At 39.9% G+C, this 72,089-nt stretch overlaps 3 protein-coding genes across 3 annotated transcripts; 1 reads left to right on the forward strand and 2 right to left on the reverse strand.

Annotated features, from left to right (window-relative positions):
- Positions 1-2,337: 2,337 nt before the first annotated feature.
- Positions 2,338-7,244, forward strand: LOC110922783 (3-oxoacyl-[acyl-carrier-protein] synthase 3 B, chloroplastic). The gene is made up of 8 exons (XM_022166985.2): positions 2,338-2,671; positions 3,661-3,809; positions 3,918-4,054; positions 4,187-4,292; positions 4,848-4,966; positions 5,368-5,432; positions 5,861-6,083; positions 6,827-7,244. Exons 1-8 carry the CDS (start codon positions 2,517-2,519, stop codon positions 7,046-7,048), a joined length of 1,176 nt encoding a protein of 391 aa, XP_022022677.1. The 5' UTR covers positions 2,338-2,516; the 3' UTR covers positions 7,049-7,244.
- Positions 7,245-8,473: 1,229 nt separating this feature from the next.
- LOC110922776 (probable xyloglucan galactosyltransferase GT19) lies at positions 8,474-10,875 on the reverse strand. The gene is made up of 2 exons (XM_022166980.2): positions 10,279-10,875; positions 8,474-9,578 (listed from the first exon to the last, which is right to left on the reverse strand). Exons 1-2 carry the CDS (start codon positions 10,826-10,828, stop codon positions 8,779-8,781), a joined length of 1,350 nt encoding a protein of 449 aa, XP_022022672.1. The 5' UTR covers positions 10,829-10,875; the 3' UTR covers positions 8,474-8,778.
- A 21,793-nt stretch (positions 10,876-32,668) lies between these two features.
- On the reverse strand, positions 32,669-34,494 carry LOC110922766 (protein HIGH CHLOROPHYLL FLUORESCENCE PHENOTYPE 244, chloroplastic). The gene is made up of 7 exons (XM_022166971.2): positions 34,302-34,494; positions 33,997-34,220; positions 33,815-33,913; positions 33,553-33,747; positions 33,297-33,485; positions 33,069-33,209; positions 32,669-32,999 (listed from the first exon to the last, which is right to left on the reverse strand). The coding sequence occupies exons 1-7, from the start codon at positions 34,450-34,452 to the stop codon at positions 32,823-32,825; spliced, it is 1,176 nt and encodes a 391-aa protein (XP_022022663.1). The 5' UTR covers positions 34,453-34,494; the 3' UTR covers positions 32,669-32,822.
- Between the last annotated feature and the right edge of the window lie 37,595 nt (positions 34,495-72,089).

Here is a 72,089-nt window from a genome sequence, read left to right on the forward strand (position 1 = left end):
TTAAAACCCTTGAACAAAACAGAAAGTTTGTGAGGTTTATACCTCTGATTTTGAATGTCTCAATCTTGTTTTTAAGCCTAACTAACCATAGAAGTGGTTATAAGCATAAGGACATAGGTTTAAGATGAGTTTCCTCAAGTTTAAACAAGTTTATCAAAGTTTGAAACAAGAACAGAAAAATCAGTCCACTTTGGAGCTCTTTTGGCAACATTCCAGGCTCTGGTTTTCCAGGGAAAACCCATAGAAACGTAGCTAAGGTCAATACAAAGTAGTAGGAAAAAAAATCGAGTGAATCGGATAAGAATTGAGTGAGTTATGCTCACTTTAGTGAAGTGGTATAAATCTGCTCGAACTTCTGCAATCAGCTACAGTTTGGAGTGTTTGAGAGTGAATGGAGAGTGTTTAGAAAGTGAAAAATGCTTGGAGGAGGCTTGGTTTATATAGGGGATGGATTAGGGTTTCATTGGGTTGGGCTTTGGAAGTGTTTAGTGGGCTAAATTACTCAAAACAAGGAAATTAAGTGGGCTGATGCAAGGCTGTTAACAGCTCTGTAATTTTTATTTTTATTTTTTTTTTGACATTAGAAGTTATATATTTGATGTTTAATAAAGTGTTACATGGTGTCTAATATGTATGTAACTTGTAACAAGGTCCAAAATGTATAAATGACATGTTTTAATTTAGCAAAAGTGTGATAACATAGGTGTGTATAACACATGAAATGTAACAAGTATGTATCGTTTATAGTTGGGTATGATCAAGTAAAAAAAACATACAACTTAATCTTATAATCGAATAACTAAGTGTTTAAATGTATGAAGATTTAAGGATTACAAATACACGATCATTGTTTACGAGTTAAGCTTGCATTTATACGAATTACGAACCATGTATCAAACGAGTGCACGTATCAATGTATAAACATGTATAAACGATGTATAAAAGATTGGTTTCATTACGATCAAAGTCTCGGATTTTACAACGATACAACGAAATACGATTACAAGGAATACAAGATTCCCAAAAAAATAGAATTTCAAGCAATGGTTTCTAAATAAGGAAAGTATGAAAACGCAGAGTGTTACACCCACTAGTATGGCGCTAAGAAGTAGAAGCATCGAGATTGAAGACACTTCATGTCCTTTGTGCGGGTCATTCGACGAAACGAGCAATCACCTTTTCATGACATGTATTGCTGCAAGCAGAGTGTGGCAGTTTGTTTCTAGATGGTGCAAAACTACGCCTTTTCATGTCAATACGGTTAGGGAGCTTCTGGATCTTCATAATCATTTGGGGTTACGGGGTGCAGCGAAAGAGATTTTTCACATGATTGTGATGGTTAGTTGTTGGAGCATCTGACAGGCCAGAAATGGTGTTAAATGTTCTGGGTGTCAAGCAGGGATAGAAGATATTTGTATCGAAATTAAATCAGTGAGTATTTTTGTGGTATAGTAGTAGATCGAAAGGTAGGTTCATACCTTAAGGCGTGGAAGTAAGGATTCATACCTTAAAGTTCCAAAGCAATGCCAGTTTGGTTAAGAGCAATCGCAAAAATCTGCATACAAGTTTATCTTCTATTTAGAAATATACTTGTATTGAGTTGTAATAGTGTATTTTGTAATTTATGTTTGTTTTATTTTTTCCAACTTCACGTCAAATATTTATGGTATAATACTTTATAACTATTTATTTATGACATGTCTTAGATATTGTTTTTAACTTACATCGCAATTAACTTTTTTATTAATTTGGTTTTCTCTCTTCGTATCTTTTTGGTATTGTAAGTTATATTGAGTGCCAGTATCGTATCTGAACACTGATGAACCAAACCAAAACCTGGCCAAACAACATTCGTACCAATATCATAATTATCAGGACATGTACCGATATTCGTATTTATGCTTTTCAATTGATCTACAATATCCTTTTAGCCATATCACAACTTTATTTTTTGGTTACGCGCGACAACTTACGAGTTGGTTTTCGTATTTTCTGGTATTTTTCCACTACCTGTACTGAAGTTGTACCATACCATCACGTAACCTTAACATTCTAACTTCCAACATTATGTTTTTAAGTATTATTTACTTATGTGAACAGTATTCCTGTCGTATTGTGTGAAGTAATCCCACCCATTTCTAAACTATTTTGCAATTAATCTAGAAACATGTAAGTATAGGAACATAAATTCACTTGTCACAAAAAGATAACTAATTACATTGTTTTATTATGTTCTAAACCTAAACAAAAACAAACAAAATAAAATTAAAGAAAAAAAAAAGTTGAGCATAAAACAATGGATTTTTAATCCTTATAGATTTACAAAACCCATAGTTTCTTTCATATATTTGTTTATTATTCGCCTCGGAGTTTCCTCTCAGATTGCAGTTTGCGCCCACTTTTGCTTCGACTACTCCGAAGATTATAACTTATACAATCATTCATCGTTCTTCTCAATGATATAACAACCAATTTATAGATTGCAGCTTCAAATTGGATCTCAATTGCTATTTCAAATGGCGAATGCATCTGGGTTTCTCACTCAAAGCATGAGGATTTCTTCTTCTTTTGGCTTAAATCCTTCTGGGTTTTGTTACCCTGAGGTTATCCCCAAAAGGGTTCGCTGCTCCAGCACCTCTCAAGCTATTGAGACTGAATCTCGGCTCCCCAGGTTAGTTTCTAGTTGTGAATCTATCTTAATTTCTAGTTGTGTTTTGGGTCGGTGCAATCATTGTACATTTGTACTAGTTTTTTATATGCATTTTGACTTTTGAAGTCAAAAGTACTAATCTTTAGCTTTGAAATTTGTGTTTGTTTATTATAGGGTCAATTAGTTTAATTTCTTGATGGAAGTTTCATAACGGTTGGTTGATTTAGTTGGATTTGTAGAATAAGTTAATCTTGCATGAACAATACAAGATGTGACAAAATGGATCTAATAGAATCATTGCTTAGAAGTTCAAACCAATAAACTATGTTAATCTTGTTATGTCCGAGAGATACCGGGTCTTAGGAATATCCTGTCGTTGGGCGCATTTGTTGTGGATGATAGATAGGAGAACTCCATAGTTAACTGTGCTTGAGTGGGACAAAAACAAATCTGTGCGCTCTTCGTGAGCAAAGTAGACAATATTGGTTGGTATGAGAGGTCAGATGTTACATTATCTTTGTTGAAACCATGGTTTTAAAATACGGTTGAGGCGTGTGCCTCGAGGCGAAACGGCCAAAAATGATTCTGAGGCACGCCTCAGGGGGTTTATATTGTATGTGCACCTCAGGGGGTTTTGATATTTGTTTTTGATGTTTTTAACTTTTTGTGTCAATTTCAAGCAATTTATGTCTTTTTATGTGTGTTTTTGATGATTTCGATGATGAATTTGGTTAGTATTATTATTTTTATAAGATATATAATTTTTAGATTTATTTTTTAATTCTGCCTCGGGCTTACGCCTCATGAGGCGAAGGGAAACCGCCTTGAAACTCATTTTCGTTCTTTTAAACCTTGGTTGAAATATAATTTATTGCAATGTCTTGGATGCATATGATTGTAGTAGTAGTGGTGATATTGAGTTTGTGTTGAGGTAATGATGAAATTGATCTAAAGATTGTTTAGCCCCGTTTAAGATTTTTTTTTTTTTTTTTTTTTTTAATAAATAACAGGCTTGTAAGCAAGGGATGCAAACTAGTTGGGTGTGGGTCAGCCGTACCTCAACTCCAGATTTCTAATGATGATCTTGCTAAAATCGTTGATACCAATGATGAATGGATATCTGCGCGAACTGGAATTCGCAATCGACGGATTCTTACAGGTTAGTATTATTGAATTAAAATATTAATTATCTGGTATTGGTATACATCATCCATGCATATATTTACTATAATAATATATGACTGTAATCTGGTGGGATGAACCACAGGAAACGAAAGTTTGACCGGTCTGGCTGCAGAGGCATCTCTAAAAGCACTTGAAATGGCACAAGTAGAACCGGATGACGTGGATCTTATCTTGTTGTGCACATCGACTCCAGAAGATCTATTTGGTGGTGCTCCCCAGGTTGAACATGATGACGTGGATTAATCTTGTTTTCCTGTAACTAATATTTTAAATCTATTTTTGTTATTGTGTTTTTCCCTTTAAAAATATCCTTAGTGTTTTTAATTATGTGTATTTATTTTCTTATTATAGATTCAAAAAGCACTTGGATGTAAAGGAAATCCACTCGCTTTTGACATTACGGCTGCTTGTAGCGGGTTTGTATTGGGCCTTGTATCTGCTTCATGTTATATTCGAGGTAAAACAATGTTTTATTTGTTGTTTTCGAGGTTATTTTATAAAGAGTAAAGTACACAGATGGTCCCTGTGGTTAACCAAAATTTAGGATTTAGTCCCCAACTTTTCAAAAGTACAAGGACGGTCCCTGTGGTTTGCACTTTGTAACACATTTAGTCCACAACTTTTGCCAACAATACACGGATGGTCCCTGTGGTTTGCACTTTGTAACACATATCGTCCCCAACATTTAGTGACTAAATGCGTTACAACGTGCATACCAGTACCACAAGGACCATCCATGTACTTTTGGCAAAAGTTGAGGACTAAATGCGTTACGAAGTGCAAACCACAGAGACCGTCCATGTACTTTTGAAAAGCTGGGGACTAAATTCTTAATTTTGGTTAACCACAGGGACCATCCGTGTACCTTACTCTTTTATAAAAAAGCAAGAAACTTTTGGTCTAATGTACGTTGGGTAACCATCTTTATTGTCACCCCTTTTGAAAATAGGTAATCCGTACAGGTCAAAATGATATGTGTCAGTAAGTTTGACCATGTTGACTTTTGTTTCAGGGGGTGGTTTCAAGAATGTACTTGTGATTGGAGCCGATTCACTCTCTCGTTATGTTGACTGGACTGATAGAGGGACGTGCATTCTCTTTGGAGATGCTGCTGGTGCTGTTCTGGTCCAGGTATATGGTTGTAAAAATCCCGACTAGCCTCCGATTAATCGCTAGTCGGAGGTTCACCGAGTAATTTTTATCTAATCGGCCAGCCAGTTAATCAGTAGGCGGTCAACAGTGGTCAAATCCAGTCCTAATTAGCCAAAAATCAGTGGCCGTCTAGCGATTCGTACAACACTTTTCTTACTGTTTTTTTCATGTCAAAATCACTTTTCCATGTCATCAATATATATATGTTCGTTTGTATTGATTTGGGTCCGTACGGTTTCTCTCTTTTAAAAAGGGTATATCAGATATTTGACAAACGATAAAATATCGTTACATGTGGGTCCTACTGAGTAACAAATTACTGCGTCCCAGAGCATAAACACTGGTTAATGGAGGGAAATAATGAATTGTATTTCTGGCAGGCGTGTGACAGCGAAGAGGACGGTTTATTTGGTTTTGACTTGCACAGTGATGGTGACGGCAACAGGTGTTTATACTTTATAATTTCTTGAAAGAGTTAATTGCCCGGATGGTCCCTGTAGTTTCACGTTTTTTCACGTTTAGTCCCCACCTTTTGAAAATAGCAGGTATGCTCCCTATGGTTTGTTATTTTGTTACTCGGATAGTCCCCTGAGTAGATGTCAGTTAGTTTGGAAATAGCAGGTATGCTCCCTATGGTTTGTCATTTGTTACTCGGATAGTCCCCGGAGTAAATGTCAGGGGACTATCCGAGTAACAAAATGACAAACCATAGGGAGCATACCTGCTATTTCCAAAAGGTGGGGACTAAACGTGAAAAAACATGAAACCACAGGGACCATCCGGGCAATTAACTCTTTCTTGAAAACCGATTGTTTGCATTCACTGCAAATGTTGTCAAAATGTGAACTTTTTCATAACCCTCCTCCGTAACAGGCACCTAAATGCTGGAATCAAAGAAAACGAAAGTAATCATGAATTGGGTACAAATGGTTCGGCCCTAGGGTTCCCCCCAAACAGCTCGTCTTTTTCATGTATAAAAATGAATGGAACAGAAGTCTTTCGGTTTGCTGTTAGCGTTGTGCCACAGACCATTGAGGCATCGCTAGCAAAGGCTGGTCTTGACCGTTCAGATATCGACTGGCTACTGCTCCATCAGGTACGAACCAGAACATGTCGTGGATCCCACACATTTACATATAATTAGTTTATCAAGTATATTTTGTTAAAATTATAGTATTTCAATAATAATCTGACTTTTTGAATAAAATGATTGTTATTTTGTATAGCTGCCTGAGACCCTTTTTCTCTAATGTTTTAAAGCTTTTTGCCGATAATTAGTTAATCAAATATGATTAACAAAATTATATTATTTTAATAATAATCTTACTTTTTGAATAAAATCGTTTAAAAGGTTTAATGCAATAACAATAGGTTAGAATCCCGTGTACTACACAAGTAGAATAAATGCAATATTATAAAAAGTTATATTTAAAAAAAAATCCGTGTATTGCATTGCATGGGTTGAATAAACACGTGTATTACACGAGTTGATAATAAATACCGCAAGAATAATAATTTATTATGTAGTATATATATAGATAATAAGTATTCATAATTAAAGCGTAAGTATTCATATTCAAAAGTATATTTATTATATAGTATAGAACTATAGATAGATATAGATATAGATAGAGATGTTGAGGGCAACTTTCGACCGTATTATTTTAAGCAATTTTTTCTTGTCTGACCCGTTAGGGATAGATAATAACCCGAATCAGTTTATTCATAAATAAGTGCGTCGAAATTGCTACCTCTGCTTTATTTGACTGCTGACGGGTATCAGGAATTGAATCAAAGATTTTGTAAACTTAAAGGGTATTTATGTAATTTGACATGCAGGCGAACAAGAGGATCATCGATGGAGTAGCAACAAGACTAGAAGTTCCAAAGGATAGGGTAATATCAAATCTGGCCAACTATGGCAACACGAGTGCAGCTTCTATACCGTTGGCGTTAGATGAAGCGGTTAGAAGCGGGAAAGTGAAACAAGGTGAAACCATAGCAACTGCGGGGTTTGGTGCGGGTCTTACATGGGGTTCTGCTATCCTGAGATGGGGTTAGATTTGTGTTTTTAAACATTGTTTTGTACACTGCAAGTTATTTGGTGAGTGTGGGCAGGAAAGAAAGATGATGTACATTGTTTCCAAAATCTAAAATCTCATCAATTTTGTTTTGTTTTGTTTTGATTCCTGTTTCATCTTCTTCTTAGTTATGAACTACCAAAAACATTAATAAGATTTCATTCATTATGCATCAATCTTTTGCTAAATTTGTCTTGTTTTGTGAACTTCAACTTGTAAATGGGTTTCTTTGAGCTTTACTGCTTACAAAGAGACTTTCTTCACCAAAAGCGTAGGTGAAGGGGTATGGTACCGAAAATCTACGCTAACCAATCAGGTCGCGCGCGAGACCATACTCTTACTAGACTAATCTGGCAGTTTTCCCAAACTCGCGCCGACCAATCAGTTGTAACCTAGGCCGCGCGCGAGGTCTAGGACAACACAAGACCAGATTTCACACTTGACTCCTTGGATGAAAACCTTCACTTCCTGTACCTTGCGCTGGCTACACGGTGTGTCCCCGATGGCCGCGCGGAGGACAGAACCGCAGGTCATCCTAGGACAAGTACGACAGGTACAAGTGGTAGAGCAGTGGACCAATGAGCGTCCAACAGGCTGTATCCGATCGTGCTCCACGATTAACAATCGTACAGGAGACAAGGTACTCAAGGACGCATACGTGACACCAATCAGCATGCGCCAATATCTGCTCCATGATCTCCACTTAACCGCTAATGAGAGACGAGACAACAAGCAGCGCTTGCAGCAATGCATGTAAAGTTGGAAGCACCATGTAATGAATAAATGGTAGTGTGATTGAAACTAAAAACACCTAATCAACAATGCATCAAAACTCATTTTATAAAAGAAAAAAAAATCAAAACTAGAAAGTCAAACATTAGACGCACAATTTTAATCATCACACTTTTTGGAATAAATAATTTTAAAAAAATAAAAAATAGCAACACCAGGTCATATGATGTGGGTAAACGCCCCAAGACATTACCCACTACCACGTTGGAGCCATGTCAGCCATGCCCCCACATCACCACACCACCCCCTCATATGCTCCTTTCGCTACTGGGGTAGCGAACAAGACGATGGCGTCCCCTTAATGCCTCCATAACGCCCTGGTAATGGTGTTTAGCGCCCACTTTTCTGAAAAAGGCCTCCACGTCAAAGATGAGGCAGTTGTTTGCGTCGGTGGGATAGCGCCTCACACCGGGCAGCCTATCGTATAAAAAACCCTCAAAATCTCAAATTAAATAAAATATTTATTTTTTCAAAAGTACAAAGTATATTTAAGCTTTTAGGGGTTAACTTTTGTTTGGATAAACCTAATATATTTATATTTCCAAGTTCCTTTTCCTCTTTAATCCTGGCATATCCAACTTTTGATTAATTACAATCCAACTTCTACAACAAATTAACCATTAAACCAAAATTAACCAATAAATAAAACAATCACACACATCCAAACATTTACATGGTTTCATATAACAGTCATATACACTAAAATGATGAACCAGATCAGCTATTCGCAATGTTTTAATATCGAAGCAACCGCTCTACTGGTTCACTCACTGGTCCGGGTTTAACAACATTGGTTATTCAACTTATTCAAGATCCTTGTAAAATTCTTCAAATAAATGTGGAATCTTTCTATAAATTTCAGTAAACCAATGAACATAATCATATTAACTTACAAACAAACAAAATCTCAACATTCTCTCACTGATCAGTAAGACCTTCAGCTTCAAGTCTAGCTTTAATCCTTTGAAGTGTACCTTCAATGGCTATATCAATTGCATCTTTCTTTGTCCTCAAACCCAATGAACTCCCATGCTTTCTGTAAATAATTCTTGATATCATTTCAATCACTTTTTCCCTCTTTCTCCTCACTTCACTCATTGGAATCCCATTCAAAACCTCCATCACACTCACCCCTTTAAACACCACATCTTCCTTCGGAATCATCACCGAGAACTCATCGTATTCGTCTTCCGCCAGATGCCACCCGTACTGCCTCTTCGCCGATAGTTCTTCGAAAAACACCGGTATGCACCCCGCTAGAATGCTGTCGAATGTCGACCGACGTGTCGGGGTTTCTCCCGGAGGCTGCAGGCAGAAACTCGAATGCAGCATCGGTTTCATGATCTTGATCGGATCGTGCTCGCAAATCCCGTTTGAACAGTCGATGAACTCGCATTGTTTGGAATATGGGTTTGAGTTTTGAGTTGTGTTTTCGGTTTTTGAGCTGTTGTCGCATTCTAACCTGATGCTCCGGCGAATGTTGGGGGTGGAGGAGATCGCGCTGCCGCCGGAGAATAACATTAGGGTTGTTCTTTTGGATCGAGTAACTCTTTTGATCCATGAGTTAAAGAGTGCTAAATTTGGAGGGTGGAATGATGTGACGTATGGGATTGATTGTTCTTGCCAAGGGTATGCTCTTGATTCTAGGGTTAGGGTTGTCACGTTGTAAAACTCCGGTAATTCGAGAAACGAACTGCCCCATAACGGCGGATCGTTACCTAAAACAAACAAACAAACAAACAAACAAACGTACCCAGTAAGTATTTATGCTAGTTTGCTTATACGCCAACCGAACACAAATGAACGGATGTAAACAAACTTAAGTGAACTAAGAAAACGAGCGTGTTCTTGTTTGCTTTATTCAATACGTTAACCAAATACCCAAGGCATAGTTCTAAAATTTGACTGGGTGATACACGACAGACCAGTTCGTATTGTCAATGAACAATAACTAAAACTAAATATATATGTAAACGAACATATTCGAACATACAAACGTTCATGAATGAACATGGCATGTGTCCATGTTCATTTATCTAACCAAATGAACATTTTTTTCTTATAAATTAATAAACACAAACGAACTTTCACTTTCCAACGAACTGTTCACTCAACGTTCGGTTCATTCACAGACCTAAAACAAACAAACTTCCCATTCTGCCCGTAAACTAACCGAACGTTCAGTAAACCGTTTCACAGAAAATTCGTCTATGCCCATTTATTAACACGAACAAAACTTTTCATTCATTTACTCAAAACAAATCATTTAAGTCCGTAAACGTTCGTTCGGTTCGGTTCGTTTCCAACCCGTTTCCATCAAACTCTTCACTCCCATCAACGTTCGGCTCGTTTACGGCCCTAAAAAAACCCGAACGCAATAACATTAACATTAACAATAATAATAACATTAACATTTACCTAACGGCTGACTAAAATCCCAAGCAGTCCCAGCAATGACAAGAAAATGATCATGCCCCTGTCTCCTCCCCCAAATCTCTGGCGACTCTTCTTTCAAAAAATTGTATAAATGAAGGCCGTGTTGGGACGAAGAATTATAATACGGGCCGTATAGGTACCGAAGCGAGTCAAGAGAAGCATAATACGGGAGATAGATGGCATCCGCAGCGTTAGGATCGGAAGTGAGACAAGGGTATTCGAGCATGCGGCGGTGGAAGAAGAGTTCTAGGAGGTTGGTGTCCGTACGGAACCATGAGTGGGATTGGTTGTGGGTTTTGGGGCCCAGGCCGTGGTTAGTGAGAAAGGGGCAGAAGTTGGTGGCGAATGGGTGGTGGGTTTCGGAGCAGTTGGTGAGGATGTCGAGGTTGAAGAGGGAGGGGAGCTGGCGGATGTGGATCCAGCGGTTGGTGCAGTCGGAGTCTAGATCGGATTGTTGGATGGTTGTGCTGAGGAAGAGGAAGAAGAGGAGGAGGAAGACGGTGGTGTGCGGTGGAGGTGTCGGTGGTGGCATTTTGGGAGAACCGACCGCAGGATGAGATCTGGGATTACATTTTTGGAGAGGGGGATTTTGTTTTATTATTATTGTAGTGTAGAATGTATGTATAACTAGTTGATGCCCCGCCCGTGTTGCGGGACGATGGCCGAATAGCTCTTAATCAACTAAAAAAGGCAAATTGGAAAATAATAATCCCATCATTGTGAAATTGGCCAATAATAATCCCAAGTCAGGAATTAGCCAATAATAATCCCACTTCGTACATTTTTGGAAAATAATACTCCAAATGCTGACGTGGCACTTTTGTCGTTTAGTGACTGTGGATTATTATTTTCCAAAAATGGACGAGGTGGGATTATTATTGGCTAATTCCTGACTTGGGATTATTATTGGTCAATTTCACAATGGTGGGATTATTATTTTCCAAAAAACACTACTATAATTTTGCTAGGAAAAAACTAAAACGATGATAAGACTGTAATTTTGGGCTCAGGGCAAAACTGTAATTTTTCAGGACTAATGAGCGAGTGTTAGGCAGCTCCTTTAGACGGAAAAAATTTAAATCGAGTTAACCAATTAAAAAAAACTTTTATAGTTTTGCTAAAAAAATTAAAACGATGGGGAAAATGTAACTTTGAACTGAGGGGGAAATCATAATTTTGTTTCAGGGATAAAATCGTAAATTAAATGGACCAATGGGGTTGAGAGCAAAATCGTAACTTGGCTGTGTGAGAAAAAAACTAATGGAAAACTGTAAATTTAAACGGGGCAAAATCATAATTTTGAACCGAGGGCAAATTGAAATTTTTAGCTGGGAAAAATGCGTAAATTTATTTTAAAATGGGGGTAAAAACATAATTTTGAACAGATGGCAAAATCGTTATTATAAGGAAAAAAACCTAATGACAAAACTGTAAATTTAAACGGGGCAAAATCATAATGTTGAACCGAGGGAAAATTGAAAATTTTTAGCTGGGAGCAAAATCGTAAATTTATTTTTAAGTGAGGGTAAAAGCATAATTTTGAACTGATGGTAAAATCGTAATTTTAAAACGGGATAAAATCGTAAATTTGTTGGGCCAATAGGGGAGTGGCATACATGACTATAAGTATAAACGGGAAAAAATCGTAATTTAGCAAAAAAAAATCAAGTTGTGGTGGCAGGTGGCCACCCAAATCCACCAATGGAATCGAAGAACTATTGCCCGCCCTTTATTTTGTTATAGTAGATAATACTAGTTGATGATCGCCCGTGTTGCGGGACGATGGTCGAATAATGAGCGAGTGTTAGGCAGCTTATTGACACGAAAAACAATTAAATCGAGTCAACCAAATAAAACAAAACACTTTTATAGTTTTGATTAAAAAAATAAAACAATTGCAACATTATAATTTTTAACTGAGAGAAAGTTGTATTTTTTGACTGGGTAAAATCGTAATTTGACAAAAGTTAGAGTGGTGGCAGTACTGTAAATTTAGACGGGGGGCAAAATTGTAAATTTTCACAGGGGCAAATTCGTAATTTTGAACTTAAGGTAACAGCGTAATATAAATTTGAACTAAGGGCACAATCGTAATTTTAAGCTGGAGGCAAAACCACAATTTTATTTTGAACCGAGTGCAAAATCGTAGTTTTGAGTTGGGGGCAAAAGCATAATTTTATTTTGAACTAGGGAGAAAACGTAATTTTGAACTGAGGGCGAAATCATAATTTTTTAAACGGGGAAAAATCACATTTTTGAACAGAGGGCAAAATCGTAATTTTAGCTGGGGAAAAAATAGAATTTTATTTTGAACTGGGGGCGAAAAGGTAATTCTGAGCTGAGGACAAAACCACAATTTTATTTTGAATTGAGGGAAAAATCGAAATTTTGAGCTGGGGACAAAAGCGTAATTTAATTTTGAGCTGGGGCAAAATCGTAATTTTAAAGAGGGGCAAAACCGTAATTTTAAATTGGATATAAAATAATAAACTGGTTGGTCCAATGGGGGAATGCAAGGAAAAATAGTAATTTTGAATTGAGGGCAAAATCGTAATTTTGAGATGGGGGACAAAAGCGTAATTTTATTTTGAGCTGGGGGTAAAACGATAATTTTAAGCATGAGCAAAAACGTAATTTTAAAAAGAATATAAAATAGTAGACTTGTTGGTCCAATGGGGGAGTGGCATGCAGCTGCCTGGCACTATTCCCCCAATTGGTAAATGTAATTTTGAGAAGGGGACAAAAGCGTAATTTTATTTTGAGCTGGGGGTAAAACGACAATTTTAAGCAGGAGCGAAAACGTAATTTTAAAAAGAATATAAAATAGTAAACTTGTTGGTCCAATGGGGGAGTGTCAGGCAACTGTCTGGCACTATTCCCCCAATTGGTAAATGTATATGTAGGATAACTAGTTTTATGCTCGTTCGTGTTGCGGGGCGGTAAGCAGCGGAATACTTCCCAGTTTAATAACATGCATGCATGTGTTTCGCTTATTTGTATATTATCTCAATAAAAATTACGTCAAGCATAGATAAAAATATGCGTGTCAAAGAATTTTTGTTTGAATAAAAATTAGAAATTATAAAGTAATTATATTAGGAGCTAAATGGTTGGTTGGTTCCTGTGGTTTGCAAAAATTGCAGACTTGGTCCTAGTGGTTTACTAATTACATGCGTGGTACCAAAACTTGTAAAAAATGAACACGCTTGGTCCCCTGTCCTAACATCAGTTAGATTTCTCAGTTAACACACCGCATGTGCATGTCACATGAGGGTAATCTTATGTGAATTTACTTATTTACCCTTGAAGATAAAAAAATTAAATTAACCCCTCATCCCCTCTTCTCTTCTTCAAGCAGCCTACCACCCATTATCCTCCCTAACCATTCTTTTCTAACCGACCAGCCAAGAATTCAGGTCACCTACAAACCTATAGCTTCACCATCAAACAGGTCATACAAGCTATAGATTGATGAACCACGCCCTTCGTTATTCAGTGCTTCAATTGTCGGCGCCGACGATTTTAACTCAGGCAATAGCGATTCTAACTCCGGCGACAAGCAAAAAAATACCATCCATGTGTTGGTGCACTGATGTCTGTTAACTTCGTCTTTATTGAGTCTTGTAATGTACTAGATAGATCAGGGCACACAAAACGAGAAAATAGTATTAAAGGTAATTCCGCTTGAAAGGAGCCTAAGACATTTCAAACGGAATTAGAGTTACAAGCGAAATTAACTAATTCCGCATGGAATTAGGTAATTCCGTTTGAAACTTAATTTCGCGTGAACAGTTCAAGCGGAATTAGCCATGTCTATAAATACTGATCTTTCCGTGTCATTTGGAACGGAATTAGAAGTCATAGTTTGAGAGCCGAGGTGCTGCCGAATTCTTATCAGAATTGTAAAAGCTTAGGAAATCAATATAAGAAGATAATTAGAAAGGAACAAGTTGTTTTACGTCAATTACATTGATTCCGCCTTTGTTTTTGATGTTGAACTCATCGGATTGACTCGTTAGGGTCACACGACGATCCAACAAGTGGTATCAGATCTCAGGACGAGGAGTTCATACCAATTCAGCTTGATTTCATCGGATTTTCACACTTCTACTCATTCTTTTCTGATTTGAATGAAATTTAACAGTTGAAATGGCTTAAAACTCACATATATCAAGCGAAACATAGTTTTAACTAATCCGTGAAAGATTTGGACCTTCGAAGAAAATCTGATAAAAACTGATAATTCCGCTTGAAAATCTGTTCGAACAAAATGACATCATCCTAATTCCGGTTGAACCAAATCCTAATTTCGCACAGAATTAGACAACAAGTTCTTAATTTCGCTTGAAAAGTCACACGGAATTAAATTCCGTTTGAAGAGTTAAAACGGAATTACTGATTCCGCTTCAAAGAACCTAATTTCGTTTCAAGAGATTTAATTCCGTTTGGAGTTGATCTAATTCCGCACGGAATTAAGATCTGCTTGGTAATCCCATTTGAACTCTTAATCCCATTTGAGTGGGAATTTCGTTTATGGCAATTCCGTTCGAACTAATTCCGTTTGAAACTGCAATTTTCAAAATTTCAAAAAATTTTCTAAGTGTTTGTTGATTGTTCAGGTACTTGAAAGATGGATGATTTCATGAATCCATTTAGTGACGTGTTTGCGTTTACCGGTGGTTCGGGAGATGGCACATCAAACAACACGAGTGAAACTACACCAAAACCGAGTGCAAAGAAAATTCTTTCGGATGCTATGAGCGTAGACAGTGCATACGGAACATACAACAAGCCGCCCAAGTTGATGGCGATTGAAGATTATAACAGGTGGGCTACAAGATTCGAAGAATGGCTTAAAGCGTTTGCGTATCCCAGTTGGAAAAGTTTGAAACATGGCTTTGATTTGGGGAGAACCGATTATGAAAATTTAGACGAAAATCAAATAGAAAGATATGTAGCTGAACAAAAATGCATTGCTCTGCTTCACCAATCTGTCAGAGATGACATTATCTCACTGATCGAGTACAAAGATTCGAGAGATCTTTGGGAAAAATTAAAAAAAAAATGTGTTGGTAATGCAGAAATAGTTAAGAACAAAAAGAATCTGTTACGAAAAGAGTTTGATTTGTTTGGTTGTTTAAAGAACGAGTCTGTTTCCAAGATGATTGAAAGATTCAGGCACTTGAAGATGGAGCTTGCAAGACATGACATCATTTACAGTCAGGAGGAGTTGGTTGACAAATTGTTTGATTCACTGCCGAATGAACAAGACTGACAGTATTTTGCATTAATGCTGAAGAATATGATAAAGCCAGCTGATTTGAAGGTTGATTTACTGATCAAAAGACTGGATAGCCATGAATTGGAGATCAAAAAATCCAATAAAATGAATAACACATCTTATCAGCAGAATGTGGAGCTGTATTACAGAGGTAGTATGATCCCAAAGGCTGCATCTCCTAAGACAGCCTTTTCAGCAGAAAGCTCAACCAGGATGAATCAAGAAACTCCTAGCAGTGGCTACCATGGTGGTTCTTCGTCAAATACTTCAAATTAATCTGCGCCAAAGAATCTATTTCAATGCAACATCGCTGTGGATTTGAAGAATGGTCAGAATTTTAGTGAAGAATCTGCCAAACAACAGATGGTGTTCTTAGCTTCTATGTTAGAATCGTACGAGAGTCTTGTGGCAGGCAAGATTGGTAACACCAACCTAACAAAGGAAGATTACGATCAAATCGACCCTGAGGAGATGGAATTGATCGACATAAGGTGGTGTATGGCAAGTGCAGTGAGAAGAGCGCAACGATTCATGGAGATTACTGGAAGACAGTCTATTGGTGGACCTTCTACCAAGTTAGGCTTTGACAAGTCAAAAGTAACTTGTTTCAAGTGTAAACAAAAAGGTCATTTTAAGCGTGAGTGCAGAAATGGTTACACTAATGATACTGCAAATCCTTTTCGATAGGATTATTACAAAAGAGCGATTTATCATCAAAATAAAGCAGAACCTCCCAGGATGAAGCAGATAGAGGAGGCACCCAAAGAAAAATCCAGGGCTCTTGCTGTTTTTCATGACGATGAAGGTTACAATTGGAGTGATGTTTTGCCTGAGGAAGACGCAGTTGGTTATGCCTTTACAGCAGCAAAAATTGTTCCGTTTAAAGACAACAAATATGAAGAAGTGAAGTATGTAAACAGGAAGGCAACAACTCAATGCATAAAAAGCAAAATCTATCGTACATGGATGGAAGCAAAGAAAGCAAGGCGATGGGATCCTGACAGAGAGTGTTATCTCTATCCTAATGGAAATATAGCTGTGGATCCGGATACTATTGATGTTGAAGTTCTCACCAAACAAGTTGCTGATGAAGAAGAAGCCAGGCAGAGAGAATGGTGGGGAGGAGGAGAAGCTGATGAGAAAGAGAAAGAGACAGCAAAAGAACCGCAGCCAAAGAAGATTGATGATGGAATTATTGATACATCACAAGAGTTCACCGCTTAAAAATTGAGGAAGATGGCTGACAAAGTTCTAGCTGCAAAAGAACTAGAGGTAGTTTCTGGTTCTGGAACTGAGTCCAAAAACGAGGTCAGTTCAATTGATGCACCTGAGTCAGGTAAGAATGTTAAATCTGAGAACAACTGCAAAAATTGCATGAAAAAGTGCAAAGTTTGTAGTACAGTTCCTTACCTTAGTGGTAAGAAGGTTGAAGAACTGACTAGTAGAGTCAGAAGTGTTGAAGATCAGATCTTAAACCGTGATAAACTGTTAAAAGCTTCGAACGACAAATTAAAAGAATTAACTGAGAAAATCGAAACCGATAAAAATGACGTAGAAAGAATTAGAAAAGAAAATGAAAAATTGATTCTTGAAAATCGTCAAATTTCTGAAAAGTTTGAGAAGCTAAAACGAACGGTTAAAGATTCTGATGAAAGGAATGGTAAAACAGACAAAGAAAATCTTCAACTAACCGGTGTTCTTAGAGTTAAAGAAGAGCAAATCAACCAACAGTTGGATGAAATTGCTACTCTGAAGCTTCAAGTTCAAGAAGCTAAAATAGAAAATAAGCGCATCAATCTGAAATTAACCAGTTACAACTCCGCAAGCTTTGTTTTACAACACATTGTTCCCAAACCCATTGGGAAAAACAAAGCAGGCGAAGATGTGTATTCAGATGGAACTGAGGTTGGGTTTCACCAGGTTCCACCACCAGTTTTAAACAATTATTCAAAGAAGCAATCAGGGTTGGTTAATGATGAAGAAATTGATGAAGTGAAACTTCCAGAGTCAAGATGTGATATTCAATACATCATCTGATGAAGATAGTGTCCAATCTGAAATTGTTAAAAGCATAGCTGAAAATGTTTTGAAAACTGAAAGTGACACTACTGAGGATGATGAATGCTTTTTGGATAGATACATTCCGAAACCAAAATCCAAAAACAACTTAAATGAAGAACCTACTCTTGTCATGTACAAGATGTCGGGATCGGATAAGTTGTATTCAGATTCTGAGTTTACGCTGGAGAATGTTAATGTTACTAAATTGAAGAATGTGTACAAATTGGTTGAAATTGATCTGTCGGAAATTGATGGTTTAAATCAGACAAAGAGGCAAATGAATTTTGAAAAGGATAAAGCTTACTACAAGAAGCCTGTTGTTCCACCACGTTTTTATAACAACAGTCGAAACAAATGGTCGGGTGGATATCAGGGTGGTAAGAATTATCAGAAAAAGAATGTTCAAAACAGAAGGTTTGCTGAGAAAAAGGTGTTTGTGAAAAGTTCAAGTTCGAGTTCATTTTCTGATGAAGAATCTAATTTTTTTTTTAAAATCAAACAAAGAGTTCTTTGAGAAGAAGGCTTCACAGCCTCAGTCTGAAGGCACAAGTCGGGTAGTTGACACCCGAACATGCTTCAAATGCAATCAAGTTGGACATATTGCACGAAAATGTACCAACTTGAAGCCTAAGACTGAAGTTGTTGAGATTCAGAAAAGGAAAGTTGATGCAAAAAGAAAAGTTCCAATAGTTGTTGAGAAGAAAGTTTTGAAAAATGAAAACATCAAAGTCAAAACTGAACATGTTAAAAATGTGGTAACTAAAAATGACAAGTTTTACAAACGGGTTGCATCATCTCAACAAACATGGAAGCCAAAGGTTGTTAAAAAGAAAACAATTTCTCCAAAACCAAAGGTTTCTGAGATGGAAAAACAATCATCTTCTACCACAACGGTAAAGATGAATGTTCCTTTGGATTTCTATGAGAAACTTGAGAAAGAAAAGCAAAATTCTGAGAAGAAAGATGTTCCAAAGAAAGACCAATTATCTGGTCAACATAAGAAAGATGAATTTTTCTTATACAAAAAGGTTGAGAATGGATCTGAAGAAAGCTTGAGAATGAATGACAATAATTTTCCACCATTGACCACCAAAAGAACTGTCATTGATGTCCAGCTACCTGAGTCAAAAGAGGCTTGGGTGGCATCAAAATCTAACTAAGTGTTTTTGAAATGTGCAGGAGCTTCCAAGATTCGTTTCACGTTGGATTATGGATAGTGGAGCTTCTCGGCACATGACGGGGAAGAAGACCCTGCTGTACGATGTTAGAGGGTTTAACGGAGGTTATGTAGGTTTTGCAGGTAATCAAGGAGGTAGAATAATTGGAGAAGGAACGTTATCCAATGGCATTGTCACGTTTGAAAGAGTTAACTACATTGCTGAGCTTGAGAATAGTCTTCTGAGTATTTCTCAGATCTGTGATAAAAAGTATACAACACACTTCACAGACAAAGAATGTTTGATCTTGAAACCAAGATTTGTTGTCCCCGAAGAATGGATTATCATGAGAGCACCAAGAGTCAATGATCTGTACGTGTTGGACATGAGCGTAGCTACTACTACCACGGGTCAGGCTCATTGTTTTATGTCTAGAGCAATAGAGAAAGAATCACAGTTGTGGCACTGAAAGATGGGTCATATACATTTGCGAAAAATGAATCACTTGGTGCACAATGATTTGGTTACTGGTGTTCATGTGAAAGGTTTTCATCTTGAGGGGGAGTGCATTAGCTGCATCAAAGGAAAGCAAAAGAAGAAATCTCACCCCGGGAAGAAAGAAAATTCCATCTCAAGACCTTTGGAGAGACTCCATATGGATTTATTTGGTCCAGTGAACGTCAAAAGTATTACTGGGGATCTCTATTGTCTTGTTGTCACAGACGATTATTCAAGATTTTCTTGGGTATTATTTCTGAAGTCAAAAGATGAGACGTTTGATCGTTTGATGATGCTTTTCAAGAAGATGGAAAACTTGTACCAAACACGCCTTAGAAGAATACGTAGTGACAATGGTACTGAGTTCAAGAATATCAAGATGGAAGAGTATTGCGAAGAAAGAGGTATATTGCATGAGTTTAGTGCTCCTTACACTCCACAGCAGAATGGAGTTGCTGAAAGAAAGAACAGGACGCTAATTGAAACGGCCAGGACGATGCTTGCTGATTCAAAACTACCAATCAACTTCTGGGTAGAAGCAGTATTAGCCGCATGCTATACGCTCAACAAGGTTCTTACTGTAAAGAAATTCAACAAGACATGTTTCGAGCTGATCAACAACCGCAAGCCGAACCTAAAGTATTTAGAACCGTTTAGGTCTCCCTGCACAGTTTTAGATCGTTTTGGTAAATTTGGTCCAAAGAGCATCGAAGGAATATTTGTGGGTTACTCAAGTCCACAAAGACGAGTCTATGTTCCAAGCTTGAAGCGGATTATTGAGGCACATAATGTTGAAGGTCAAGGTTACACAATGCCACCACAGAATCCAGGTGATTCATGGCGTTTTCATTATGACACTTTGTGGAATTCGTTTGACATGGAAGAAGAGGAAGAAGAAGAAGATTTCTTCGACGAGTTGGATATTCTGAGAGAGTATGAGTCATCGCAGGAAAGGTTCCCAGGTGAGTCTTTAAGGCATCAAAGGTATACTTCAAATGATGATGAAGCAGGTCCAAGCAATGCTGGAGAACATGATGATATTCAACAGAATGAAGTTGCTCAAGATAATCAGACGGCAAGGAATGATAATCAAGAATCTGAGAACATACCAGTATTTGATTGTGGTGATTCAGATTCTGAGGGGGAGCAAATTCAGATTTCAAATTAATCTATTCCAGTCAGTGAACAAAGTGCAGATCAAAATATCACAAATCTGGAGGGCGAGGTAGATGTTCCAGGCGAGGTGATGCCAAGAACACTTTCATATCATCCAGAGGAGCTAATTATTGGAGAATTACAATCAGGCGTCCGCACTAGACGACAAATTGATCAAGGGCTTACTTGTTTTTATTCAACAGTTGCTCCTTTACAAACTGAGTTTTCACATAGTTGTTTTATTTCGCAGATTGAACCGAGGACTTTTAAGGAGGCGCTTACTGAAGATTCTTGGGTCAATGCGATGCAGGAGGAACTGAGCCAGTTCGAGAAGTTAGAAGTGTGGAAGTTAGTAGATTTGCCTGATGGTCACAGGAAAATTAACACAAAATGTGTTTTTAAATGCAAGAGAGATGATTGAGGAGTTATTATTCGAAACAAAGCTCGACTCGTAGTCCAGGGTTTTAGTCAGCAGGAGGGTATAGATTTCACTGAAGTATATGCTCCCGTGGCTCGACTAGAAGCAATTAGGATCTTTCTAGCATTTGCATCGTGGAAGGGATTTAAAGTGTTTCAGTTAGGTGTGAAATCGGCGTTTCTCTATGGGAAGGTTAAAGAGGAGGTATATGTCGGACAACCACCAGGCTTTACCTATCCAATCCACAAAGACAAGGTTTACTTACTGGATAAAGCGCTGTATGGTTTACACCAGGCCCCGAGAGTTTGTACAAGACATTGTCTCAACACTTGCTAGCCAATAGCTTCATCCGTGGAAAAGTGGATGCTACTCTCTTCACCAAACAAGTCGATGATCATCTTCTGATAGTTCAGATATACGTGGACGACATCATATTTGGGTCAACGAATGAAAGTTTGTGCAAAGATTTTGAATCAGTTATGAAGCAAAAATTCGAAATGTCATCGATGGGGGAGATGAAATTCTTCTTGGGACTTCAAGTTGATCAACTACCTGAGGGAATTTTCATTCATCAGATGAAGTATGTTCATGATATCTTGGAGAAATTTAGGATGTCAGGATCTACTCCAGCTTCAACCCCTTTAGCGACAAACCATGGGATAAACCCAGATCTCACCGGAGACATGGTAGATGAAATGACATATCGTTCGTCCATGATCGGATCGTTGTTGTACTTAACTGCTTCAAGACCCGATATCATGTATCCAATGTACCTCGCAGCACGGTTTCAGTCAAGCCCCAGAGCTTCGCACATGGTGATTGTGAAACGGATATTACGCTACCTGAAAGGAACTCCATCATTGGGGTTGTAGTATCGAAAAACAGGTGATTTCATGCTCAAAGGGTATTCTGATTCCGACTACGGAAGCTGCAAAGTTAATGCTAAATCAACAACAGCGGGTTGTCAGCTTTTCGGACCACGTTTGGTCACCTGGCAATGTAAGAAGCAGACTTCTGTGGCTCTATCCACATGTGAAGCTGAGTATGTATCTGCTAGCAGTTGCTGCTCTCAGATCTTGTGGATCCCGCAACAGATGCGCGACTACGGTTTGCAATTTCTTAACACCCCTATCTTTGTTGATAATGAGGCTGCAATAAATATTACGAAAAATCCTGTTCATCACGCAAAAACGAAACACATCGAAATTCGTCATCACTTCATCCGAGATTGTTTCGAGAAGAAGTTGATACGAATTGAGAAAATCCACACTAACGAACAGAAAGCTGATTTACATACCAAAGCATTTGACAAAACTCGTTTTAAATATCTTTTAAAACTAAATGGTATGAAGCTTTTATCGGTGTCGGATGGGATTATTGGCGTTGATGAGGATAACATTGTAGTTGATGATGTTGAGAAACAATCTGCAATGGTTTGTCGATTTTTTACTTGTTTTGGTATTTAGGGGGAGTATTATCAGAAAATACAAAAACAGTAAAAAATTTCAAAAAATACAAAAACATGAGAAAATTTCAAAATCCAAAAACAATAGAAAACTGAAAAAGAGCTTGTGTAAAAAGGGAAAATGATAGTACATCGGCTTGACAGTTACAGTACGCTAAAGATTTGTAATGAATAAAGTGTTAAACGTCTTGCTGATGATGTGTCGGTAGGTTTTTATACATTTAGTAAATCTTGTTTGGGATATAAACCTAAAATTCAAACTTGCTTATTTTGTGGGGAACAAATCTTGGATATATAGGTAACCCCTAAAATCTTGTTTGAAAGGTCCCTCTTTCTGAGATACTAGGTCTTTATACTCAGTGATATCTGGGGTATTATCCCGAGACTTCTGATTTTGCGGAAGCAATGGCCTAGTCCCCGTATAATACTTTGCGTTTGCTTGAAATAAAGCTCACCCTCAGCATAAAAAATGATGAAACATTGAAAAATGCTAATCATGTGCTGTTGAAGAAAAGATTCTCTAAAGGGAACACACCGAAAGTCGAACCATCATCTCTCTGCTGAACGGAAGTTCTGACCTGAGCTCTCACGGTTTCGCATTTAACCCTTTACATATATCATCTAGGTATACTGATAAGTGGTAAAATACACATATTTTTCCCGTGTAAATTGTATAGTTTTGTATAATTTTTATTTGCTTTATTTAGTTTTTTTAGTATTAGATTACATTATTTGGTCTTTTGGCAGGTCCTGGTGTAAATGGAGCGAGAATGAGTATTAATCAAATGACCAGCCTGTTAGGTAGGACGTCAGTGATCGAAGTAAAATTGCCGTTGAGTTTTTTTTAGGTATCATTAATAATAAAAGAAAAGATGGCCACTAAACATGGCAGCCCATATTATGTCATCATGAGCTTTGGAAAGAAAAAAAAGGAATCAACAAAATCAAACGCACGTGCATCATATTGAAGGAAAATATAAATTGATTTTAATTTTAATAGTCAATAATCTAAATGAATGGTGGTTTAGTCTTGCACAGAAGACTAAAACGAGGTACACAAAAGAATTAAAGAATTGAAGTGGAGCCCAGCCCATGACACTTTTGCAATCCGCCTACAGGGCCATTCGTGGGTTTTACGCATTTTTTCGAATAGAAGAGGGAGGGTTGTTTGTTTTCATTGACGGCAACATGAAGGGCATTAATATATATTTCAAGGGTTGCATATATTGAAGAAGGCAGATACGGAAAAGAAAGAAACATAACAGCTTGGCCGATCAGAATTGGGGAGAGACGCAAAAAAGAGGGCCGCATACAGAACATCATCAGCGAACGAGGCGGACGGCTGAAAAGGTAGCCGCATATCATACACGAGTTTGGCACGAATTTGGGACATCTTTTGAAGGTTTTGAAGATTCGGGAAGGCGTGGAATCATCGTGGAAGGCTAGGGAGCACTCGGGTTTGAAGATTTTCGGGTTTTATCTTCTCGTTTATTCTTCGTGTTCGTTTGTTCTTTGTTTATTCATGATGAATTCTGGATTAGTTATGATTATTATGTCTTTTGATACAATGATTATTGGCTAGACTTTTCGTACTACCTAGGCTAACGACAATAGTTTAAACAAAGTTCGGATTTTTATTTGATTTTTGGCGTGGTTGTGGATTTTTCTTGTACTGTAAAAGCTGTGGGAATTTAACTTGGTGCGTATGTGTGCTTGTGACTATTTTATTATTGTTTATTGTTTCGTTCGATTCTTGGTGACGGTCTTTATCACGGAATAGAGTCGGATTAGGGTTCTTGATTTAGGTGAGTGTCTATATCACGTAATAGGTCATTAATCCTTTAGGGTGAAAACGCGTAAGTAACCTTAGAAACAATATTCGGTAATTAATTAAAATCAAGTGTGCTGCTAGACTCGTCGCGGAAAGGCTCGAGGATATTAATAGGTCTCGGTGTAGTTATAAGGAATTAACAACCCATTGTCTATTAAGCCAAGATTAAAACCCGTAGTTGCTTTACACGTTCGCGCGGCAAGGTAGAGCGTCTTACATAGGCACTTTCAAGAAACTAGAGGACGGAAAAGAAATCTAGAAAACCAGTGAGCTTAACATCCTAGGTAGTGCCACAAGAATCGCCTTGAGAGTGTTTGAGGGGCTTAGTGGTGTCTTAATAGGTTTAGCATTCAAAGATCCCGGTTCCACACCACAAAATTATCAAATAGAAATCCATCCTGAGTTTTGCCTGCGTCTAGCCTAGGTAGTCTTCATCACCACTGGTCAAAGTCTTCGTTCGAGTTCGCGTCTAGTTAGTATAATTTTAATTATATTTTTAGGATATTTAGAAACCCCCCCCCCCCATCAAATAAACAATTAGTTAAAGTCCGTGTCAGTCTAGGTCTAGATTGAGTCATTAGCGTAATCAGTAGAGTCTCTTGGGTTCGATACTCGGACTTCCTTAGGCTATACTACACCGATCGGTACACTTGCCGGTTGTGTGGTTTAGGGTTTAGAGAGTCTTAGTTTTATAAATTTAAAGCTTAGAGAGTCTAGAATTAGGGTAATTTTAGTTGTTCTTGATTAACCCACTTTTAGCACATCAAGTTTTTGGCGCCGTTGCCGGGGACTCTTGGCGATTGCGTTTATTAGCTTTGATTAGACCTAACTGACAAATCTGTGCTAGTTGTATAGTTGTGTAATTTTTTTTTTAGTTAGTTTTTTTTTTCTCTCTACCTTGTTCTGCTCTTTCTACTCTCTTAATGGCAGGTGATCCTATTGACCTGGATGTCTCCGATGATGAGTCTTATCCCATGGAACCAATATGGGATTCCTCAGATGAAGAGGATGAGGAAAGTGAAGATGACTTGTTTTGGGAGAAAGAATTTGCGGATGAGTTTGAGGGTTTGCCTGTAGATAAAGAAGTAGGCACGTTTGATCCGGAGGGTGACCTTGCATACTTAGAAGCTTTACTTGTAGGAAACCCAATGACGGACAGAAAACAAGAAGAAGTGGTGGTGGAAGAGGAAGAACACCACAGCTGGCCCATGGTACTGATAGCGAATGCGAGTAAAAGTTCAAAACCACGGGAGAAGGCTATGAGAAGAACACCTGGGATCGTGATTCAGCGGCTCCTGCCAGGTAAGTTCAAATTTTTGTGTTCTAACCCGGTTAAATATTTAAAAATCTTTTATAATTCCATTACAAAAATTTTAAATGTTTATGAGGATCGGGTGGAATTAAACGGGTTAGACCGGGTTCAGATCAAAGAGAAACCTCCTGATTAAGTTCAAGTGTGGGGAGGTTTTTGTAGAATTTGTATAGAGTCGTAGTTTTTGTATATTGAGTCTAAGTTAGTAGTTTTTGAGTCAGTTTGTGTAGAGTCGGTATTGCTTTGGTGTTTGCTTGTTTTTGTTATGCAGGTTTGAATATGTACCACCCGTACTCAATCTCCATTCGGGTGATTTTGGAGCTGCTTATCAGATATCAGGCATTTATCGAGTATACCAGTTAGAGTCAAGCCGATCGCGAACGAAATGCTATACGATCGAGCTAGATTGGACGAGAGATTTGGAGCTTTTGCGATAATTAACCAGCTAAGTCCTTTCCGATTTGCCCTTGTCTTTTATTTCTTTTTTTTTTTTTTAGTTTGTTGAGTCGGTTTCCATCCTACATTGAGGGCAATGTAGAGTTTAAGTGTGGGGATGGGAACTATTGTTTAGTGTCTAGTTAGTAGAGTCTTGAGTCGAAAAAAATGAAAAAATACAAAAAAATTAAAAAATTTGAAAATTTGAAAATTCAAAAAAAAAAAATTGAAAAAAAAAATAGAAAATGTCTTTTGAAATAAGAAGTTTGCAAAACTTAAAAACGGAAAATGATAGAAAAGTCGAGTTTTTGTTCGGGTTCAAATAATAATAATATGAGATTAAATAATTGAGCTTGTGTCTAGTTTGGGATATGCGGGTAGGCTCGGTTCGGTTTTGAGTTCCTTTGATATTAAAATATACTTAATTGTTGGTCTACTAGTGGGTTCTCATCTAGGGAAAGTGGGGAAATTGAAACCGCCAATAATAGTATAAGGGATGCCGTTATAAGCTAAGATCGTTAGAGTTTTTTGTCATTATCTCGTTGGAAAAGAAAAAAAATGAAATAAACGAGCTAGAAACTAAATGAAAGTAGCCATTCCTATGTAGTCTGTGGTTGGGGATAGCGACTCTACAGCCGGATTACCGCTAGGGTGTGTGAAATCGACCTTGCAAAAATAAATAAAAAATGTACCGAGGCCTACGTAATCTGTGGTTGGGGATAGCGACTCTACAGCCGGAATACCTCTGGGATTAGGGAAAGCAACGTCTACGCTCGTAAATGTGAAAAAAAAAATGAATAAAAAAATGGGAAGAATAGATTTGATTTTAAACTCTCTTGATCTTGGTATAAGGCGGTTAGGAAATAACCCAGTGGTGGTTCCTTTTGTCCTATAAGCTTGAGGGGGGATTAGGTAGACTTGCAATCCTTAGCGTGAGACCTTAGGTGGATTGACCGAACTTAAACTTAAATTGCATGATAAGGGCTTGGAACCGGGTTTGGGTTTAAGAGGATCAGAATACTTGCAATCGCGGCTAACACAAGTTTCGATTTTAATAAGTAAATTAAGCTTTTGTCCCGAATGATTAGTTCGTCTATGATTCCGTTTTGCATAATTCTTTTTCGGGGACGAAAAAATGTTAAGTGTGGGGATATTTAATAAGTGGTAAAATACACATATTTTTCCCGTGTAAATTGTATAGTTTTGTATAATTTTTATTTGCTTTATTTAGTTTTTTTAGTATTAGATTACATTATTTGGTCTTTTGGCAGGTCCTGGTGTAAATGGAGCGAAAATGAGTATTAATCAAATGACCAGCCTGTTGGGTAGGACGCCAGTGATCGAAGTAAAATTGCCGTTGAGTTTTTTTTAGGTATCATTAATAATAAAAGAAAAGATGGCCACTAAACATGGCAGCCCATATTATGTCATCATGAGCTTTGGAAAGAAAAAAAAGGAATCAACAAAATCAACATCAGACGCACGTGCATCATATTGAAGGAAAATATAAATTGATTTTAATTTTAATAGTCAATAATCTAAATGAATGGTGGTTTAGTCTTGCACAGAAGACTAAAACGAGGTACACAAAAGAATTAAAGAATTGAAGTGGAGCCCAGCCCATGACACTTTTGCAATCCGCCTACAGGGCCATTCGTGGGTTTTACGCATTTTTTCGAATAGAAGAGGGAGGGTTGTTTGTTTTCATTGACGGCAACATGAAGGGCATTAATATATATTTCAAGGGTTGCATATATTGAAGAAGGCAGATACGGAAAAGAAAGAAACATAACAGCTTGGCCGATCAGAATTGGGGAGAGACGCAAAAAAGAGGGCCGCATACAGAACATCATCAGCGAACGAGGCGGACGGCTGAAAAGGTAGCCGCATATCATACACGAGTTTGGCACGAATTTGGGACATCTTTTGAAGGTTTTGAAGATTCGGGAAGGCGTGGAATCATCGTGGAAGGCTAGAGAGCACTCGGGTTTGAAGATTTTCGGGTTTTATCTTCTCGTTTATTCTTCGTGTTCGTTTGTTCTTTGTTTATTCATGATGAATTCTGGATTAGTTATGATTATTATGTCTTTTGATACAATGATTATTGGCTAGACTTTTCGTACTACCTAGGCTAACGACAATAGTTTAAACAAAGTTCGGATTTTTATTTGATTTTTGGCGTGGTTGTGGATTTTTCTTGTACTGTAAAAGCTGTGGGAATTTACTTGGTGCGTATGTGTGCTTGTGACTATTTTATTATTGTTTATTGTTTCGTTCGATTCTTGGTGACGGTCTTTATCACGGAATAGAGTCAGATTAGGGTTCTTGATTTAGGTGAGTGTCTATATCACGTAATAGGTCATTAATCCTTTAGGGTGAAAACGCGTAAGTAACCTTAGAAACAATATTCGGTAATTAATTAAAATCAAGTGTGCTGCTAGACTCGTCGCGGAAAGGCTCGAGGATATTAACAGGTCTCGGTGTAGTTATAAGGAATTAACAACCCATTGTCTATTAAGCCAAGATTAAAACCCGTAGTTGCTTTAGACGTTCGCGCGGCAAGGTAGAGCGTCTTACATAGCCACTTTCAAGAAACTAGAGGACGGAAAAGAAATCTAGAAAACCGGTGAGCTTAACATCCTAGGTAGTGCCACAAGAATCGCCTTGAGAGTGTTTGAGGGGCTTAGTGGTGTCTTAATAGGTTTAGCATTCAAAGATCCCGGTTCCACACCACAAAATTATCAAATAGAAATCCATCCTGAGTTTTGCCTGCGTCTAGCCTAGGTAGTCTTCATCACCACTGGTCAAAGTCTTCGTTCGAGTTCGCGTCTAGTTAGTATAATTTTAATTATATTTTTAGGATATTTAGAAAAACCCCCCCATCAAATAAACAATTAGTTAAAGTCCGTGTCAGTCTAGGTCTAGATTGAGTCATTAGCGTAATCAGTAGGGTCTCTTGGGTTCGATACTCGGACTTCCTTAGGCTATACTACACCGATCGGTACACTTGCCGGTTGTGTGGTTTAGGGTTTAGAGAGTCTTAGTTTTATAAATTTAAAGCTTAGAGAGTCTAGAATTAGGGTAATTTTAGTTGTTCTTGATTAACCCACTTTTAGCACATCATATACTCACCTGTAAGACTAAATATTGGGATCTGGATACGGGAGTATATTCAAGAGGTGGGACACACATATAAGTTTAAGTTCTTTAATTCACCTAAATCGTATCCTGAACAGATTGAAGTTTGTATGAAAACTTAAGAGGATCAGAATATCGACAATCTAAGTGAATTGTTTAAGACTTAGTATGTTATCAAGTTTAGCGGTGCTAGTAACTTGTCATTAGCTGATATGATTCCCTAACACGCTCACCAAAAATATGTTTGTAAATAGTTTACTTTCATTGTATTTCATTCCTGTATTTCATTTTTAGTCTAAAAGCGTTAATTCAAAATAAAAAAAAAGATTTTTCATTTCTGCTTTATTTTCCGACAAACCAATGTGGAGAGTTAATCTTCGGATTCAGAAGGTAGGAGCAGATGCAGAAAGATTCTGAGCTGGATGATGAGTTGGGAGCTTCATATTTTAAACCTGAAAGATGAAAAGTCAAATCAAGTTCATTTTGAAACTTGTAATTTTTCAGAAAAATGTTTGAAAATGTTGAACAAAAATCAGTTTGTTTTTGTCACAGATCAACCAAGGTCATTAAGTTGGACTTGGTAGATAACTTGAGTAATCAGGGTCATTAACTTAGACCTGGATACTTGAGTGGATTTCTAAAAAACTGATGAACAGTGAATAGAAATTTAAGATTGAATAGATTATAGTGTTATATGTTTGAGAAACAGGAAACAAGAGTCAAGATCCCCATGGCAAAGAAAATGTCAAAGTTTGAACCAGAAGTCAAGTCCCAGCATATCGAGAGGGGGAGTCTGCGAAAGGGGGAGTCAGAATTCTGGTTTAACATTCAAAGGGGAGATTGAAGGTTAGAGTTTGAGGATAGAAGATTGAAGGATGCTTTACAATGTTAAGACAATTCAGAGCAGAGAGCGATAGATCAAGACTAAAGACTGAAGACAGGATGCTAAAGACTTCGTCAACATCCAAGGGGGAGTCTGTTGGTGCACTGATGTCTGTTAACTTCGTCTTTATTGAGTCTTGTAATGTACTAGATGATCAGGGCACGCAAAACGAGAAAATAGTATTAAAGGTAATTCCGCTTGAAAGGAGCCTAAGACATTTCAAACGTCCGCATGGAATTAGGTAATTCCGTTTGAAACTTAATTCCGCGTGAACAGTTTAAGCGGAATTAGCCATGTCTATAAATACTGATCTTTCCGTGTCATTTGGAACGGAATTAGAAGTCATAGTTTGAGACCCGAGGTGCTGCCGAATTGTTATCAGAATTGTAAAAGCTCAGGAAATCAATATAAGAAGATAATTAGAAAGGAACTAGTTGTTTTATGTCAATTACATTGATTCCGCCTTTGTTTTTGATGTTGAACTCATCGGACTGACTCGTTAGGGTCACACGACAATCCAACACCATGAACTTAACTGAGGCAACAAAACACATCATAAAGAAGGTATTCCAACTTATATTGTAGAATTCAAAGATCTAAGCAAAAATCTTCATCAATCAAATCTAACGACATGCTTTAAATGGCCTTTTAAACTTTCTCCCCAAAAAATTGCTGGTTAATATACTCCTCTGTTGCAACCGGCCAACCGACACGAAGACCAGGCCCTTTGAACTCCGACGGATTCCAAATCGGCCACGGATTTCTCCGGTTTTGAACTTGTGATAAAGCCTTTTGGATCTTGAATGTACAAGAACTTGGTGTTAATTGTTTCTAGAAAATCCATCACCATCTCCAGCACCCCTGCGTTACAGGTTACAATCTGAACTTGGTTATGGCAGTGGTGGGCTGCTTGAAGAAGAAAGGGGATGAGAGGTTAATTTACATTTTTTTTATCTTCGAGGGTAAATAAGTAAATTCACACTAAATTACCCTCATGTGACATGCACATGGGGTGTGTTAACTGAGAAATCTAACTGGTGTTAGGGCAAGGGACCAACCGAGTTCATTTTTGACAAGTTTTGGTACCACGCGTGTAATTAGTAAACCACTGGCACCAAGTCTGCAATTTTTGCAAACCACAGGGACCAACCAAGCATTTAACTCTTATATTAAAGTCCAGGAGTAGTAGCGGTTGTCTACATATAGCAAACGTCTTCATTCCCCGGGGTTAGTTCGTTACGGTAGAAAGAGGAAAAGACTAAAAGATGAAATACTAAAATGAATAAAAGTAGAAGGACTAAACATGCACACTACCAAAGTTAGAGCAGAGGGACTAAACACGCATATAAACAAAGTTAACCAATAAAATGAAACTTTTTTTTTATAAAAACAGAGACACTAAACATGTATATTAGCGAAGTTGAGGGTTTAAAAGTAAAATAAAAAAGCGATGATCAATTACTAAAATGAATAAAAGTAGAGGGACTAAACATGTACACTAACAAATTTAAAGCAAAAGAGTAAACACATATATAAACAAACTTAGCCGCTAAAAAGGAAACTTTTTAAGAACGCAAGGCTAAACACGTATATTAACGAAGTTAAAAGTTTAAAAATTAAGAGTAAAATGCCCGAATAGTCCCCGTGGTTTGTCAAAATAACACATATAGTCCTCAACTTTTGGAAATTACACTCATGCTCCCTATTGTTTTACACTTTGTTACTCGGATAGTCCCTACATTGGATGTGCGTGAAATTTTTCAGTTAAGTCTAAGTAAAATGACAAAAATACCCTTGTTTAAATAATAAAAACAAATAATACTAAATCCAACCCAACGCAATCCACGACACCCCATTATAATCTCTCTCATCTCTATATACGTCATGTTCCATCCTCACCCTCGACCGACACCATCATCATCACCAATTCACCATCACCATCTTGCTTCCGGTTGGCAACCATCACCTTCTTGTATCACCACCATCGATCTTGCGGCGTTTCAGATCTCCCCAATCTCTGTTCTTCATCGTTCAGATCTAGTCGTTTCACTCCTTGGCTCTTCTCCGATACTGGGTCCATTTTGCTCATCCCTAGACTGATGGTGATATACGGTTGAGGGAGAGAGAAAATAGGTGAGAGAAAGTGTGATGGATTTTGGTTGGGTCTTGGATGTAGTGGAGTGTTTTTAAAAAATTCCATTATCATTGCATGACACAAAAAGAGGCATCAAGACACAAAAAGTTTGGGTTTTTCTCTCATCATTCATTTGGGCAGGCGAGCTCGCAAAATCTCATTGGTTCAAAATATTACCGTTCGGGCTAGCCGTTTGGTGTGGGTTTTTTTTTTTTTTTTTTTTTTTTTTTTTTTTTTTTTATAAAATCTCAAAATAATCCACATGGCCAAGCCAACGCTGGCCAGCCCACGCCGCTACCACACCCCAACTTTTTTGGTGTGGCCTGGTGGAGCCCACTTCCGCCACATTGCTAGCCACGCCCCCAACCAAGCCCCACCACACCCCGCGTTCTAACGTTATAGAAGTTGATAAAATCTAAAATGGTCGAATCTCTCAATTTTTGTTCACAAGCTCTAGCCTCTAAATGGCTTTATACCAAAAACCAAACAGAATAGGTTAGTGAGGTTTTACACGGCCCAATTTGTATGACTAGCCCAGACAGATAAAGAAGAATCAAAGAACACTTAATTGAGGTTTAGTAAATAGTAACATTGAAAACATGTATTTGTTCCGAAGGGGTCTTTTTATCTCCACATGTTGTATATTGCATGGGCCTAGGGGAATAAATTTACATAAAAAAAAAAGAAGATGAAACCTTTTGCTTTTATTGTTGGTTACAAGATGATTCAAATAATAAAGCTGCATGTACAAGCACTTTTTAAATGTAGAAGTCACTTTGCTTGGATTGGGCCTTAAGGTCCTTCAACTTCTTCAATATATTTGTGAAGTAATCCTGCAAATACTTCTCCAATGTAAGGATATCTTTCTGATCCACACCCAGAAGCTCATATGTCTCGTTCATCGGCACCGAAAATACCGTATCACTTGTCAAAATCTGCAATATCAAACATAACATGTTAAGAATGGATGAGACTTAACATGTGTTGTGGTCATTTCTCGTTACCTCTGAAAATGCCAATCGGTCTGCAACATCGTTTGTCCACTCAAAACAACGAGTTAGCTGGCGAGTAAATTTCAGAACAGAGACCGGAACTGTAGTCACATTTGCATCTTGTCCAGCTAGTCTCTCACACAATGTAATCACCTGATTACAGTACGTAAGCCCGTTAATACTGTCTGTCTGTCTGTCTGAATTCATCTGTTACAACCGAGTAGAAAATACATAATTTACCTCTTGGGTTGTCCATGCACGTGGCCCCGCAAATGTAAGTAGTTTCCCGTTAACGTTTTCACTTCGTATTGCAATAAATGTTAAACGTGCTATATCCTGAGTGTCCATATAAGCTATTCTTGTTGGGGCGTCGGTTCCCCATACAGATTTTTCTTCTAGTATAGGAACGGCGTACTGCCCGATGAGCCCCTAAAGCACCGTAAAATTAGTAAAAAGAAACAACGTACGGTTATTTATAACGTACAGTAGCTGCTACCTGCATGAAACCACATAAACGAATGACAACATGGTTGATGCCGGACTCTTGAAGATACTTCTCGGTACAATACTTGATCTCCATCAATGGAACTTCGGGATGCTTGTCGCAATTGTGAATAGAGAAAAATACATACTTTTGGATTCCCATAGCTTTTGCACACTGTATGAGAGCAACCTTTCCTTCCCAGTCTACCTAAATTGAAATACATACATACATACTTAAGATGTCAGAATTGAAGTTTTGAAAGCGCACTGCTTACGGTTTTTATGGGCTCCTCTGGACGCCCAGTGGCACAATCAATAATCGTGTGAACTCCAACCAGTGTTGCAGGAATTGTTTCGGGTTTGGTTAAGTCTCCCTGCACATAATAAATATTAATTAATTATCAAACGAACGAGAAACAAACTGATGGATGGAAAGAAGGAGCAAGTAAGTAAGTACATTGACAACAGTAGCGCCCCAATCACGAAGAAAGTCAGCAGGGGCGGGTCTAGGTCGGACAAGGCATCGCACATCGTAACCCTCATCCAGGGCCCGCCTAACCACCTGACGTCCTAAAGTTCCTGTAGCTCCAATCACCATTATGCTTGTTGCTCTCACTGGGGTTCCTGGGGCCAGATTAGCAGCCACTGGCGTCCCCGCAGTACATGTAATCACAGGGACTCCTATAGTTTTGATTGTTCATATCAACAACAAGCTCACATACTTTCAAAATTAGGATAAGAGGGGATTCCATTTTACTTTACCTGTACGACGACAAGGATGAGAGAGAGGGGGGAGAAATCGGTCAGGTGAGAAGGTGAGCGAAGTGCCGGAGATCTGGCGAAGGAGTAGCGGAGATTGATTGTGAGATAACCCCGAATGAAGAAGAAGAAGAGTGTTGGAAGTGGAAGCCATATCTGTAATGGTGTTTGTTTGTGTGTAAGAAAGATAATAATCCAACAGAGGGAGGGAGGAGGACAAATGAGATGTCAGTGATTCCACGTCGTTTCTTTATTATCCACAAAACGAACCGGCCGGTTCAATGGTTAGAAAAGAAAATCATACCGGATCGGATTGAAATTCGCTTTTGGCTTCGTTTTTGGCAGTATATTAGTTGTAACTGTGTATTATACGGATTGAATAAATATTTTTTTAAAATATTAATTTTAAATAACATGTTAATTTTAAATAACATGTCATTAGAATTTAAAAGTTGAAACGTGATGTGGAATATTTAATATGAGAAAGAGACGAAATGTATAAATAAACTAACTATTTGTTATACCCCAACCGATGGCGGAATCATCGGGACGGACGTAAGTAGATTGCTCGAGACGTCATAACACTAATTTGCGACAATTATTTAAACAATGCATTTTTCATTTCATTTCAAGAATTTGAGTACACATTTAAACAAGTACAATATGAGAAGACAAAATACAACATAATTAAGAAACACGATCCAACATCTAAACTATGTTTAAAATGAGTTTCTAGTCTGTCCTACTAGATTCCACGTATCCGTATCAACATCATCAACGTGCAATACGTATTAAAGTACAGTTCAACACATAAGGTATTGACGAGTATACAAGTTTGAATAATAGCATAGTATAGAGTTTTAAACGAATCCTTAAGGATGAAGTAACAAAACATTTCAATTTCTTTTCTAAATCTTCAATTTTATTTTTTGTAATCTCAGCATCTTGTTCAAGTTTTGTGATTCTTTCAAGATGCGAGTTTATTATATTTTGTTTGTCAAAATCATTTTTATTTAAAACTGATTTTTCATTTTCTAAAATTTTTATTTGATTTTTCAAATTATTTTCTGATTTTATAAAATTTTTGTTTTCTAATGTCAAATTTTCCACATCTTTCAAAAGTTTGACATTTTCAGATTTTGATTTTTCACAATTTGAGCACTCAGGTTCAGAACATGAAATTTCATTTGTTGATACGCTTGATTCTTTGACTTCATCGTTCTGCACCTCATTCTTTTCTTTCTCCTGATGAATACTCCATCTTTTTCAAGCTTCAGCTTTAATATCATGAATACTCTATCTTTGTTCTTTAAACACTTCATCCCAATCTGATGATAATGACTCCTTAAGTTTTTCTTTATTTACCTCAGAAGCAAAAGTGATATGATAATCTCTCATTTCTTGCATTAACTGCCTAAGTCTTCTTATCACGTCAATTTCCTTTTCATCTTCTTTGTTTTTGAAATTTACAAATTCCGATCTCAAATTCTTCTTTTTAATTTCTGTTTGGCGTTCTTGAAGCTTGACAAACTCATTTAGAGTAAATCTTGGAAAACTGGAATCTTTTTTCACCTCAATCAAAGCTTCATTCCATTCTGAAAGTAAGACATCTGCAAATTTCGATATCTCTTCAGCATCCGTCATTCTTACCTTGTAAGGTCATAACCTGCTAAGTAAATCATAATACCGTTCTTTCAAATGTTCCAACAATTCATCTTTTTTACATCGAAAATGTTCAAATCTTTTAACCCAAATTTTTCTTCTATCTTCATCTCTCAACCATGAATGCACCTCAACACCATCATCCCAATCATACATTTTTAAACTTGAAAGTTTTTGTAGTTTGAAAACTTGGTTAAAAAATATTCAACTTCTACGAAGCTCCCTAAACTTTTGTAACCCAATTTTGATACACAAGCTAGCGGCCCACTAATTTAAATCCGGTTTAAAACTCTTGGTCCAAGCACTTTTTGATTCAAGCCCACTATCAAACGGCCCAAAAATTCACTAATTGTATTGGCCCAACAAGCAGCTCAATATCCAAACCTTGTATCGCTAGATTGACCCACTTGAAACTTATAGGCCCAAAACTCAATTTACTTGACAATTTTCAGTCCACACTTCCAAAAATCTTATCACTATCAAAATGCACGGTCTCTGCCGAAAAACAACTTTTAATCCACTTATTCAGCAAACACTGTATCGAACTGTTTTCACAAGTTTCACCGTTTTTTTATTTAATGTTTTTTTTTTAATTCCTTCAACAATTATCACAACAACGTATTCGGGCAACTAACTAATTACCCTTCTTTGTTCCAGATTCAATCTAACTCAGCAGCGGTGATTATCGAAAGACGCGTATTCAGAGCCAGAAACAAACTAATTACCGACGAACGCTTAATGAAGACCTTTAGGCCAAGCGGGGCGGTCCGTGATGGACGCCCGGTCACGAGTTATAACATCACGAACACCGCCGCCCCTTGAATTTTAACGCGTTATTTTTTCAACGCGTACAAAATATCACGCGTGAAACTTCAATCTATCATTTGTTCTACATGTTTGACAAATGTTGCATGTTTGACACTTGTACGCTCTGGACCCATTGCATATTTAACACCTGTTGACCAACTTCAAAAGAGCAAACACTTTCCAGAAATCAATGTATTAATTAGTTGAAGTTGGCTTTTTTTTTTATCACTAGTGACCACTCCCACTACATTTCTATCACTAGTGATAGAATATTGGGTGATGAAATGACATGAGTTGATTGGATATTGGGAGTGATAGAATTCTATCACTAGTGACCACCCCTCCTCCCCTTAGAGATCAATGTATACTGTCCGAAATGTACGTGAAGAGGTATGGTCCCAATTCCTTGCCTACATGGCAGAGACCACACCACTTTTTCATCCAACATGGTGCATACATCAGCAAGAACATCCAGAAGCTCCCATAAGCTTCTGGAAGACGTCAAGGTGGAACCAAGAGATGCTCCTCCCGACAAGAAGGACAAAACGTGTCACCAGTCACCAAGCGCCATGTGGACCTGCAACGAGTCTAACGAGCACACCGACAGTGGCGGTACGACGTCTCCAACATAGGCAAATAAGGGCGCGCCACGTGTACCACTACTCTGACCACAACAGAGGAGACCAAGAGTATATTCCTCTTGGTCAGACAGCTGGCGCCCCATAGCAGCTGGCAATGTTGCTCATCCCTCCTTCACCATCCGGCTATAAATAGGACCCTTCATCGTTCAGGTTGATTCTATTCTCTACTCCATACTCTCACACTTAACACACACTGTTTTATTCCTCAGAACAGTACTTATTCTCACGTCGGAGCCTGGTTAAGAGGGAAACCCCCATATTCCCCTCTTAACGAGCTAACGGTGTTGCTGTTTTGCAGGATTATAGTCAATCGATGAGTAGAAGAGGAGATTGAAACCCACAGAAGAGATCACCCCACTGATTAACCTTAGTGTTAACCTGTGTTTCATCATTGGCGCCATCCGTACTTTTGCAAACCACCCTCATCTCCTTTTTTCTCTAAAAAACTCTTCGAAATGGCTGAACAAAACCCTTCTCCTCAAATGGACGGAGAAGTCTCTTCGTTTGGACTCGTGCAGGACACAGGGCACGTCCAAAGAGTCCAAAGGAACGAGACCATCCAAGAAGGGCGAACAAAGTGGTTAGCCAAACCACAAACGGAGCTACTTTCCAACCCGTAACCAGAGTCATTAACCAAACAACAAATGGGGCCGTTTTTCAACCCCCAGGTGTAGTCAATCAAACACCTCTGGAAATACCCACACAAGACCGTGGGGCTGGTCCATCAACCTCACCGGTCCAAACACAACTGAACTTTTCAGCACTTTTAGGGCTACCCGAAGGAAAAACTCTGGCTTCCTGGTACGCCGAACAACTGCCATCCCTAAATATCGTCTACAAACAGCTAAGCGCGCAACAAGCTTTGCTCCAGGCACAAGCCAACCAATCTGTCTTTACTACTCCACAGCAAATGTCTCTGAGCACTCACACGACTCAGCAGGCTAACGCATGGAACTTGCGCCTAGAGAAAGGACCTATGCCAAACATCAGAAAGCCAAGCGCGCATGACACACGCGACATTTATGGTGAAACAGAAAGCCATAACGTACAACACTCCCATCTACAGAGAAAGCCGATACAAAGTCTTTTAGGCGCGCGCAACATGAACGCTGAATGGGATGATGAGGAGGACGATCCGACATACAAAGGAGAAAGCACAGTGTTCAGTAGATTGCCAAAGTAACATGAGTCGTACAAACCCCACAAGCGCACAGGGTACAACCCAAAGGCAGAATATGACTATTCTCTAAGCTATCGCCCAGACGGCATGGAAGAAAACTCCAAGTTCATCAAAGAGATTGCAATAGCCGATATTGACAAGACCAAACTGCCACACAACGTGGGCAAATACAATGGCTTGACAGATCCTGATGACCACCTCCAAGTTTTCAATGGCGCAGGAGTTACAGGAGGATGGAATTTACCAATCTGGTGTCATCTCTTCGCTCAAACCTTTGTCGGCGCAGCGCGCGTCTGGTTTGACAGCCTACCAGCAGAAAGGATCAAGTCATGGATCGATTTTCGAGATAAATTCCTCGCGCACTTCTCCCAACAGCGCAGGCAAACCAGAGATCCAGCTGATTGTTTGAACATATGGAGGAAAGATCATGAAAGCGTAGAAGACTTCATCACCAGATACAACAAAGAGTGTCTGGAAATTGGAGACGTAGGAGAAAAAATGATGCGCGCACACTTCATGAGGGCAGTAAAGTGTGACGACCTGATCAAGCGATTGAAAGGCAGAGACGGAGGACCCAAAGATTGGGAAACCTTTATTGAAGCAGCAAAAACGATCGCGCGCACTGACAAGCAGTTGACCGGTGATGACAACCGTCAATACAGTCATAACCACAATGATCGGCGTAACAAAAAGGCAAAGGCAAATCATGGAAAACACCAAGTTACAGGGAAAGAAGCCCAACAAGGGAAGATGCGCGCAACACGATCAACCAGATCGTTCATCGCAAAGAAGTAAAGAGGGAAAATAGAGAAAAACAATCGACGCCCCTAACAAAGACACCTTCTGAGGTCCTGTCAACGGAGAACCACCAATTTAAACCAGCTCTACAAATGCGCAACAAAAGAGGCCAAGACCCAAATCTCTTCTGTGAATTCCATAAAGACACCGGTCACCTAACTGATGACTGCTTTAGCCTAAAGCAAGAGATAGAAAGAGCCCTAAGGGATGGAAGGCTCACACACCTGGTAAAAGGTGGAAAGCGCGATAACCGACAAATCCATAGAAGAGAGGAAGGGCCGGATAACAAAAAGCTTCGAAAGTTAGAAACTCATATGGTTCAAGGGGGACCACGGCGGCCAAGAAAAAACTACAACAAGCGCACACAAGATGACTCATGGCGCGAAAGACAAGTTGTCTTCCCCATAGTAAGAGGAGGTCCAAGAGAGAGAAGACCCATAGTCATATCTGGGGTAATCGGTCATTATCAAACCGATTACATTTTCATCGACCCAGGGAGCACCGCGGACATCATATACAAGCAATGTTTCAATCAAGTTGACCAAGAAGACAAGGCGCGCTTGGAGCCAGTTGACTACCTATTAACTGGTTCTGCAACAAAGCCGTCTTTCCTCTTGGCCAGATATCATTCCCGGTGCTGCTCTCAAACGGAAGAAATTTAAGAACAGAAGAAGTCACGTTCATGGTCCTGCCCGCACATTCAAGACACGATATCCTTCTAGGAAGAGAATCCCAAGGGGATTTTAGTATGATTTGCTCCGGACCACATTCAGCTGTTGGATTCCTAACAGAGACAAGGGTAGCAATAATCTATGCAAGCAAAGAAGTCTTAGCAACGGATGAAATCCGACCAGCGAAAGCAAGCAAACCAGCACTGCGCACAGAAGCCGAAAAATGGGTGTTAAATAGCGCATATCCAGAACAAACGGTCACCTTGGGCCATGCAATGTCTGATCTCACGCGCGCGGCACTAAAGAAGTTGTTATTTGAAAACATGAACGTGTTCGCCTGGACACCAGCTGACATGACAGGTGTTCCATGACACATAGCAGAACACAGATTAAACGTCTCAGAAAATGCAAAACCTGTGGTACATGCCAAACGACACTTGGGAGACATAAAACACGATGCTATGCAAGAGCAAGTCATGGAACTGCTGAATGCTGGTATCATCAGAGAAGTCCGATACCAAACTTGGGTGGCGAGCCCTGTAATGGTACAAAAACCAAATGGCAGTTGAAGAATGTGTGTAGATTACAAGGACCTAAACAAAGCATGCCCGCGCGACTGCTACGCCTTGCCAGATATCGATGAAAAGATTGATTCACTAGCAACGTTCAGGTGGAAATGTTTCCTTGACTGTTATAAGGGATATCATTAGGTACAGATGGCCATCTAAGACGAAGATAAGACTGCGTTTCGCACACCAACAGGGTTATACTGCTATACAAAAATGCCTTTCGGCTTAAAAACCACAGGCGTAACGTATCAAAGATTGATGAATGAAACATTCAGCGATGCTATTGGCAAATACATCGAAGTATACATGGATGACCTGGTCATCATGAGCAAGGAAGAAAGCATGATGTTGGTCAGCATTCAAAAGACGTTCAATACACTGCGCGGAGTAAGTATCAAACTAAACCCTACAAAATGTTCTTTCGGCATGGAAGAAGGGAAGTTTCTGGGGTTCATCATAACAAAAGATGGGTTTAAAGTCAATCCCGATAAAGTACAAGCAATCGAGCGGATGCCCTCACCATCAACAATCAAGGAAATGCAAAAATTGGCTGGACGGCTAGCAGCACTAAACCGTTTCCTAGCCAATCACGCAGCAAAATCATTTCCGTTTATCAAAACACTCCGCAATTGCATGAAGAAAAGTCAATTTCAGTGGACTCCGGAAGCCGAGAACGCATTCCAAGAGATGAAAGATTGTCTCATAAGACTGCCAACATTAACGGCGCAAGTGAAAGGGGAACCCCTAGTATTATATCTGTCAGCATCTGATAAAGCAGTCAGAGCAGTTCTGCTCGTAGACCGCCAAGGCATTCAAACACCAGTTTATTATGTGTCGCGCACTCTAAACGATCCAGAAACACGGTACGCCATAATGGAAAAACTAGTTCTGGCACTGATCCATGCTTCAAGGCGTTTGCGCAGGTACTTCGCCAACCACGTCATTCATGTGCTAACAAATTACAACATTGGCAACATCCTCGCAAGGCCCGAGATATCCGGAAGATTAGCAAAATGGGCTATAGAGCTGGGAGGCCACAACGTGGTTTTTAGACCAAGACCAGCAATCAAAGGCCAGGTGTTGGCCGATTTCATGACAGAAGTACCTGATGACAAAGATAGAGAATGCAAGGCAATGGAGAAAGCTGAAAGACAACAGACAGAAGAGCCATGGCTACTATACACAGACGGCGCGTCCAATGAAGACGGCGCAGGCGCAGGACTTAGGTTGGTAAGTCCAGACAAACACGAATTCACGTACGCCGTCAGGCTAGACTTCAAAAGCATGAATAATGAAACTGAATACGAAGCTTTTCTTGCCGGTTTGAGATTGGCAATCAAGATGGGAGTCAGACACATTGAAGCGCATGTAGACTCCATGTTAGTAGCAGGGCAAATCAATGGCCAGTACGACGCCAAAGGAGACGTGATGGCTTTCTATTTGAATCAAGCAAAAACATTGTTACAAAACTTCTATTCCTACAAGGTGCACCACATCAATCGAAGCGAGAATAAACCAGCAGACGCATTAAGCAAACTCGCATCTACAAGTTTCCAGCACCTGGCCAAAGATGTGCGCATTGAAGTTCTGAGCAATCCATCAGTACCGCTAAGAGAAGTGAGCGTTATTCAATTGGGAACAACGTCGTGGATGACTCCGATAATCATGTATCTCTAATCTGGGATACTACCGGAGAACAAAGCCGAGGCAAGAAAAGTGCAATACAAATCCGAACACTACCAAATGGCCGACGGAATATTGTATCGGAAATCTTACTTAGGACCACTGTTAAGATGTGTTGACCTAGAAGATGCAAGATACCTGATCCGAGAAGTACACGAGGGCATCTGTGGCATCCATGCTGGCCCGAGGATGGTAGTGGCCAAAGTCATGAACGCCGGATACTACTTGCCCGGAATGCATCTAGACGCAGTGAAAATTTTGAGAAAATGCAGCGGTTGCCAGAGACACGCCCTGAAAACGATGCGCCCCAAAAACGAACTGGTCCCAGTAATTACGGCGTGGCCGTTTCAACAGTGGGGGATAGATATGGTGGGCCCTTTTCCAGAAGCCCGGGCGCAGTGAAATTCATAATAGTCGTAGTCGATTATTTCACAAAATGGGTGGAAGCAAAGGCACTCGCGTCAACCACATCTACCGTGGTTAGAAGGTTCATCTAGGAGCAGATCATATGCCATTTTGGGCTGCCATTAAGGATTGTCACCAATAATGGGACAAATTTTGCTGCCGACGATCTACAACGCTGGTTCAAATAGCTACACATCGAGCATGCCTTTTCCTCGGTTGCGCACCCACAGGGAAATGGTCAAGTAGAAGCCGTCAACAAGAACATAGTGGATGGTATCAAAGTACGGCTAGGAACACAACGAAGAGGTTGGGTTGACGAACTGCCAAGCATACTGTGGGCCCATAGAACAATGCCAAAGACGAGCAACGGAGAAACACCGTTTAGCCTTGTCTATGGGTCCGAAGCTGTGATACCAGCAGAAATTGGCCTCCCATCCCCAAGAATGCTCTCCATGAATATGATTAACAATGAAGAAGAAAGAAGGCTAGTTCTAGACCTTCTAGAAGAGAGAAGGGAGATGGCGGCAATCAACGAAGCGAAGTACAAGACCAAGTTGAAAAAATACTACAACAGTAAGGTCCGCATCTGTACGTTTAACCCCGGCGATTACGTCCTAAGGGACAACGAGGCGTCTAACGCCGAAAAACCGGGCAAATTAGCCCCCAAGTGGGAGAGACCTTATGTTGTAGACAAAGTTGTGGGAAAAGGAGCGTATAAGCTACGCACGTTGGAAAACAAGGAGTTTCCACGAACCTGGAACGCCCAGCAATTAAGGAAGTGCTATATGTAAACGGTAGAAGTTTTTTATGTACCTGTAACGGCCACATGCCAACACATTTAACAGTAATACAATAAGTGTTTGGCTATTCTATCTCATGTGAATTTTTGTCACAACTGCATATATTACTTTGGGCATACACGAAAACATCAATGGCTCGACCTTAGGAAACGTTGTAGACTTCCAAGGCTCGTCACAACCAAGTGCACAGCCGGGTCAAAAACACAACCAAAGCCTACAAAACGCCAAATAAAAACTTCGTGCCCACATAAACACGAAAGCATCGATAACATGGTAAATAAACATTGTAGGACCCCTAAAGCTGAACACAGCTGGGTCAACACAGTAACCTGTAACTCGATCCTTCGTACACATGAACCGAACCATGCGCGCAAACGACAGAACAAACGTTGTAACTAACACAGCACAGCCTGTCAGCGCCTTCATTCATTCGTGATACCTAAATCAAAGTAATTACACATGCACATATTGTAACAATTGCAAAATTCACAAACAAACAAAATAGTAAGGATGAATATTAACATAAAAGCAGCCATACACAGCTAAATGTTCACAGACAACTATAGGTAACTTGTTCACAAAACATAAAGTTGAAATTGTTCACGAAATTGTTAGTCAGTTACAAGGCCATCCAAGGCCATACACGGCACGCAGGCCGGAATTCTTCAATCTTGATGACTAGGGCCAGCACCCCCAGTCTCTTGCCTTTCTTCACCAAGTGCCTTTTTCAGAAAAGCAACAGCGTCCGCCTTCCGGGACAACTTTTCAACAGCTTTTACAATACCAAATTCAATAAATTCATACTCGCGGCGTTTAGCAGCATACCTACCAGAACAGTCTTCCTTGTACAACTCAAAATGGTAATCTTTTTCATTATTCGCCACAGCAGCTCTGCCCTCGCTATAACCTTCCTTTCGACCGCTATTATAGGCAGCTTGACCCAACTCAAACATGTAATTGCCAAGCTCATGATATTTCACAATACGCTCAGAAATCTACAATAAGCATACAAAAAAATAAGAGAAGCAATAAATACAAAACACACATGAACATGTATAAAGGAAAGTACCAAAGGCACCGCACGAGAAAGAAGCCATTTGCAATCAGTGGAAATCTCCTCAGTAAGAAGCTCAGAAGCTTTGCACTCCGCAACCTTATTCTCACCAAATTCCTCCAACTTAGCTATACGTTGAAGATACTCTCCTTCCCTTTTCTCAGACGCAACGCGCGCTTGCTCAGCCTCCTCACTAATTTTTTTCTTTTCACCAGATAACCTGACAATAGCATCATGCTGAGATTGCATTTCTACATTAGTGCGTTCGCAAGCAGTCTCCCAATCCTTTTGCTTTTGAGTATTAACCTGCTTCTCCTGCGCAAGCTTTTGCTCAACATCCGAGACCCTCCACAACAAACCCTTCTTCTCAGCATTAAACTTCTCCCTCTCCTCAGCAAACGTCTTCTTCTCATTTTCAAACTCAAGAGTCTCCTCCCCCATTAGCTTCCATTCGCGAACAATCCCCAGGGAAGTGGCAAAGAAGTTAACCCCAGCATGAATGTGATCATCTAAGAGATCAAATCGGTTACGCCTTTTCTGGAACAACCTCTCAGCAGGGGGAGGGACAAGTTGAAGAACTCTTGGCAGTTGGCATGATCATTCATCCGAGAACCCTGGGTTAAATGCCATCGAGGGGCATGCAGCATATCATCACACGCTGGGTTATGAGTATCCCAGGACCCAGCTTGAACGTGTTCAAAATCCTGATCATGAGGAACCCCAGAGGTGCCACCACTACCAGGAGCCGGATGACGTCTGGTATAAATGGTCTGACGATGCGTAGCCTCACTTGACTCCGCTTCCGTTTCGGCACCCTTACCTCGACCATCATCGCCAACACCACCAGCATCACCAGCGCCACCATCTTCTCCTACCTGTTCTACTTCCACAGGAATTTGTTTCTCCTTCTCAACTGGAGCTTCAGGAGGAGTGGACAAACCAAAAGTCCTCGAAGGAGGAGAAATGGGAGGAGTAATCTGGGAAATATCAAACCTACGAGAAGCCTTAACCAGCCCACACCTACTGCAATACAGACAAAACAATCAGAAAAAAGGGCAAAGAAAAGACAACCCGAGCAAACAAACGAAAAAATTTTGTACCTCCAGAACCAGAAGCCTCATAAATTTTTTCCAACAAATTCCCATGTGTGGCAGTAAAAACCCCAAGATCAATCTCAGACTCAGGGGCAGGAGGAGTTTCCTTCTGGAGTCTAGCTTTTTTTTGATGCAAGAATCGCGGCGGCCTGCTCGTCAAGTTTTCGTTTCTTATCTTCCAAAGCCTTCTTCTTCATCATCTCTGTCAGGATGGCGCTGTCATCAGGATCAGAACCACCACGTTTCTCTTCTACTCCTAAACCGGACAATGTATCAGAAACGACAAAATAATCTAGGAAAGGAAGGGTAGAAGGACGCTTACGAGGAGTTTCAGTGGCCTTTTCCTCAGCCCTTTTCTCCTTCCCCTCTGACTTGTCCGACGTTTTCTTTCTCCGAGCCTCTAGCTGGTCAGCAGTTTCAACCGGCACTTCAGCCTCAACGGGCTCATTGACAGGTTCATTAACAGCCCCTAGCACCGGACCTGCACGCGCGGAATGAAGGGTTAGGTCTTCAAAAGATCTGTCAGAACCCTCACTCGAAAGAACGATAACTTCCTCTCGAGTGGGGTCAGAGGTACCATCAACATCATCTCCATCGTCTTCACCTAAAACAGTATTGCCATAGGCGGCAAAACTCTCACTGGTTGGATGCAAGAAACGGTTGCAAATCTGATCCAACCACGTAGACTTCCCATCTTTCTGAATTGCTTCAACCATAGCACCACCGGCCTTTCGGTCAAGGGCGTTTAACAAGCTATACCCAACTGTGAGACACAAAAACATAAGTAAGAACACTACAAAATGAGAGGAAAAGACAAACAAAAAATCAACAACACTTACGTTTACCCTGATAACCATACACGGGGACACTAAAAGGGTTCTTAGGGACCCACAACAGGCTCATACCAGCACCCACCAAAGCCATCTCATCAAGTTGAGAAATGGAAGTAGCCTTCTCTGTCAACTTCTTGTACCATGCCTGCTGAGCAAAACCTGCTACCACACTCACTTTGGGGATCCCCTCACTTCCTGCCCTATAATACATGTCCACAGGGATAACACCTCGACGAATATAAAAAAAATTTTGTTTCCAATCATGAAGGCTCTTTGGAGGATTGGAGCTGCAAGGAATAACACTACCGGTCCGAGAATTGAAAGAGTAAAAACCACCGGTATAGGTCACCGTGTAAAATACATTAAACATCTCAAACGTCGGTTCAATACGACTGGCCCTACAAATATACTCAAAGTGGGTAACTCGAGGAAGCCCCAAAGCATTGATTTAAGAAATATGAAGACCATAGTTCTTCAAGACCTCGGCGGTGAACTTCATCAAAGGGAGCCTGAAATTACCCTCCCGAAAGAAAGCCGCATATAAGGTAATGTAACCTGGAGGTGCATCCAAGGCAGTTGAGTTGGGGGTTGGAAACTGGGCACCTCACTCAGGAAGGAAACCCATCTCCCTCACTAAGTTTTGAAACTCTTCCTTTTTCCATCCTATCGTCGCCTGATCAGGACCTGGAGGATTCTTACCTTTGTTCCTCCTCCTCTTCGATGAAGGATTGGCTCCAGACATATTGAAAAAAGATGAAAAAGAAAATACGAATGAACTTAAGAAAAGGGGGGAAAGATAAAGAAATAGGAGAGAAAACCGGAGTTCAAATTTTGAAAAGTAAAGGAAGTGAAGAGAACCGCCACATATTTATACCCATCGCATTTAATGCGAGGGGTAGTGGGCCGTCAGGAAGTCAGAAAGATAACGAATGGGGAAACGACACATCACAAGGGAGAGAAACCGTCACCTCTTTTTTCGGAAAAGCAGGCGGCACACACCTGACAACGTGGCGGAAAGTAACTGGCACCACTGAAAAGACGAACTGTTCACCTACGACATGACAGGGACACCAGACAGTTACATCAGTTGTCCTTTTTCCAAGAAAGGAAACCTTTTTTCAGAAGTCACCAACATACCATGCGCCATGCGTTCAGTTGGCTCAACTTTGAAAAGTCACCAACACGCCATGCGCCATGCGTCCAGTTGGCTCAACTTTTCAAAAGTTACAAACATACCATGCGCCATGCGTACAGTTGGCTCAACTTTCTAGAAGTCACCAACATACCATGCGCCATGCGTCCAGTTGGCTCAACTTTGAAAAGTCCCCAACACGCCATGTGCCATGCGTCCATTTGGATCAACTTTTCAAAAGTTACCAACATAACATGCGCCATGTGTCCAGTTGGCTCAACTTTTCAAAAGTTACCAACATACCATGCGCCATGCGTCCAGTTGGCTCAACTTTTCAAAAGTTACCAACATACCATGCGCCATGCGTCCAGTTGGCTCAACTTTGAAAAGTCACGTACACGCCATGCGCCATGCGTCCAGTTGGCGCAACCTTTCAAAAGTTACCAACATACCATACGCCATGCATCCAGTTGGCTCACCTTTTTCAAGTCACCAACGCCATGCGCCGCACACCCGCCCAGATCAATGGCGCAAGATTAGCAGCATACATCAAATAGAAACCACTTACTTAAAAGTCCAGAATCCCTCCTAGACGATCAACTCAACTAGAAGGCACACTGGACTTAGGGGACTTGAAGATGTATGGTCCCAATTCCTTGCCTACATGGCAGAGACCACACCACTTTTTCATCCAACATGGCGCCTACATCAGCAAGAACATCCAGAAGCTTCTAGAAGCTTTTGGAAGACGTCAAGGTGGCACCAAGAGATGCTCATCCTGAGAAGAAGGACAAAACATGTCACCAGTCACCAAGCGCCATGTGGACCTGCAACGAGTCTAAGGAGCACACCGACAGCGGCGGTACGACGTCTCCAACATAGGCAAATAAGAGCGCGCCACGTGTACCACTACTCTGACCACAACAGAGGAGACCAAGAGGATATTCCTCTTGGTCGGACAGCTGGCGCCCCATAGCAGCTGGCAATGTTGCTCCTCCCTCCTTCACCATCCGGCTATAAATAGGACCCTTCATCATTCAGGTTGATTCTATTCTCTACTCCATACTCTCACACGCAACACACACTGTTTTATTCCTCAGAACAGTACTTCTACTCATCGATTGGCTATATACACCTTATACATGTTCATATGTTGAAAAATATCATTCATACGACACTTTATTCATACTTTGTGCTAAATATATCAAACTTGCAAACTTGTGATCTATATGCACAATTTAGACAATTTCGACACTTATTTAAAACAAATATTCATGTATATACTTGTTTATGCTTATTTTACAAGTGGTTTATGATATAATTACATCTAGAACCTTTAACATGCTTTCTAAGTGCCTAAAACACCCTAAATTGTGCTTAAAACAACATTATATGAGAATTTAGGGACTAAAATGGACAAAAGAACAAAAGTTGACCCAGTCCACTCTCTGGCGGCCCGCGACCCGACCCAGAGGAGTGCCTCGCGGCCTGTGAGGGTGGCCCAGTTCGAGAAAAGTTGATCAGGCTTGTTTTGGGCGCGAGTTTTGTGTTTTGTTTAAGTTTTAAACATGTTTTATGCATTTAATGTGCACCAAACCCAACCCCAATCCTTCCCTATAAAACCCAAATGTATCCCAAGCATTTTTCACTTCGCAACTCATTCTAAACACTCTCAAAACACCTCTCAAACCTGCTGGAAATCAGAAATGTAATCAGAATTCTATCAAGTGCTTAAGTGAGCATAACTTTCTCATCCTTTAGTCTTTTGCTTTGATTCTTTTTCCTACACTCTTGGATTGACCTTAGGGACATTTCCACAGGTTTTCTATGGAAAACCAAGGTCTGAAATGTCACCAAAAAGGCTCCAAAGTGGATTGTAGCTTTCTGTTTTCACTTAAACTTTGTTAAACTTAGCTAAACTTGAGTTCTCTCATCTCAAACCTATGTCCTAATGCTCATAATCAATTGAATGGTTAGTTGTGCTTAAAAACAAGGCTGAGACAAGTAAAATCAGAGGTTAAAACCTCATAAACTTTCTGTTTTGTTTAGGGTTTTACCCACAAGTAGTATTCAAGCTCAAAGCTTGATGTTTGTGTGATTGTGGAACAAGCTTGGGCTATTCCACTTGAAAATCCACACACTACTTGATGTTTTCCATATATTAGTTGTACATATTTCATTATTTACTTGTAAGTTTATGAACCTCCTGGTTGTTTATAACAACAAGTGTAGTGGTGAATAAAGAGATGCCTAAATGGAAGACTTGATTTGTAACACCCCAGTGTTTCGAAAGTTAAAGTCGAAGTCAAAGGAAGAAAAGATTGTTAATTGCAATCTGTCTCTCCTTACTCAATTCCTGTTTTGACTTCTTTGACTGTAGTTAGTCTATTTTATGTTCACGTTAGTTGTATTATGTGGAGTAATTAAGCATAATCGTAGTAATCGAAGTATATTTATCGCTACGAATCGCTTTACGATTGTGAATAATAGGAAGTAACAATGCGATAAAGTCATTTTAACACTAATCAATCAAATATAATCAACATCGCGCTCGCAAACTCGAATTACGCATTTTGGTGTTTATATTACGTGCGTATGCCTTATGTGTTACTTGTGCATGTTTAGTTATGTAATGTGTGGAAATCAATCGAATCGCAATCGAACTCATCGCAATCGAATCGCAATCGCAAATCGAGTATGAACTAAGGATGATTGTATGTAGATATAGTATGATAGTTAGTGGAGAAGAGATAGCGCGCAATATGAGTAGTTGGGATTAAAAGTAATTTGAATAGGAAAACTCTATCGTGTTCGCATCGCTCACAATCGAAATCGAAATATCAAAAATCGTCGCGCCGCGCACTCGAACCAGACGCCAGCCGGCTGGATTGCCATCCGACCGGGCTGCCATCCGGTCGGTGTGCCATCCGACCGACCTGACATCTGGGTGTGGTATCATCCGACCGACCCACCCCTTTCCTCTTTTGGAATCCTATAAATACCCAAGTCACTTTCACACTATCTATTTCTGGAAACTCTCTGACCGAACAGGACGCTCTCCTTACCTTTTCTCAGATTTCTCTCGATTCAGGTAAGATCTCGCTCTAAATCTTGTACTTTCTTGATCTACACGCACTCCTACACCTTTCTATCTTTTGAATCTTAACTTTTACCCTGAAATCACCAAGATTCAAGGTGTTCTAGGATGATGTCATCATGTGTTCTTGAAGAGCTTCATGTTTTGACCTCAATCCACCGAGAACAACTTGAATCTAACCGATTTCCACATAAATAAACAAAGATCTTTCATAAGATCTAAACATATTCACAGTAAAAGGGATTGAAGGAAGGTTTCTCCAAATTTTCTTTCAACTCTTTTACACTCAATGCACTCAAACCGATAGAATCGGGTCTCGGTCTAACCTCTACTCGTTCTTAGTAATGTGTTGACTCAAGATCTGGATTCTACCCACGAGACCACCGATTTCGGGTTAATCGAGAACAACCGACTTAAACCGGTTAACTGATTGAACATTGGGTGATCCCTGTTCGGTCAGGTTCGAGACGGGATTCTGTTGGTTGACACGATGTTAAAGCGTCTCGATAAAACCACAAACAATCAAAACAACCAATTGAAAGACGAACGGAACGACCAGCACGGAGAGCTACCCGACCGGACTACTGTCCGACCGGACAGCCATCCGAGCGACTGGCCGTCCGAACGGCCGACACTATGGGACCCACACTCAATCAACCTTATTTAAGGTTAAGTATTGAACGAATGGCTATCCGATCGGACTACCATCCGACCAGATTACTCTTCGGATCATGAGATACTTGACTTTGCGCTTAATCGATTTTTCAACATGTTCGATGCACTGGTGATGCCACCCGACCGGACTGCTGTCCGATCGAGTGACAACCTGCTGTGAACTTGTTCTCACTGAAGTATCAACCTATCGGATTGTCGTCCGATCGGACGACCATCCGATCGACCGACCTGAAGGGTAGAGATACTTCAATACTTTCAAATGCTACAACAAAAACTTCAAAAGTCAAACCATCATACACAAACACATCCTTCTCATAGGAAGAACAATCCACTCGAATAGTCATCCGACCGGACTACCATCTGACCGGATAACCATCCGAACGGGTTATCATCTGCACGGGCAGCTGTCCGATCGGATGGCAATCCGATCGGACAGCTGTTCGATCCTACCAACACTTGTTTTCGTTTACGCGTCACTTATCGTTATGCTATCGTTCTAATCAGGCTAACATTACTCTCAAGCGCTCCCTTCAATCCATCCAACCGCTGTGAGTATACTCGATCCCTTTTTGGTTTAAGCACTTTTGGGTGTTACATACGTTACTTATACGAAATCACATCGAACACACTACGCAATATTTTAAACGCTAACCGTTACCGCATGTATTACGTGACTTAATGAATGCTTGTTTGTTATGTTTACACATGGAATGTTGTCTGCCTGCCTTAACGACGATAGTACTATAGTTTGGACTCAGCACCCGCTCATGCGGGGGTTGTTAAGGACAATTACTTGCATGGATTACAGTGGTGATCATGTATTGCGAACTGCCTTGGGCAGTCAACCCGCAGTCATTGGTATCGATAGATCCATGTCGATAATTAACATGCTTCGTTTTCCTCTGTGTACGTGCTGGTTACGCGTAAACTATTTCAAACTCTATATGCTATTATTAAACTTGTATGCTCGCCTTTACACTATGTGTATTGACTTTTATTTTAACGTTTGTGACAGGTTATTAGGATGCTTATCTGCTAGGAAAGCGAGGCTAGAATAAGCTTCTAGAGGCCAACAAATAGTTGTCTGTAGATCTGAAATCAAGAGTCTCTAGAAGCAGATAAACAATTGGGCAATTTTGTAAAATCTGAGTTGTCGAAATAGAACTATTTGCCTAGATTTTGTCTGTAATAATTTTTTTACCTTTTGAGACATGGTATGGGACATGTTACTTTAAAATTGATTGGTAATGATAATTATTATGGAAACTTCTGGACAATCTGTTTCGCTCAGTGCCATGCCCTGATGATTCCGCCATCGGTTGGGGTGTGACATGATTCTTCCTACCTCATGCATGATTTCTATGATACTAAGAGGTTCCTAAATGTGGATTTATCCTCCTACCTCATACTTGACGTATATGATAGCTTATACACTATGTAATACTTATGTAACATTCAAATAATCGAACTCTTGATGATAAACTAGTGGTTATTCGTCAAGATAGTAGATAATATCATCTTAGACCTTGATAACTTGTCACGATTCTAATGGAACCTTGTTCCATGAAAACATTTAAACTCTTTCGAGTTTCATAGTGTTAAAAACAAGTGTCAAGAACAAGTGTCAAGTGTGCTAGATGATTATTTTCATATGTCTATTTTCATGTCATTTAAATTCCGAATCTATAATCCACCGTTAACTCCCCAAACTCACACACCTATGTTTCTTCTTGTAGAAGGACACGGTGTTCCAATCTAAACAACCAACTCTAGCGGGATTATCAAGTAGGAAAGCTTGCAAAACCGTGAGTATACTCGATCTTGTTTTTCTTTTATCACTTTTAGGTGCAACATGTATGTATACAAAATTACACTTCACATGAAACTATTTTAAACTCTATCCATGCTTAACATGAAACTATATGATGCTTGTTTAGACTTGTATGCTAATGTAAACTATTTGTGTCGATTATACGCTTCATTAACTTTGCTAGCCTACCTTAACAATTATAGCGCTATAGGATTAACGCAGCCCACGAAACTTGGGGTATTGTTAAGTTAAACATGTTAACCTCCCGTTACTCTATTTGGGATAGGCTATTTTAACGCGTTGGTTTCTTGGGTTTGAACATATAGTACACCGTTTCGGCATGCTTGTAAACTTGCATATTATGATTCATGTTGGATATGAGACTTTAAACAATTTTATATTATATTATGCTATGTAACCAAACTTGTATACTCGCCAACTTTTTTTGACATATTTTAATACATGTTGCAGGTTGATTGTTGAGATGATGTTACAAGATGAAACAAGATTAGGTGGACTTAGATACACACCTAGATTGATTTATCTAGTTTGATGTTATGTCTATTTTTGAGACAATGTTGTTCCTTGTATTTGAGTCTTGTATGACAATCTAGTTTTGAAATGAAATTTGAATTTAATTATTATTGTCGCATAGTGTTATGAAGTCTCTTGCAATCTCGTTTTCGTCTCATCCCGATGTTTCCGCCATCGATTGGGGTGTGACAGATTGGTATCAGAGCCATAACTATAGGGAATTAGGAAAAGTAGGAATGCTTTGCCCTAGTCTATAGTTTTAGGAACTTTGATTCTTATTTGTCGTTTAAAAATTTACATGCTTTCTACCTTACTTGCTTCTTATTTATTATTTTGTCTCTTAAACTTACATGCCTTTCCTAAGGCTAACACTAATACACTTTTGAAGACTTGAAGACACTCGTAACAAGAATAAGACGAATTTACCAAAATAGGCGTGAAACCCACAATTTGGTAAACGACTCTCATTCCGTCTGATTCTATTTTTGCACGAAATTCGCCATTAAGTAAGGAGTGAAATCCACATCTTAATGGTAATTTCCATTTCAAACTCTTGTGGACCCTCGTCAAAGTGTCGAAATTATATTTTGACACGACGAGTACCAACCACATTAGGGTACGAAATCTTCAAGTTAGGGGTGAAACCCACATCTTGTCGATTAAGTTCTGTTCCTCGATTTTTAATCTCGCTAAAGTCCCGATTGTTTCAATCGATTGTTTAATTGTATGAATGATATCCTATAACTAGTGGATAGGATAATTGTTGGTGATGATTAATGGTTGTCATGAACTTGAAACTTGCATGATGTTAAATCAATGGACTAAGGATTGTATGATGTGGTACTTTGATCGTTCGTATGGATTGATGTTCATAAATCTAATCGTATGTGTCTCATGAATGAATTGTGATTACATGAAGATTTAGGGATTCGTTCACAAACTGGTATGCATCAGATTGATGTTCATGATAACGGGATGTTATATCCGAATTATGATTGTTAGGGTTTGATGTGTTGAATGATGATTAAATACATGGAAACTATGATTCATATGATAGGATCGATGATTAATGTTCATAAACTTGATGGCATAGTATTGATTAGGGAAGGCGTAAATCAATGAAAATGTTATGGTTAGGTTTGCAAAGATAAAACGGTTACGGAATTGGGATTAGATCCTACAAACTTGGGCGGTTACAATTGTGACTAGGAGGTCACCTGGTCAGTCGCACAGTGGGAGTGGCACACTTCCCAGATCGCACACCTTTTTGGGTCGCACATTGAGAGACCGCACAAATATGTAAGTCGCACACTCATAAACTGCATACCCTTGAATGCATAACGTACAATGATAAACTGCATGACCGCACACCGGGAACATGTCGCACACTAGAGTGTGGACCGCACACTCTACGTGGGTTGTTCTCTGGTGGGCCGCACACCCTTAATCTTGTCGCATACTTGTTGAGTCAGGCCGTATTGTTGGGCCACCCAAGGTTGAGATCGCACACTTAGGGGAGGCCGCACACTTGGTGTGGGCTGTAACCTGGTGGGCCGTACACTACGCTGATGGGTTGCAGGCCCTTTATACACATACAATCTGAACCGTACAACTGTAACCGGCCCGCACACTTATCTGGGCCTTATGTTTCTTGGACCGTACATTGTGAACAAACTGCCATGTTATGTGCTTAAATGTTAGTAGAATGTATGTGGTGTAATCAACTGTTAAGACTTGTCAAAATGTTGATATGTGTATTGCTTGTACAATACTGGTTTAATGTGTGTAAAGAGTATGTGATTTAAGTGTATACGAAACTGACTGCCATTGGTAACCACATTAGTGTTTGTTGACCAACTTCAAACACGTAACTTAATTTACCGAGCAAATCTAAGGTGAGTTCACTACTCTCTTTCAAGCATGCGTCCCGGGGAGGGATAAACAAATTGATATTCCGGGGAGGAACATGTTTTACTGGGTTTAAATTCGATGTTGGATAATACACTCAAATCTATCACTTTAAGTCCCATCTTACTACTGAACTAGTTGCCGGGGAGGCAACAGGGTATTAGTTGATAGCGCTATTAGGCTTGGCAACCTCACACCGTACTGGGGAGGACAGGCGTGAACTAATGACCTTAACCACATGACCAATGTTGATAGGCATTGGGGAAGGGCAAACAAACTAACGCCATCTTGCGGTATCAAGTTATTATCAGCATGCTTTTAAACTAAACACTTGGCAATTAAACTTTTACAAAACTGTGAACTCGCCAGCTTTATGTTGATACACTTGTCTGCATGCTTGCAGGTCGTTAGATACGTGGATGTGGAACTTGCTGTTTGGGAGGCTGGAGTGGTCATGGGTTTTGATACATGGAAACACGAGACGAGTTTATTATTTTCATACATTTGAATTTTGAATTGCTTAAACAATGAATTATGCTTCCGTTGAACATATTGGGTTTTAAACTAATGTTTTGAGATACACTATTTGCAATGAATGGAAACTTTTTATTCAATCTCTTATTGTTAGTTCAATGTGATCAGTGGTTAGACCCTGGTACGTCACACGCATCACGGAGGGTTTCGCAGGTGGTATTTTGGGGGTGGGACAACAGAAGCCAAGAAACTCATGTGTTGTCTTGCAAAATCAGTGTTTAGATTTGGAGAATCTTTCTAGTTCTGACTCGGATTGGATTTAGATGATGAAGACGATGAATGATATCCAGAGTCATAACTTGAAGATTTGTTCTTCGATGAATCACCAACATTGTCAGTACTAAAGGCTGTACCAACATTTGGTGACTGATTGTTCAGCAGCGTATTTCTTCGGTAATACAGATCAACATTATGCTAGTAACTTGAACTAGTCATTTTGTTTTGCTTTTGTAATTCTAGATCATGACTTTCAAGCTTCTCAATCAAAGCATCGAAAGTAATCTCATCAAACTTTGCATCATTTTTCAGAACAATCACAAATGTTTTCCAGTCATCAATCTGCAGTAAAGCCTCGACCAGTTTATCTGTGACAACCCTCACAATTACAGGTACTGTACAATTAATTAATTCTAATTATGTGCTTAATGACTGTGCTTGATAACAACTGACACTTTAAACTGCTTACTGATTTATGTTACAAACATACATGTGCATCACTTTACATACAGTCGCTCCATTTATTTCATACAGACTCTTAGTGACAAACCTGATGCACAAAGCACCGTTAGCACAGTGAGCGGATAACTCAGACACGTGCTGACAACGCCAGCACATAGACAGACACTATATTGAGGCCAGTATGAGCCAGGGACAAAGTACTACACTAGTGTGGGAGTAAGGAAGTGAGGACCATGAGACTGTGTCACTAGACGATAGTTTGAGTGCCGGGAAGTGCCTAAAACTCATTTTTAGTGCAGAATTCTGCATTTTTAGCAACGATTCAGCTTTTAACATACTCGTATTATACAGAGAATTGACTAAATGGTCCTGAACGCTTTCCTAAGTGTTAGAATTAAAATTCGTTGCAAAAGATGCATAAAAGACACTATGCGGTACAACTAAACGCTTTAACGGAACGATACGTAACCAAACAACCAGACAGTACCCGGACACCAAAATATTGTCAGAAATATTATTTTATCATTCTTAATTATTTACGGTCAAGAAAATCCCCACACACTATAGAAACATGACATACACTCACTATTCTAGAAATTACCCTTAACCTCCTAATTAATTACCTACTAATGAACAAATTTTACACACTATAGAAACATGACATACACTCACTATCATTGCCCTAGGTTAGTAGATGTTGGCCATGAGAGTTCCAAGGCCCTCTATAACCTCACCACATTCTATCACTCACTCAAACTCACCCTCTCTCTCTCCCATTCGGCTCCCCCTAGCTGATTTCACCATCACCACTACTTAATCACCTTCATCTTCATCATACTCAAGCTCCATTCAAGCATTGAAGGTGGTTCATGAAGGTAGCAAGTTGAAGGAACTTCAAGGAAGCTTTGTTCTAATCTTATCATCACCTCTTTCACCATCATTTCTTGTTCACAAGTTCATCCCTAGCCCTTGTGCTAGTTGTAAGTCTTCGATCTAGCTCATGAATCATTTCTACGTTGATTGTTTGAAACATTGTTGTTTGAAGCTTAAAATAAGAACACAAAGAGAAAGTGAACAAGGAACCTAAACACAAACTTATGTAATGATAAAATCTAGTTGTATTATGTTGGTATAAGTATGCATGTTGTTTGATCATTGATTTCTCGATAAACCCATTGTTAGAACAATCGTTGACGCGTTTTTAGTAACTTTTACATTGTAAACAGCATGCTGATTGGTATTTCCAGCCAACTTCAACAGGCTGTAACTGGACCGTTTTAAATCGAAAAACTGATTTTCTGAAGCCTAAAATATGCATTTGGAATAACCGAACAAATGGCACTGGAATCGTAATTTTTCGAGGTCGTTTACTATTTTTAAAGGACTGTTTTTGGACAGCAGCTTAAGCTGTGTTTTTACTGCATAAAAAGTGTGTTGTATTCGGAGTCATAACTTGAAACCTGAATAGAATCAACTCATGGAATTTTTACAGTAGATGGTCACCGTTGTCATGATGATCCTCCAGCTGGAATTTTGTCAATCGGACTTACGGTTAATTTTTAGTGAATTATTCCGTAAACTGCAATCAGAAAGTAACAAATCTGATTGCAGTCGGGTAAATAAATTTCTATAAAATATTGGTAACGAACTGGACCCTGATATTTTTACACAATAAAATTTGGATCGTATGAGTCATTCTGTAAAAATTTGGGAATTTTTGGAAAAGGTTAACTATTTTATAAAAATCCTCGAAAACAGTCCAGTTTTGGGTAATGAAGCTGAAATAAAGTAAGTAATGCTTTGTATGTCTATATGTCGGTTTGATTATTGAAAATGAACTACGGGATATACGTAAAAGAAAATGATATGCTATGAAGCATGGACACCCCTATTTACAAAGGAGACTATGACGAAATTTTCCGAAAATCCTAACACTTAATAAATATTTTTGAGACGGGTGTTTACTAGTATACTTTAGATTTTGTTTTCAAAGATAAAACTCGTCATAATATTTATCACAAAATACAAAGTATCGGAGGTTGGTTTCATACATGCATATGGTTAAATATATATTCTCTAAAAAGGACTTAAAAATATATTTCCGGCATCCCATCCTTGGGAAGGAAACGCGTATATAAGATACTTTAGAAGTATTGATACTAGAATATGGAATGAACAAATATTCCAACACAACATATGATTAAGTTGAAATATTTATTATTTTGACAAATAATTATCACTCGAAATAATATAAGAAACGTAACTCAAAAACATAAATACTGAGACAAGGCACGACCCGTTCGTCTAATAGACGTTAGACCATTGTAGGTAGTCGTGTTTGCTGAGGAGATTTGGGTTACAAGTACCAACGACGCAATACAGTGAGTTCATGTCCCCCTTTTCTCTTAATTGTTTTCAGTTTTACACCTCGGGGGTGAAATACATGTTACAGACATTTACAGACATTACAGACATTTATTTACATGGTATGGTTAGCTTAAGGAGGGTTTTTATTACGCGAACATGTGAGTGGTGGGCATGACACTTAAGGCCATTAATCCTCGTTGTAGGACTGAGGGACATTAGTGATAGATCTATTTGGGTGTAGCGAGCCCCACTCATGAGTCCGCTGAGTGGACCATGAGATGACTAAGTGCCCGACGCACAAATCCGCTAGGTTTGAGTCTTCCTGCATCACTTCACACTTATCATTGGCTTTGCAACCCAATGGTGGTCTCTTTTTCCTTAATTGCTACATACCAGGGATTTTCATACATACAGACATTTTTACAAAGGCTTATACATACTCACTTACACATGAACTCGCTCAACTTTTGTTGATTTTTCAAACTACATGTATTACAGGGAATTAGTAAATGGATCTGGCGAGCGTTGGAGTTTTTAAGCTGCGTTGTGAATAAAGATGTCATCCAAGTCATTAGGGCTTAGGAGGCGTATCTTAATCCTGGACGAGATAAGTGGTCCTAAACTCGGGGTTGTTTTAAAATCTTTTGTTGAGTCTTTTTGAACTCCTTAAAACATGTTATGGTTGGTAATTTGAATTTGGTCTCGTCATTTCAGACAATTATGTTGTACTACTTTTAAACTTAAATTAATGGATGTACATCTACTGGTTTTATCATATAGTGTTGTTATGATCATATGCAATGGTATTAAGAAGTCACACCAATAATCACGCTTCCGCAAAAGTCAGGGTGTGACAGCTTGGTTCAGAGCTTCGATCGTAGCGAACTAGGATTCATTCTCGAGTCTAGACTACGATCAATAGGGCTCTCACGAAAACGCTTTTACAAACATGTTTTCATTGCATACACAAAATGCCCAGATCTAGGGAACAAACATTTTTACAAACAAAAGGCACAAATACACATTCCAAAATATATGTTTATAATTCAGTCTTAGAGACTGAGGGGTTCAATTTTAGAGATTGGGGAGGTTCAGTCTTAGAGACTGAGGGGTTCAATCTTAGAGATTAGGGAGGTTCAGTCTTAGAGACTGAGGGGTTCAATCTTAGAGATTGGGGAGGTTCAGTCTTAGAGGCTGGGGAAAAATTTAGTCTTAGAGACTGGGAGGTTTGGTCTTAGAGACCAGGGATTTAGTCTTAGAGACTGGGAGGTTTGGTCTTAGAGACCAGGGATTTAGTCCTAGAGACTGAGGAAGTTGGTCTTAGAGACCAGGGAGTTGGTCTTAGAGACCAGGGAGTTAGTCTGAGAGACTAGGGAGTTCGGTCTAAGAGACTGGGTGGGATAGTCTGGGGAAAACTAGGATGATTACTTGCTTACATTGTTATCACATACATGCTTAATTGCTGATTATTGATAAACGTGCATATGTGGAAACTGTTTGCATACGCTAACTGATAGTGATTACTATGGAGATACATACTATGACTACCATGCACCGATACACATGACGCCTTGATCAAAAAGCGGGTTGTCAAACATTGATGACCCTATGGCCGCCGCCACAAATAAGAGACTGCACTTGCGCCGGAGATATTTACGTCGGACACTGAGAGTGATCTCGATATGCTGACCAAGGGCAAGGACGACTTACAACAGTCCGCGCTACCAGAATTTGGGGATGATTTATCCTTGCTGAAGGCTTCTCTGACAAGAATCCTCCTGTTACTCCTATTCCAGTCCATGACCACTTCATCACTGGTCATTCCGATAGTGAACACACCATGGCTCCAATCCTTGACAATACGCATCATGTGGACCTTTCCTTCCAAAGGGTGGCTACTCGACGAATAGTCGATGACGTTGACATGACTATTGATGGTGCTCCTGACGACATCCATGGTGATGGAAAGTTAGACGAGAACGTTATTATAAATTTCACATCTGAGACCCCTGTTATCAGGCTATCCTCTGCGCCTAGAATACACTCGATTTCAGACTCCTTTGAGTCTGTGACATTTACAGCCTCATAGATGGCCGGATTACAACCTTCTACTACTGACACTGATGACGACGCCGTTATGACTGCTGCACTATCACTTGCTCGAGGCACCACATCGTTACACGACCCAGGGACTGCCCCTAAGCTAGCCTTTGCACCTTTGTGGGACAGCTTGATGTTGCACCTGCTGGTCCTGCACCCTTGATTGATCATGACCCTGTTTCCTTTTGGTTTACCAGACATTGCACCCCTTATATCTGACCAAGTACCTGCACCTGACGATCCCCGTATTGGTTAAGACGTTTGTTTTTGCACTCGCAACCGATGATGATTGCTCCTTCTCTCCTATGGAGACCGACGTCCATTGCATCAGCATGCCTATCGCTTCCTCTTAGGACTTACCCACACCATAGAAAGGTACTCCAGGACGGCACCCGCATAACGATCCCTATTGCTGCTGCAACATTTTCTATGACCTCACAGGCCGCACTGTTGCTACTTTCAACCCTACAGCGCTGGACGAGCCATTTCGATGGTCCCTATAATACACTATGCTAATTGTAGACCCTTACCATCCCCCACACTATGGAGACTACACAGCTACAGTTTGAGGATATGAGTCGCAGAACGTTGGAGCTTGAGCTGACACCACATCCTCCACCCTGTCTATTGCCAGTATACTTTGATCCTCCACATTCATCACTGTCTCCTTTGGCACACTCACCTGCTGCTATTACACCTTCTTGGTTATTAAGGCTCGTTTCTTTACTGTCGAGCGGCAGACCGGTTAATTACTTCGACGTATATACAAGCTTGAGGAGGAGTTCACGCATGTTAACGATTTACTTTTCTTTCCCACTCCACCTCAGTCACCAATATAATTGATTTCTGGATTTTGCGGATTGCATTATGATGTGTGTAAAATGCAACATATAAAACACATCAATTAAGGCATAAAACTAACCCTTTTTAAGTACTAATGTTGGAAAAAGAGTGTTTTTGTCTTCCTTTTGTATTTTCAGGATGAAATGAGCTCAAAATCACAAAAGAAGCAAAAAGACTACTAAATCTACCATAAATACAAGAAAAGGAACAAAAGTGAACTGCCCGGACCCTAAACGGCACCTCCCAAGACAAAGAGAAGAGAACAGATGTCTGAACACGCCCCGTGTCCAGTGAACACGGGGGCGTGCCCAGGAAGCAGCAGAAAAGACAAACCAGTAGAAGCTTCCATTGCTCACCACGGGGCCGTGCCCAGCGGACACGGGGGCGTGTTGAAAGTACAGCAGGCGCATTAATTGTAATTCGCAATTACAATTAATGAAGAGAGAGAATGTCAGACGGGCACGGGGCCGTGTTCAGCGAACACGGGGCCGTGTCCAGCGTTCTGTTCAGCCTATAAATAGAGGAGCTTGGCTTCATTCTCTCTCATCCCTTGGCACACCACCTCTCTCACACTTCATCCACCACCCACCACCACCATAACACCATCATCCACCACCATCATCCATTGTCCATCATAGAGTGTGTGAGTCGTCTCGGGATCCAAGATTGATCGTAAGAGTTCTTGACAATCAAGGCCATGGTTGCCTAAGTCTCTTACATCACTTGGTGAAGACAAGTGTTTAGCATAATACTTTTTATTTTTAATCTTTTGCACTTTTTATTTGGTTTTGTATTAATGACTTTAATAACTAGTTACTTATGTTGAAGGTGATCTTTCCTTATCGTTTGTCCGTGGTGTCTTGGCGTTATTTTACTGTCTATATAAAATAAAAGATTTTCACCATTCATATCTCCACGGTCTATATGGAGGTATGTTGGCTACCTGGTCGGGGGTTAAGGGAACGGTTTGGTAAAGGTCTTGCCCTTGTTCAGCGTTTAGAGGTCCTGCTTGGGACCTGGGTCAAATTTAGTAGGATCTCCTTCAATGCCCATAGGTATTGGATGGCGGGGATCCAAACTCTTTGACCCCCTCATAAGCTAACTACTATTAATACTATAACCCGGCTATTTAGGACTGTATCCTTGCTGACTCAGACTACTTAGCCGAGGGTAACGTCGCCGCCAAAAGCGGGGCCTACCATAATTTGCATTAATAACTTAATTCATTATCTTCCAATAATCCAACCCTTTAGGATTGTATCCTTGCTGACTCAAACTACTGGGTTGAGGGTAACGTCACCTCCGAAAAAGGGGCCTACTACAATAACTAAGATAATCTCTTAAACAAGTGCAAAAGTGCGAAAATAATCAAAGGTTATACTAATACACGTGTCGGATCCAAGTGATTCATCTTGTCTATCTGTTTTTATTTTATTTTATTTTTCAGCATTTAGTTAGTTTTTATTTTTCTTAGTTTAAAACATTTTTCTAACTTTTTGATTTGATTAGACGTTGAGGATAAACCGGTATTAAAAGCTCTTGTGTCCTTGGACGACCTCGGTATCTTACCAACACTATACTACGTCCACGATGGGTGCACTTGCCCATATGTGTGTTTAGTGTTAGTAAATATCGTGTTTTATAAATTTAAAACTTGGCTAAAGTGTAAAAAGGGCTTAAAAATATATCTAAAAATATAACACACCGACACGCATCAAGTTTTTTGGCGCCGTTGCCGGGGACACAAGGATTTTAAGAAAGTTAGGAATCAACGGCCTAATCATCTTTTTATTTTTCTTTAATTTTTTAGGATTTTTTTTTAGATTTTTCAGCTTCTGCAGAGCTCAGCACGGGGCCGTGCCTGGTCGGACACGGGCCGTGCTCAGCAACATTACTGGCAGTTTTTGTTTTTCAAGTTAACAGAAGGCTGACCACGGGGCCGTGTCGGTGCAACACGGGGCCGTGTCCAACTTCCAGTAACTGGGATCTGAAAAACAACTACTGTAACTCCGACCACGGGGCCGTGTTCGCTGGACACGGGGCCGTGGTGAACCTTCTGACCAACGTTCTTTTCTGTTTTTATTGCAGGACTTGGAACCCGACGCCAACCTCACGTAGTGTATGAGCTCCAGTTCCAATAAAGACATAAAGGAACCATTAGAAGAACCCGAACGCTTTCTCAGAAAAAGGTTAAAAGCCAAAAATCAAGAGAAGGTTTCGGGTGACCCACCCCCAATGGCGGACCAACGTACCCTCATGGATTACTTACGGCCCACCGTAGGTAATCTCGGCGCCGCTATCAATGCCCCGAATGTCGAAGCTAATAACTTCGAACTTCGACCGCACTTGATACAAATGCTCCAAAACTCCGCAACCTTTCACGGGCTCGCGGACGAGGATCCCCATCTACATATAACTAATTTCTTAGAAATATGTGATACGTTTCGGATCAATGGAGCATCAAACGACGCCATCCGCCTTCGTATGTTTCCATTCTCACTAAAAGACCGAGCGAAAGCTTGGCTCAACACCCTCCCAGCTGGATCGGTAAACACCTGGGATGAACTAGCCCAAAAATTTCTATATAAGTATTTCCCTCCTTCTAAAACTGCTAAATTAATGGCTGAAATTAACACATACTCACAAGAAGACGGGGAATCCTTATATGAAACTTGGGAAAGGTTCAAGGAGCTACTACGCAAGTGTCCCCATCACGGTCTCGCGATATGGCAACAAGTATCCACTTTCTACAATGGATTGTTGCCACATACTAGACAGACACTTGATTCTAGCTCCGGGGGACTTTTAGGTAATCGACGCCCACACGAAATATATAATCAGATTGAGGAAATTGCTCAAACCAATTTTCAGTGGCACACCCCCCGGGGAAATAAAACTATTGCCCCGGGCGCCCATAAGGTAGACGAAAACACCTCTTTACAAGCCCAAATCGAGGCCCTTTCTTCAAAAATAAAAAAATTAGAAATGACAAAAACAGTCTCGGTTATGGCTTGTGAGGGGTGTGGTGGGTCACATGAAAATTGGAGTTGCATGAAAGAAACGGACGATCAACAAGAAATGGTAAACTACATTGATAATAGACCTAGGCCGTCGGGTCCTCCAACGGGGACCTACAACCAAGGATGGCGAAACCACCCAAACCTTGGTTGGAGGGAGCCCGGCAATAGTAGTAACCAACAACCACAACGAACAAACTTTCAGCAATCAAGAAATGAGTCACAAAATTTCACTCAACAACAAGGTGGGAGAGAAAGGCTCGAAGATACTATATCTCGCCTCGTCTCTGACACTGACAAGAAAAATTCGGAAAGATTCCTACAATTAGAATCAAACTTTAGGAATCAACAAGCTAGCATTCAAAACATAGAAAAACAAATAAATCAACTAGCTCAAAATTTTTCCGAAAGACCACAAGGCGCGTTACCCAGCAATACCGAAACCAACCCGAAGGCACAAGTTCACCTCATCACGCTACGAAACCGAACCGTAGGGCCTGCAGAAGTACCTCCAACCGCGGAAGAATCAACGCCAACACATCTGCAGGAGAAGGAACCTCCCCCATCAACAGAGCCTACCAAGGCTCCTCGAGTTCCGTACCCCGGTAGGTTAATTCGTCAAAAAACCAACGAGCAATTCGCAAAGTTCGAAAGTTTGCTAAAACAATTGCATGTCAATATTCCTTTTATCGAAGTCCTAACCCAAATGCCCAAATACTCTAAATTTATGAGGGACTTCCTCACACATAAAAAGAAAATTGAGAATTTGCAATTAGTTAATTTAGGCGAAGAATGCTCTGCCCTCGTACTCAATAAACTACCCCAAAAGAAGATCGATCCCGGAAGCTTCACGATTCCGTGCTCAATAGGGGAATCTCCCGTTCGCAATGCCTTGGCCGACTTAGGGGCAAGCATTAACCTCATGCCCTCTTCAATGTTTAAAAGGCTTGGCTTGGGAACCACAAGCCCCACAAAAATAAGCATACAACTCGCTGATCGATCGGTCAAGTTTCCGCAAGGTGTCATCGAGAATGTCTTGGTAAGGGTAAGCAGGTTTGTTTATCCTGTTGACTTTGTCATACTCGACATGGAGGAAGACAACGAGGTCCCCCTTATTTTGGGGAGGCCTTTCCTTGCTACCGCACAAGCAGTAGTGGACATGAATGAAGGGACACTAACGTTGAGGTATGGGGACGATGAGGTAAAGTTCGGAGTTGGGAAAAGAATAGAGGATGACGACCCGATCCACTACATGAAGGTTATCGATTCAAGCTTGGATGCCGCTCTCCGACGGTGTAACTTGGGAGGCAAGGCACCCCAATCAAAAGACGTGTGAACCGGGAATTGGGTCTAGCCAAGGACCCTTATAAACGTGGCGCACCACGGAGGCATTCCGCGGACTTATCCTTAGTTTAGTTTAATCTTTTAGTTTTTGCAGAATAAATCACACTCATGGTGGTAAAGGATGAAAAAGGGAACGAGAAAAAAAATGAACCATGCAGAAGAACAGAACAAACCGACAAAAATCTCCATAACAGAAGGCTCCACACGGGCCGTGCCCAACCAACACGGCCCCGTGCTGAGCCCCCTGCAGGAAATCTCCCAGTTCAGGTAACTGGACACGGGCCGTGTTCAGCGAACACGCCCCCGTGTCCAGGCTTCTGTTTCAATTCTATAAATTTTGATACTGGCACTTGACCACGGGGCCGTGCCCGGTCAACACGGGGCCGTGTCCAGAGTGCCAGTAACACAAATCTTTGTTTTTAAACACACTTTTACATATTCTAATCAACCAAAAACTCTATTTTTGGACACATTGAGGACAATGTGTAATTTAAGTGTGGGGGGGATGCTAAAACCTTGGAATTTTGCAAAATCCTAAAACAAGCCTTACACAAAACTCTATTGGAACCGCTAAACACCCCAAATTTTTTTTCAAAAACTTTTTCAATTTTTTTTTATTTACTTGTCTTAGTTTAAGTTGGGAATAACAAGTTATAAAAGGGTTATATTTTTACAAACTTACAACCGATAGCGTCGTGATAAAAAGAACTAACATAAGAAAATTATGAAACGGTATAACAAGTCTAGCTAAAATTCGATTATATATGCTTGGTCACATTAAAAACCCATTCCCACAAAAAGTGAGTTTTGAGCCTTTATTGAGCATAAAAATACACATATTTAGATTAAATGCTTATTTTTCGTTTCTTGTGTGAATAGCCGCTCGGTCCTTACAAATCTAGAACTTGCCACGACGATACATTCCCGGTTCTTACCAACTTAAACCCAAGTAAGTAAATGATGGAGGCATTAGGACTAACTATTTTTCTTTCAAAACCATTATTTTTCATTTTTTTTACCTACCCAAAATCCCCTTAGAAAACCCCCTTTGAGCCTAAACCTTTCATTTCATTACCCCCAAAAACAATTTTTTTTTTACCCACCAAAAAAAAAAAAAAAAAAAAAAAAAAAAAAAAAAACCTTTTTCATTTTTTCACCTTTATTTTAGTAACAGACTCGGTTTTTCATAAACATACCTTTACGTGATCAAAAAAAAAAAAAAAAAAATATATATATATATATATATATATGAAGTCAAAAACAAACATAAGCTACAAAAAGCTTGTTTGGAGAAATACTTCAAAAATAAATGTCATCAAAAATAAGGTATTTTACGAAAACCGACACTTGTTACGATTTTCGCCCTTTTTACTAACCACTAACCAACCACCCACCTTTAAACCCAAGCCTTCACCCCAAAAGACCTCTTGATATTTACAAAGGTAAAAAGTTAAAAAGGAGGAGGATTGATCGCTTGGCAAGCATATGGAAAATGTAAATCCGTGCCGCTCTCGAGCAATTCACTTAAATATACACCTTCGGCCGAGTGATTGAGTGATCTCCCGTGAGGTATGTGAACTTGTATATAAATGGAATTTTAATAAGGCATGCTATGCCAAATTAAATAGTTTATCTTATGAAAAGTTCAAAATAAACCATGACGAATAAGATTGTAAATAAAATAAAAATAGAACCTATACAAACCTTGGATTCCCGACACTCTAGGACAAGTTAAAAAACTTCTCTTCTACCTATTCCATTTGGGAGTGTAAGCCACATTAAAAGAGTTTTGCTTGAGGACAAGCAAAAGTTCAAGTGTGGGGGTATTTGATGTGTGTAAAATGCAACATATAAAACACATCAATTAAGGCATAAAACTAACCCTTTTTAAGTACTAATGTTGGAAAAAGAGTGTTTTTGTCTTCCTTTTGTATTTTCAGGATGAAATGAGCTCAAAATCACAAAAGAAGCAAAAAGACTACTAAATCTACCATAAATACAAGAAAAGGAACAAAAGTGAACTGCCCGGACCCTAAACGGCACCTCCCAAGACAAAGAGAAGAGAACAGATGTCTGAACACGCCCCGTGTCCAGTGAACACGGGGGCGTGCCCAGGAAGCAGCAGAAAAGACAAACCAGTAGAAGCTTCCATTGCTCACCACGGGGCCGTGCCCAGCGGACACGGGGGCGTGTTGAAAGTACAGCAGGCGCATTAATTGTAATTCGCAATTACAATTAATGAAGAGAGAGAATGTCAGACGGGCACGGGGCCGTGTTCAGCGAACACGGGGCCGTGTCCAGCGTTCTGTTCAGCCTATAAATAGAGGAGCTTGGCTTCATTCTCTCTCATCCCTTGGCACACCACCTCTCTCACACTTCATCCACCACCCACCACCACCATAACACCATCATCCACCACCATCATCCATTGTCCATCATAGAGTGTGTGAGTCGTCTCGGGATCCAAGATTGATCGTAAGAGTTCTTGACAATCAAGGCCATGGTTGCCTAAGTCTCTTACATCACTTGGTGAAGACAAGTGTTTAGCATAATACTTTTTATTTTTAATCTTTTGCACTTTTTATTTGGTTTTGTATTAATGACTTTAATAACTAGTTACTTATGTTGAAGGTGATCTTTCCTTATCGTTTGTCCGTGGTGTCTTGGCGTTATTTTACTGTCTATATAAAATAAAAGATTTTCACCATTCATATCTCCACGGTCTATATGGAGGTATGTTGGCTACCTGGTCGGGGGTTAAGGGAACGGTTTGGTAAAGGTCTTGCCCTTGTTCAGCGTTTAGAGGTCCTGCTTGGGACCTGGGTCAAATTTAGTAGGATCTCCTTCAATGCCCATAGGTATTGGATGGCGGGGATCCAAACTCTTTGACCCCCTCATAAGCTAACTACTATTAATACTATAACCCGGCTATTTAGGACTGTATCCTTGCTGACTCAGACTACTTAGCCGAGGGTAACGTCGCCGCCAAAAGCGGGGCCTACCATAATTTGCATTAATAACTTAATTCATTATCTTCCAATAATCCAACCCTTTAGGATTGTATCCTTGCTGACTCAAACTACTGGGTTGAGGGTAACGTCACCTCCGAAAAAGGGGCCTACTACAATAACTAAGATAATCTCTTAAACAAGTGCAAAAGTGCGAAAATAATCAAAGGTTATACTAATACACGTGTCGGATCCAAGTGATTCATCTTGTCTATCTGTTTTTATTTTATTTTATTTTTCAGCATTTAGTTAGTTTTTATTTTTCTTAGTTTAAAACATTTTTCTAACTTTTTGATTTGATTAGACGTTGAGGATAAACCGGTATTAAAAGCTCTTGTGTCCTTGGACGACCTCGGTATCTTACCAACACTATACTACGTCCACGATGGGTGCACTTGCCCATATGTGTGTTTAGTGTTAGTAAATATCGTGTTTTATAAATTTAAAACTTGGCTAAAGTGTAAAAAGGGCTTAAAAATATATCTAAAAATATAACACACCGACACGCATCACATTACATTTGGGTAAAGACACTAATGATAAGCCGGGATTGTGGAGACTTCTAAAGACCACTTCAGACTACGTGATTTTGATACACTGATATACTTGTTGGGCAAGGGTAGGGTGACCCTGTTTCCCCTTGATGTGATACATTTTGAAAGACGATACAATTATGGTCGGAGAATAATAAAACATGCGACAATACTTTGTGGCCAATGACCAGCGAAAGCTCAGACGCTATGTCTTCGTTAAGCACGTTATTGATCTATATGTGTGTGCTAAAATTTTAACGCTGCGTGCTTACTTGCTATGCTCTCATTAAACAAAATTACCAAATTACTTGGTTATGCTATGATTATGCTATTACTTGGTTGGTCGGTATAATGACCTGTTATGTGTATGTACGTATGACCACTAAACAACTAAATGCACTTCCTGAACAATATGACCTGACCTAACTTCTTCTTAGAAGATGTCGATACAAGGGAACATCACTACCAACAATCCTCCGCCAACAACAGCGGCAGAACTACAAGAGCGCATCTCACAGGCTATTGCACAGCTCGAGGCCCTTCGCTCCGAATGCGGCGAAGGTTGCACCTACAAGCAGTTCTTGGACCACAAACCTCGGGAATTTGACGGCACTGGGGGTGCCTTAGCCTTTGTACGCTGGGTTGAGAAGACGGATTCTGTCTTAAGATTGAGCAAATGTGCCCCAGAGCACCAGGTCGCGTACATAGCTGGGCTATTTGTAGATGGGGCTCTGTCATGGTGGAACCTTCAGGTTCAGACAATGGGCGAGACTGCTGTGAACACTTTGACGTGGGATGAACTGAAAGAACTAATGCGAAAAAGATATTGATTGAGGGCAGAAGTCCAGAAGTTGGAGACGGAATTATGGAATTTGAAAATGGAAGGTCCAAAGATAGCCGAATATGTGCAGAGATTTGGCGGATTATCACAAGTTGCTTCGCGTTGGTGGAACCGGAACCTAGGAAGATTGAACGTTTCATAGGGGGATTGGCACCTCAGATTCTAAGCCTGGTAACAACATCTAAACCTTCAACGATCACTGAGGCTATCAACACAAGCGTGGCGCTCACTGAAGAAGCGATTAGATCTAGGAAAATTTTCCACTACGGACGAGAAAAAGGAGACTCCTATAGAGTCATCTGGGGATAACAAGAAAAAGATTGCAAATTTCAAGAAGATTACTCAGGCAAGTAACAAGAAAAAGGCTAAAAAGGGAAAGGACCACATGGGTATTCTCCCTAAGTGCGACAATTGTCTACGCTATCATGTCGGGCGATGTAAATATGGGAAATGTGATAACTGTGGCAAGAGGGGGCATCCGAAGGAAATTTGTAGGCGAGTTACTGAAAGTAGGAATGTAGGCCAAGATGGAAGCAAGAATCACGGAGGGAACAACGACAGTGACGATTATCCAGGCAGGACAAGTGACAGACAGCAACGTGCTCAAGGTTGTCTTAACTGTGGGAGCAAGAAGCATTTCAGAAAATACTGCCCTAAGAAGAATCAGGCACAAGGATAAAAGCTCAGTAGCAGAGCTAGGGGAGCACACCAAGAATCCAAGCATTGATATCGGTACGTTCCATATCACTCAACGTTATGCATCTGTGTTGCCAAATACTGTTGCAAATTTTTGGTTTCGCATCTCTAGAGTTCGAGAGTGTACTTGATATGGTAGCACGTAAGTTTGATAACGTGCACTCGATGGAACTAGCTAGGTGAAGCTAGTGGAAGCCAACGCAGTGACCAGAAACGGCAAGATAGAACCCGGAGAGCGTGAATTTACGCTTGATCTACTGCCAGTTGAGTTGGAAAGCTTCGACAAGGTAATTGAGATGGATCAACTGCCAAGTGTTCGAGCGGAGATTGATAACCGCATCACAATGACAAACGAAGAAACGACCGTGGCTCATGAAGCAGGATATGCCCCTACAAATTACTAATTGCGGGGAGGCCCAAAAGTTATTGCGTAAAGGATGTGTTGTTTTCTTGGCTCATGTCGGGGACAAGGGAGCC

The sequence above is a fragment of the Helianthus annuus genome, chromosome 2 (assembly GCF_002127325.2).
Source record: "Helianthus annuus cultivar XRQ/B chromosome 2, HanXRQr2.0-SUNRISE, whole genome shotgun sequence".
NCBI lineage: Eukaryota > Viridiplantae > Streptophyta > Magnoliopsida > Asterales > Asteraceae > Helianthus > Helianthus annuus.

Excerpts from the sequence above, each read along its gene's own strand:
- LOC110922783 (XM_022166985.2), top strand. The coding sequence starts at position 2,517 with ATGGCGAATGCATCTGGGTTTCTCACTCAAAGCATGAGGATTTCTTCT. Across the intron at positions 4,055-4,186 it reads TATTTGGTGGTGCTCCCCAG|ATTCAAAAAGCACTTGGATG; the intron begins GTTGAACATGAT and ends TTCTTATTATAG. Across the intron at positions 5,433-5,860 it reads AGTGATGGTGACGGCAACAG|GCACCTAAATGCTGGAATCA; the intron begins GTGTTTATACTT and ends CCTCCGTAACAG.
- LOC110922766 (XM_022166971.2), bottom strand. The coding sequence starts at position 34,452 with ATGGCTTCCACTTCCAACACTCTTCTTCTTCTTCATTCGGGGTTATCT. Across the intron at positions 34,221-34,301 it reads TCATCCTTGTCGTCGTACAG|GAGTCCCTGTGATTACATGT; the intron begins GTAAAGTAAAAT and ends TCAAAACTATAG. Across the intron at positions 33,210-33,296 it reads GTGCATGGACAACCCAAGAG|GTGATTACATTGTGTGAGAG; the intron begins GTAAATTATGTA and ends TACTGTAATCAG.
- LOC110922776 (XM_022166980.2), bottom strand. The coding sequence starts at position 10,828 with ATGCCACCACCGACACCTCCACCGCACACCACCGTCTTCCTCCTCCTC. Across the intron at positions 9,579-10,278 it reads GGATTTTAGTCAGCCGTTAG|GTAACGATCCGCCGTTATGG; the intron begins GTAAATGTTAAT and ends TGTTTGTTTTAG.